General features: G+C 47.6%; 1 protein-coding gene across 1 annotated transcript; it reads right to left on the bottom strand.

The window, feature by feature from the left end:
* Positions 1–21,507: 21,507 nt before the first annotated feature.
* Positions 21,508–53,490, bottom strand: LOC128950517 (elongator complex protein 3-like; the record flags this gene model as incomplete). The annotated part of the gene is made up of 8 exons (XM_054295386.1): positions 21,508–21,595; positions 39,999–40,080; positions 41,809–42,036; positions 48,883–48,948; positions 51,091–51,181; positions 53,034–53,227; positions 53,304–53,360; positions 53,437–53,490. Coding segments are annotated over 8 exons (849 nt in total), but the record flags the coding sequence as incomplete, so codon positions are not given.
* Positions 53,491–62,751: the final 9,261 nt, after the last annotated feature.

Raw genomic sequence — 62,751 nt, 5'->3', positions numbered from 1 at the left:
CCCCAGCACCCCAAAAACCAGCTCTGATTTGGGGCCAAAACCACCCCAAAATCCCTTTTTTTTCCCCAAAAACCAGCTCCGATTTGGGGCCAAAACCACCCCAAAACCCCATTTTTTTCCCCTATTTTTTCCAGCCAAGGCCCGAACCAGAAGCGACCGAGAAGGAGAAAAAAGCTATTTTTAACTTAAAAAAAAAATCAAATTATTGTCCCAAAAGTGTCCCCCACCATCACCCCCAAACCCCTGCGCGGCTCCCCCAAATCCCGGCGGGTTTTTTGGGGGGATTTCGTGGAAAACGGCAGGATTTGGGGACGATGGAAGGAGGGGAGGGTTTGGTGGGTACGGATTTTTTATTCTCGGTGGAAAAATGAGCGCTGCCTTTTCGCGGCGCCCCTCAATCAGGTAATTGGCCATAATTGGCCCAAATGAGGCGGCGCCGTGTGACTGGAAACGCAGATGGGGAGCGGGGGAAAAGGCTGGGAAAAAAATCGGGAATAACAATTTTTTTTCCATTTTTTTCTCCCCCCCAATTTCCCATCTCCTCACCCTTTGCTGCTTTTTTTTTGGGGGGGGGGGCTCTGAAGCGAAAAAAGGACCCAAAAATGGTAATAAAAAAGGGAAAATTAAAGGAAAAAAAACCCATCACGTTTGTCGTTTTTTATTGTGATTTTTGGGGTGGAATTGGTGGGGGATATCCAGAGGAAGTCGCGGCTGGAAGGGAAAAAAGGGGGAAAAAAGGGATAAAAAAGGGATAGAAAAGGGAAAAAAAGAGGGAAAACGGGGGAAAAAAGGGGAAAAATGGGGAAAAAAGGGAAAAAACGGGGAAAAAAGGGAAAAAAGGGGAAAAGGGGGAAAAAAGGAAAAAAAGGGGAAAAAGGGGGAAAAAAGGGGAAAAAAAGGGGAAAAAAGGGGAAAAAAAAGGGATAAAAAAGGGGGGATAAAAAAGGGGGGATAAAAAAGGGGGGATAGAAAAGGGGGGAAAAAAAGGGGGAAAAAAAGGGGGAAAAGGGGGGGAAAAAAGGGGGAAAAAAGGGGAAAAAAGGGATAGAAAAGAGGGAAGAAAAGGGGGAAAAAAGGGGGGAAAAAAGGGGGGAAAAAAGGGGGAAAAAAAGGGGGGGAAAAAAAGGGGGGGAAAAAAAGGAAAAAAAAGGGGAAAAAAGGAGAAAAAGGGGAAAAAAGGGGGAGAAAAGGGGGAAAAAAGGGGGGAAAAAGGGGGGAAAAAGGGGGGAAAAAGGGAAAATGCCCATCCCATTGTGACGGGATGTGCAAAATCCTGTCGTGGCTTTTTCCCCTAAAAAAACCCCAAAAAATAAAAAAATAAAATAAAATTTTTTTCCCTATTTTTTTTCCTAAAATACCCCCAAAATTAAAAGATAAATTTTTTTTTCCTATTTTTTTCCCTATTTTTTCCCTAAAAAAACCCCCCCCAAAAAAAACCATAAAATTTTCCCCCAAAAATTTTTTCCCTATTTTTATCCTATTTTTTCCCCCTAAAAAAAATATAAAATTTTCCCTCAGATCCCGGGGCAGCATCCCAGGCCACGGCGCCTCTTGTTGCATCCCCGCGGCTCCGCTCGCGGATTTTGGGGCTGGAGAGCGAAACTTTGGCTGAACCGGGAGCGAAAATTCAGGGGGGACCCTCGGGGGCCTCGGCCGGGGATGAAAAGGGAGAAAAAAAAGGGCAGGAAAAGGTTGGGGAAATTAATGAATTAAAAAAAAATGGAATTATTGGGAGAGGGAGGGTTCCTACCTGCGCTGAAACGGGAGCAAAAATTCAGGGGGGGACCCTCGGGGGGTTCGGGTGTGGATGAGGGGGGGAAAGGCAGGAAAAGGTGGGGAAATAATTAATAAAAAATGGAATTATTGGGAGGAGGAGAGGAGGGTTCCTACCTGCGCTGAACCGGGAGAGCGGCACCAGCAAAAATTCAGGGGGGACCCTCGTGGACGAAAAGGGGGGGGAAAAGGGGCAGGAAAAGGTGGGGAATTGATTAATAAAAAATGGAATTATTGGGAGGAGGAGAGGAGGGTTCCGCTCCTACCTGCGCTGCGCTCCCCAAGCGGCGGCTCCGGCTCCGCTCCCGCTCTGGCCCCGCTCCGGCGGAGCCGCCGCCGCTTTTATGGCCCGGAGCGCAACCCCCGCCCCGGCCACGTGCGCCCGTGAGCCCACCCACCGGACAGACGGACGGACGGACAGGGCTGGGAACGGCCCCGGGACCGACAGACAAACGGACTGACAGACTGGGCTGAGCCCACCCACCGGGACAGACGGACGGACGGACAGGGCTGGGAACGGCCCCGGGACCGACAGACAAACGGACTGACAGACTGGGCTGAGCCCACCCACCGGGACAGACGGACGGACGGACAGCGCTGGGAACGGCCCCGGGACCGACGGACAAACGGACTGACAGACTGGGCTGAGCCCACCCACCGGGACAGACGGACGGACGGACAGGGCTGGGAACGGCCCCGGGACCGACAGACAAACGGACTGACAGACTGGGCTGAGCCCACCCACCGGGACAGACGGACGGACGGACAGGGCTGGGAACGGCCCCGGGACCGACGGACAAACGGACTGACAGACTGGCTGAGCCCACCCACGGGACAGACGGACGGACGGACAGGGCTGGGAACGGCCCCGGGACCGACAGACAAACGGACTGACAGACTGGGCTGAGCCCACCCACCGGGACAGACGGACGGACGGACAGGGCTGGGAACGGCCCCGGGACCGACGGACAAACGGACTGACAGACTGGGCTGAGCCCACCCACCGGGACAGACGGACGGACGGACAGGGGCTGGGAACGGCCCCGGGTCTGCCGGGACAGACAGACGGACAGGGCTGGGAACAGCCCCGGGTCTGCCGGGACAGACGGACGGACGGACGGACTGACTGACAGGGCTGAGCCAGCCACGGGCCGGGACAGACAGACAGACAGACAGACGGACGGACTGAACGGGCTGAGAACACCCCGGGGGCGGGACAGACAGGGCTGACAGGGCTGAGAACACCCCTGGAACCGACAGACTGACAGACCGGCTGAGAACACCGCCGGGTCTGCCGGGACAGACAGACAGACGGACAGAACGGGCTGAGAACACCCCTGGGGCCGACAGACTGACAGACAGACGGACGGACTGACAGACCGGGCTGAGAACACCGCCGGGTCTGCCGGGACAGACAGACAGACGGACAGAACGGGCTGAGAACACCCCCGGGGCTGCATGGACGGACAGACGGACAGAACGGGCTGAGAACATCCCCGGGACCGGGAGGGACAGACCGACAGACACACAGACAGACAGACGGGCTGAGCCCACCCCCGAGCCCCCCAGGCTCCCCGCACCCCGCGCTCCGCATCCCGCACCCCGCACCCCTCATCTTCCTCACGCTCCGCATCCCTCACCTCTCATCCCTCATCCCGCATCCTTCATCCCGCATCCCGCATCTTCCTCACGCTCCGCATCCCTCACCTCTCATCCGCATCCTTCATCCCGCATCCCGCATCTTCCTCATGCTCCGCATCCTTCATTTCTCATCCCGCAGCCCTCGTCTCTCATCCCGCATCATCTTCCTCACGCTCCGCATCCTTCACCTCGCATCCCGCATCCTTCATCCCTCATCCCTCATCCCGCATCCTTCATCCCTCAGCCCTCACCCCGCATCCGGCACCTCGCATCTTCCCCACATCCCTCATCCTTCACCCCACATCCGCCCCGCACCTCCCCGCACCCCGCACCCTTCCCATGCCCCACATCCCGCATCCCTCATCCCGCACCCCACATCCTTCATCCTTCATCCTGCACCCCTCATCCCGCATCTTCCCCTCACCCCAAATCCAAAATCCTGCATCCCGCACCCTGCATCCAGCATCCTTCCCACATCCCTCATCCCTCATCCCACATCCCACATCTTGCCCGCATCCCACATCCCTCATCCCGCATCCTTCATCCCACATCCCGCATCCCGCATCTTTCCCACATCCTGCATCCCACATCCCACATCCCTCTTCTCACATCCCACATCCCGCATCCCGCATCTTTCCCACATCCCACGCCCCGCACCCCGTGCCTTGCATCCCACATCCTTCATCCCACATCTTCCCCACACCCCACATCCCGCGTCTCTCATCCCGCATTTTCCCCACATCCCAAATCCGAAATCCCGCACCCTGCACCCCACATCCCTCGTCCTACACCCCTGGTCCAGCATCCCACATCCCAAATCCTGCATCCCAAACCCCACATTCTGCATCCCTCATCCTGCATCCCACACCCCACACCCCATATCCCTCATCCTCCCCGCATCCCTCATCCCAAACCCCACATCCCAATCCCTCATTCCTCACCCCACATCCCTCATCCTATACCCCTTGTCCAACATCCCACATCTTCCCTGAATCCCGCATCCTTCCCACACCCCACACCCCACATCCCGCATCCCACATCCTCCCTGACTCCCTCATCCCAAATCCCACATCCCACATCCTCCCCACATCCCAAATCCCACATCCCACATCCTCTCCACATCCCAAATCCCACATCCCACATTCTCTCCACATCCCAAATCCCACATCCCGCATCCTCCCCACATCCCAAATCCCACATCCTGCATTCTCTCCACATCCCAAATCCCACATCCCTCATCCTCCCCACATCCCAAATCCCACATCCCACATCCTCCCCACATCCCAAATCCCACATCCTGCATCCTCCCCACATCCCAAATCCCACATCCCGCATCATCCCCACATCCCAAATCCCACATCCTGCATCATCCCCACATCCCAAATCCACATCCCACATCTTTCCCACATCCCAAATCCCACATCCCACATCCTTCCCACATCCCAAATCCCACATCCCACATCCTCCCCACATCCCAAATCCCACATCCTGCATTCTCTCCACATCCCAAATCCACATCCTGCATCCTCCCCACATCCCAAATCCCACATCCCGCATCATCCCCACATCCCAAATCCCACATCCTGCATCATCCCCACATCCCAAATCCCACATCCCGCATCATCCCCACGTCCCATATCCCACATCCCAAACCCCGTATCCCTGCACCCCAAACCCCACATCCCGCATCCTCCTCACATCCCACATCCCAAATCCTTCATCCCAAACCCCACATCCCAAACCCCAAACCCCCACATCCCAAATCCCATATCCTTCATCCCACATCCTCCCTGCACTCCTCATCCCAAACCCCACGTCCTGCATCCCAAATCCCACATCCCACATCCTCCCCGCATCCCTCATCCCAAATCCCACATCCCACATCATCCCCACATCCCATATCCCACATCCCAAACTCCACATCCCCGCATCCCAAACCCCACATCCCACATCCAAAATCCCACATCCCACATCGTCCCCGCATCCCGTATCCCTGCATCCCAAACCCCTACATCCCTCATCCCGTACCCCGCATCCCACATTTCCCCGCCTCCCTCATCCCACATCCCAAACCCCACATCCCACATTGTCCCTGCATCCCTCATCCCAAACCCCACATCCCGCATCCTCCTTCCATCCCCTATCCCAAATCCCACATCTAACATCCCTCATCCTGCATCCTCCCTGCATCCCTCATCCAAATCCCACATCCTGCATCCCAAACCCCACATCCTGCATTCTCCCCACATCCCTCATCACAAAATCCCAAATCTCAAACCCCACATCCCGCATCCCAAATCCCTCATCCCAAACCCCACGTCCTCCCCACACCCCACATCTCAAACCCCACATCCCTCACCCCAAACCCCAAATCCCACATCCCTCATCCCACGTCCCGCATCCTCCCCACATCCCACATCCCAAATCCCGCATCCCACATTTCCCTGCCTCCCTCATCCCTCATCCCAAATCTCTTGTCCCTCGTCCCAAACCCCACACCCTGCATCCCTCATCCCGCATCCCAAACCCCAAATCCCACATCCCAAACCCCAAACCCCACTTCCCACATCCCTCATTCCTCATCCCACATCCCAAGTCCTTCATCCCAAACCCCACATCCCACATCTCCCCACATCCCTCATCCCAAATCCCATATCCCACATCCCTCATTCCTCACCCCACATCCCGCATCCCAAACCCCACATCCCACATCCCAAATCCCACTTCCCTCATCCCAAACCCCACTTCCCACATCCTCCCTGCATCCCGCATGCCAAACCCCACACCCCGCATCCCAAACCCCATATCCCACATCCCTCATTCCTCATCCCACATCCCTCATCCCAAACCCCACTTCCCACATCCTCCCTGCATCCCTCATCCCAAATCCCACATCCCTCATCCCAAATCCCACTTCCCTCATCCCAAACCCCACTTCCCACATCCTCCCGGTATCCCTCATCCCAAACCCCACATCCCTCATCCCAAATCCCAAATCCCACCCCCAAATCCCACATCCCTCATCCCAAATCCCACATCCCTCATTCCTCATCCCACATCCCTCATCCCAAACCCCACATCCCAAACCCCCACATCCCAAATCCCTCATCCCAAATCCCGCATCCCAAACCCCTCATCCCAAACCCCAAACCCCTCACCCCAAACCCCGTGGAGCCGCTTCCCGCTGTGACCTGGATCTGGATCAATCCCAAACTCTTCCCAAAGGGAATTTTCGCCTCTCAGACCCCACAGATCCCACGCCCATCCCACTCCTGAGCATCAGGGCGGGAATCGGGGATTTGGGATTTGCTGGAGGAGCAGAAAATTCCAGCTTGGGAATTCCAGGGATGAGGGAAACGCCCGGCACGAGGTGGAAACCGGGATCTGCCCGCTCTGGCTCGGGGAATGGGGAATGGGGAATGGGGAATTGGGAATGGGGAATGGGGAATTGGGAATGGGGAACTGGGAATGGGGATTTGGGAATTGGGAATGGGGAATTGGGAATAGGGATTTGGGAATGGGGAACTGGGAATGGGTATTTGGGAATGGGGTATTGGGAATGGGGAACTGGGAATGGGGATTTGGGAATTGGGAATGGGGAATTGGGAATAGGGATTTGGGAATGGGGAACTGGGAATTGGGAATGGGGAATGGGGAACTGGGAATCGGGAACTGGGAATTGGGAATGGGGAATTGGGATTTGGGATTTGGGATTTGGGAATGGGGAATTGGGAATGGGGAACTGGGAATGGGGAATTGGGAATTGGGAATGGGGAATGGGGAATGGGGAACTGGGAATGGGGAATTTGGGAATTGGGAATGGCGAATTGGGAATGGGGAATTGGGAATAGGGATTTGGGAATGGGGGGAATTGGGAATGGGAACGGAGAATGGGGATTTGGGAATGCGGTGTGGGAATGGGAACTGGGAACTGGGATTTGGGAATTGGGAATGGGGAATTGGGAATAGGGATTTGGGAATGGGGGATTGGGAATGGGGAACTGGGAATGGGGTATTGGGAATTGTGAACTGGGAACTGGGAATTGGGAATTGGGAATTGGGAATTGGGAATGGGGAATGGGGAACTGGGAATCGGGAACTGGGAATTGGGATTTGGGATTTGGGAATTGGGAATTGGGAATGGGGAATGGGGAACTGGGAATGGGGAATTTGGGAATTGGGAATGAGGAATTGGGAATAGGGATTTGGGAATGGGGGATTGGGAATGGGGAACTGGGAATGGGGTATTGGGAATTGGGAATTTGGAATGGGGAATTGGGAATGGGGAATTGGGAATTGGGATTTGGGAATTGGGAATTGGGAATGGGGAAATTGGAAATCAGGAACAGGGAACTGGGAATCAGGAACAGGGAACTGGAATGGGGAATGGGGAACTGGGAATAGGGAAATGGGATTTGGGAATGGGGAACTGGGAATGGGGATTTGGGAATTGGGAATGGGAATTGGGAAATGGGAATTGGGAATGGGGAATAGGGAATTGGGAAATTTGGAGTAGGAAAGAGGGAACTGGGAACTGGGAATAGAGAATTGGGAATAGGGAATACAGGATTGGGAATCAGGAATAGGGAACTGGGAATGGGGAATGGGGAATTGGGAATAGAGAATTGGGAATTGGCAACTGGGAACTGGGAATACGGAATATGGAATCAGGGATAGGGAATGGGGAACAGGGAATGGGGAATTGGTAATAGGGAATTGGGAATGGGGGAATTGGGAATGGGGAACTGGGAATGGGGAATTGGTAATAGGGAATTGGGAATTTGCAGTAGGGAATTGAGAATAGGGAATCGGGAATTGGGAAATCGGGAAACAGGGAATTGGGAACAGGGAATTGGGAATGGGGAACTGGAAATAGGCAATAGGGGACTGGGAACTGGGAACTGGGAAGTGGGAAGTGGGAATAGGGAAAAAGGAATAGCGAATTGGGAATAAGGATCTGGGAACTGGGAATTGGGAACTGGGAATAGGGAAATGGAGAATTGGGAACGCGGAATTGGGATTTGGGAAGAGGGAAAGGGGAATTGGGAATTGGACACTGGGAATAGGGGATGGGGAATTGTGAATTGTGAATTGGGAACTGGGAATAGGGAATTCGGAATGGGGAACTGGGGATTTGGAATGGGGAACAGGGAATTGCGGCTTGGGATCTGGGAATGGGGAAATTGGGAATAGCGAATCAGGAATAGGGAACTGGGAACGGGAAATAGGGAACTGAGAATCTGGAATGGGGAATTGGGATTTGGGAACAGGGACTGGGGATTTGGGATTTGGTATTTGGGAATGGAGATTTGGGATTTGGGAATGGGGAATTGGGAAGTGGGAATTCGGAATAGGGAATTGGGAATGGGGAATTGGGATTTTGGAACTGGGAATTGGGAACAGGGAATAGGGAATGGGGATTTTGGATTTGGGATTTGGGAATGGGGAATGGGGATTTGGGATTTGGTAACTGGGAAATGGGATTTGGGAATACGGAACTGGGCATTGAGAATCAGGAATAGGGAATTGGTAATGGGGAATGAGGAACTGGGAATTGGGAATTGGGAATTGGGAACAGGGGATTGGGGATTTGGGAATTGGGAATTGGGAACTGGGAATAGGAATGGGGAGTGGGGAATTGGGAACGGGGAATTGGGAATTGAGAATAGGGATTTGGGAATTGAGAAGAGGGAATGGGGAATTGGGAACTGGGAATAGGAATGGGGAATAGGGAATTGGGAATGGGGAATTGGGAACGGGGAATTGGGAACTGGGAATTGGGAATTGGGAATTGGGAATTGAGAAGAGGGAATGAGGAATTGGAAACTGGGAATTGGGAATAGGGGATCATGTATGGGGAATAAGGAATAGGGAACAGGGAATGAGAAATTGGGAATTGGGAATAGGGAATGGGGAACTGGGAATTGGGAATGGAGAATGGGGAATGGGGAATGGGGAATTGGGAATGGGGAATTGGGAATTGGGAATTGGAAAAGGGGAATTGGGAATGGGGAATTGGGAATGGAGAATGGGGAATTGGGAATGGGGAATTGGGAATGGGGAATGGGGAACTGCAAATTGGGAAAAAGGAATTGGGAATAGGGAATTGGGAATCAGGAATAGGGAATTGGGAAAAAGGAATTGGGAATAGGGAATTTGGAATCAGGAATAGGGAATTGGGAAAAAGGAATTTGGAATAGGGAATCGGGAATCAGGAATAGGGAATAGGCAACAGGGAATTGGGAACAGGGAATTTGGAATAAATGGGGAATTGGGAATAGAGAACAGGGAAAGGGGAATGGGGAATTGGGAATCAGGAATAGGAAATTGGGATTTGGAAATTGGGAATTGGGAATAGGGAGATGGAGAATTGGGAACTGGGAGTGGGGAATTGGGAGTAAGGAATTGGGAATTGGACACTGGGAATTAAGAACGGGGAGTTGGGAATCAGGAATTGGGAATCGGGAATAGGGAACTGCGAATTGGGAAAAAGGAAATGGGAACAGGGAATGAGGAATTGGGAATAGAGAGTCGGGAATTGGGAATTGGGAATGGTCCCATGGGTTTGGGTCACCCTGGGGTTGCAATGGGATGGGATTGAAAGTCCCTGGATCCCATCCCAAACCATCCCGGGATTCTGGGATCCAGGACACTCAGGATCCATCCCAGGGGTTTTTATGGGATTTGGGGATGGAAAAGGGAAGGGAGACCCTTCCTGGAGTCCTGAATTCCCAGGAAATTCCAAAAATTCCTTCCCAGAGAGGAGCTGGGATGGGCATGGGACGTGACGGAAGCTCCATGGATCCCATCCCAAACCATTCCGGGATTCCGGGATCCCCTGGAGCTCCAGGCTGGGATTTCCCAGCACAGGAATCCCGTGGGATTCAGCTCCAAAGGACCCCAGGATCCATCCTTGGATCCCTCTGGGATCACACCGGGAAGAAGAGCTGGGATTTTAAGGAAAGGCTTCCAGCAATCCATAAAAAACAAGAAAAAAAAATGTAATTCCTCCCCAAAAAATCCCCCAAACCGGAATTTTTTGGTGCTTTGTGAGAGCAAAAATTTTAACCTGATTTAACAATCATTTAAACCGAGTTTAATTATAATTTAACCCAAATTAATTAGCATTTAAATCTGAATTAATTCTTGGTTTTACCCAAATTGTGGATGATTTTAGCCCCGAGAGGGGACGAGGTCCAAGGGTGGTGTTGGAGGCGCCAACAAAAAAATTCCAGGAATGATCACAAATGGAATATCACAAAATTGCTCCAATTTCTGGGAGAATTGAGGCATTAAAATAAAAAATTTGGGTTTTTATTGATTTTTGCAGGTGTGGTGGAGACCCTGCTCCTTTAAAGGATATAAAATATTGGGAAATAGGAAACTGGATGGAGAAAAAAAATCACATTTACGCTGCCCCAAAATCCTGGGAATTAGGAGAAGAGCTGGAAATTATCCAGGGCTGGAAATATGGGGGGAATCCCGAATTTTGGGATATGGAAAGTGATGGGGTTGGAATGAGATGGGCTTTAATCTTTAATCTCTCCCAACCCCAAAATTCCAGGAATTTATTATTTTTTTCCAGCTGTTTGATGTCTCCATGCTTCAGGGGGGCTGCAGGGTTATCTGACAGAATTATATTAATTTAGAAATAGGAATTTATATTTCTATTTTTATTATTTATGTCTATATTATCTATATTTATATTTATATTTATATTTAATACTTATTTATAAATTTATTTTAATTTTTTTTAATAAACCGATGCTGCAGAGCCAAGGCAGGGAAGAGGCTGCATTTCCCTGCCTTGTCCATTCGCGTCACCGGACAAAGGGACAGACGGACAGACGGACGGACAGACGCAGAAATCACAACCCAGCGCTCCCGCACGTCCCGCGTTTGCCGAGATTTGTCCTCAGCGCGCATCCGCCGCCGGCCGCAGAGGCTGCTGGGAGTTGTAGTTTGTCACTTAGCACAACCATTGCGCACGCGCAGTACTGCCTCTTGCCGGAGCGAGGAGGAGGAGGCGCTCGCTGATTGGCTGAGAGGCGGGCGGTGGGCGGGGTTAGAGGCCGTGGCGGGAATTGCGGCGTCGGAGAGCTCGGCGTGAGCGGCACCGGCGAGAGGGGGCGGGGCAACGGCTGAGGGGAACCTGACGGAATGGAACCGGCCCGGCCGGGCCCGAGGGGAACCAGAGTCAGCGGAACCGGCGGAACCGGCCCGGGGCAACTGGAGTGAGCGGAACCGGCCCAGGGCAACCGGAGTGAGCGGAACCGGCGGAACCGGCCCGGCCCGAGGGGAACTGGAGTGAGCGGAACCGGCGGAACCGGCCCCATGGCAACCGGAGGGAACGGAACCGGCCCAGCCTGAGGGGAACCAGCCTGAGGGGAACCGGCCTGGCCTGAGGGGAACCGGCCCGTCCCGAGCGGCTGCGAGTGCTGGGGCTGAAGGGAGCCGGCTCGGTCTGAGGGGAACCGGGCTGAGGGGAACCGGCCCGGCCCGAGCGGCTTTGAATGCCCGGACTGAGGGGAACCGGGCTGGGCAGAACCGGCCTGGCCTGAGGGGAACCGGCCCGGACTGAGGGGAATTGGACTGAGGAGAACCTGAGGAGAACGATCCACCTCATGGATCGATGGCACCTCCAGGATCGATGGCACCTCATGGATCGATGGCACCTCCAGGATCGATGGCACCTCCCGGATCGATGGCACCTCCCGGATCGATGGCGCCTCCAGGATCGATGGCACTGCCCGGATCGATGGCACTGCCCGGATCGATGGCACCTCCCGGATCGATGGCGCCTCCAGGATCGATGGCACTGCCCGGATCGATGGCACTGCCCGGATCGATGGCACCTCCCGGATCGATGGCACCTCCAGGATCGATGGCGCTCCCCGGATCGATGGCACTGCCCGGATCGATGGCGCCTCCAGGATCGATGGCACTGCCCGGATCGATGGCACCTCCCGGATCGATGGCACCTCCCGGATCGATGGCGCTGCCCGGATCGATGGCGCCTCCAGGATCGATGGCACTGCCCGGATCGATGGCGCCTCCAGGATCGATGGCGCCTCCAGGATCGAGGGCACTGCCCGGATCGATGGCACCTCCAGGATCGATGGCACCTCCCGGCTCGATGGCGCCTCCTGGATCGATGGCACTGCCCGGATCGATGGCGCCTCCCGGATCGATGGCACTGCCCGGATCGATGGCGCCTCCAGGATCGATGGCACCTCCAGGATCGATGGCACCTCCAGGATCGATGGCACCTCCCGGATCGATGGCGCCTCCAGGATCGATGGCACCTCACGGATCGATGGCACCTCCCGGATCGATGGCGCCTCCAGGATCGATGGCACTGCCCGGATCGATGGCACCTCCAGGATCGATGGCGCCTCCAGGATCGATGGCACTGCCCGGATCGATGGCACCTCCCGGATCGATGGCGCCTCCCGGATCGATGGCGCCTCCAGGATCGATGGCACTGCCCGGATCGATGGCATTGCCCGGATCGATGGCACCTCCCGGATCGATGGCGCCTCCAGGATCGATGGCACTGCCCGGATCGATGGCACCTCCCGGATCGATGGCACCTCCCGGATCGATGGCGCCTCCAGGATCGATGGCGCTCCCCGGATCGATGGCACTGCCCGGATCGATGGCGCCTCCAGGATCGATGGCACTGCCCGGATCGATGGCACCTCCCGGATCGATGGCACTGCCCGGATCGATGGCACTGCCCGGATCGATGGCGCTGCCCGGATCGATGGCGCCTCCAGGATCGATGGCACTGCCCGGATCGATGGCGCCTCCAGGATCGATGGCGCCTCCAGGATCGATGGCACCTCCCGGATCGATGGCGCTGCCCGGATCGATGGCGCCTCCAGGATCGATGGCGCCTCCAGGATCGATGGCACTGCCCGGATCGATGGCACCTCCAGGATCGATGGCACCTCCCGGCTCGATGGCGCCTCCTGGATCGATGGCACTGCCCGGATCGATGGCGCCTCCCGGATCGATGGCACTGCCCGGATCAATGGCGCCTCCAGGATCGATGGCACCTCCAGGATCGATGGCACCTCCAGGATCGATGGCACCTCCAGGATCGAGGGCGCCTCCAGGATCGATGGCACCTCACGGATCGATGGCACCTCCCGGATCGATGGCGCCTCCAGGATCGATGGCACTGCCCGGATCGATGGCACCTCCAGGATCGATGGCGCCTCCAGGATCGATGGCACCTCCAGGATCGATGGCACTGCCCGGATCGATGGCACTGCCCGGATCGATGGCGCCTCCCGGATCGATGGCACTGCCCGGATCGATGGCGCCTCCAGGATCGATGGCACCTCCCGGATCGATGGCACCTCCAGGATCGATGGCGCCTCCAGGATCGATGGCGCCTCCCGGATCGATGGCACTGCCCGGATCGATGGCGCCTCCAGGATCGATGGCACCGGCAGGATCGATGGCGCCTCCCGGATCGATGGCACTGCCCGGATCGATGGCACCTCCCGGATCGATGGCGCCTCCAGGATCGATGGCACTGCCCGGATCGATGGCGCCTCCAGGATCGATGGCGCCTCCCGGATCGATGGCGCCTCCAGGATCGATGGCACTGCCCGGATCGATGGCGCCTCCAGGATCGATGGCACCTCCAGGATCGATGGCGCCTCCAGGATCGATGGCACCTCCAGGATCGATGACGCCTCCAGGATCGATGGCACCTCCAGGATCGATGGCGCCTCCCGGATCGATGGCACCTCCAGGATCGATGGCACCTCCCGGATCGATGGCGCCTCCAGGATCGATGGCACTGCCCGGATCGATGGCGCCTCCAGGATCGATGGCGCCTCCCGGATCGATGGCACCTCCAGGATCGATGGCACTGCCCGGATCGATGGCACCTCCCGGATCGATGGCACTGCCCGGATCGATGGCACCTCCAGGATCGATGGCACTGCCCGGATCGATGGCACCTCCCGGATCGATGGCACCTCCCGGATCGATGGCGCCTCCAGGATCGATGGCACCTCCCGGATCGATGGCACCTCCAGGATCGATGGCGCCTCCAGGATCGATGGCGCCTCCCGGATCGATGGCACTGCCCGGATCGATGGCGCCTCCAGGATCGATGGCACCGGCAGGATCGATGGCGCCTCCCGGATCGATGGCACTGCCCGGATCGATGGCACCTCCCGGATCGATGGCGCCTCCAGGATCGATGGCACTGCCCGGATCGATGGCGCCTCCAGGATCGATGGCGCCTCCCGGATCGATGGCGCCTCCAGGATCGATGGCACTGCCCGGATCGATGGCGCCTCCAGGATCGATGGCACCTCCAGGATCGATGGCGCCTCCAGGATCGATGGCGCCTCCCGGATCGATGGCACCTCCAGGATCGATGGCACCTCCAGGATTGATGGCGCCTCCAGGATCGATGGCACCTCCCGGATCGATGGCGCCTCCAGGATCGATGGCACCTCCAGGATTGATGGCACCTCCAGGATCGATGGCACCTCCCGGATCGATGGCGCCTCCAGGATCGATGGCACTGCCCGGATCGATGGCACTGCCCGGATCGATGGCACTGCCCGGATCGATGGCGCCTCCAGGATCGATGGCACTGCCCGGATCGATGGCGCCTCCAGGATCGATGGCGCCTCCAGGATCGATGGCGCCTCCCGGATCGATGGCACCTCCTGGATCGATGGCACCTCCCGGATCGATGGCGCCTCCCGGATCGATGGCGCCTCCAGGATGGATGGCACTGCCCGGATCGATGGCACCTCCAGGATCGATGGCACCTCCAGGATCGATGGCACTGCCCGGATCGATGGCACTGCCCGGATCGATGGCACCTCCCGGATCGATGGCACCTCCAGGACCGATGGCGCTGCCCGGGGTCCCGCCGAGCGGCCCCGCGGAGTTTCCATGGGTATTTCCGTGGCTGTGGCCGCGGCTGCCTGAGCTCCGCACGGGGCTCAGCGCAGCCCTCAGGGTGCCAGCGCTGCCCGGGCGCTCGGGGGCCCTGGCACGCAGCCCGGAGCACCCCGGGTTGGGTTGTGACTCGGCGTTGAGTGAGGAGCTGGAAGGCTCTGCAGGAGTTTGCGTAGTGTAAAAATGAAGTTATCACGGGGGGAAAAAGCAGATTTTGGGGTGTTTAGAATAGGGGTTTGGGGAGAAGGTGGAGGGACTTGCGTGGGCCTTTTCTTCTTCTTTTTCTTTCCTTCTTTTTTTCTTCTTTCCTTGTTTTCTTCTTCTTTCCTTCTTCTTTTCTTCTTCTTTTCTTCTCCTTTTCTTCTTCTCCTTTCCTTCTTCTCCTTTTCTTCTTTTCTCCTTCTTTTCTTCTTCTTTGCATCTTCTTTTCTTCTTCTTTTCTTCTCCTTTTCTTCTTCTCCTTTTCTTCTTCTCCGTTCCTTCTTCTTTCCTTCTTCTTTCCTTCTTCTTTCCTTCTTTTCTTCTTGTTTTCTTCTTCTTCTTCTTTTCTTCTTTTCTTCTTTTCTCCTTCTTTCCTTCTTCTTCTCTTCTTCTTTTGTCTTTTCTTCTTCTTCTTCTTCTACTCCTTTCCTTTCCCATTTTCCTTTCCTTTCCCATTTTCCTTTCCTTTCCTTTCCTTGAAATTTCCTTGAAATTTCCTTGAAATTTCCTTTCCTTTCCTTTCATTTCCTTTCCTTAAATTTCCTTTCCTTTCCTTTCCTTTCATTTCCTTTCCTTAAATTTCCTTTCCTTTCCTTAAATTTCCTTTCCTTAAATTTCCTTTCCTTGAATTTCCTTTCTTTAAATTTCCTTAAAATTTCCTTTCCTTTCCTCGAAATTTCCTTGAAATTTCCTTTCCATGAAATTTCCTTTTTCCTTTTCCCTTTCCCATTTTTTCCTTTCTTTTTTTTTTTTTTTCCCTTTTCCCCATTTCTCACCTGCCCAAACCCCCTCATATTTTGAGGAGTTGTGTGGAAGATTTTATGTGAAAAATCAACTTTTTTTCCATCACAGGAATTTGCCTGTCAGCAGCTCCAGGCTGACATTCCTATGGATAAAAATTCCCAAAAATTGTTATTTTCATGGAGCAAGAACCTTAAATATACTCCCTTAAATAAAATTCCTGCAAAAACACCAGATTTCCTTGGATGATCCCCATTCATCCCTGGATATTTTGTTATCTCTTGATGCCCCTGACAGGACCAGGAATGTTCCGGAAGGTTCCACCCATTTTTCCAGAAGGTGGAAAAATCCTGCTCTGACCAATCCAGGCCTAACAAGATCCAGTTTTAAATCCAACACGGGTTTAAACCCCCATTTTTTGGCTTTTTCCCCCATTTTAAACCCCCATTTTTTGGCTTTTTCCCCCATTTTAAACCCCCATTTTTTGGATTTTCCCTCATTTTAAACCCCCATTTTTTGGGTTTTTTCCCTCTCCACAGGACACCAGATTTCCTTGGATCATCCCAATTTCATCCCTGGATTTTTTGGTTTCTCTTGATGTGTCAGCCATGAATGTTCCGGAAGGTTCCGCCCATTTTTCCAGAAAGTGGAAAAATCCCTCTCTGACCAATCCAGGCTTGACAAGATCCAGTTTTAAATCCAACACGGGTTTAAACCCTCATTTTTTGATTTTCCCCCCATTTCAAACCCCCATGTTTTTTATTTTTCCCCCATTTTAAACCCCCATTTTTTGGCTTTTCCCCCCCATTTTAAACCCCCATTTTTTGGCTTTTCCCCCCATTTTAAACCCCCATTTTTTGGGTTTTTTCCCTCCCCACAGGACACCAGATTTCCTTGGATCATCCCAGTTCATCCCTGTATGTTTTGTTTTGTCTCGACGCCCGGATCACCGTGAGCCTTCCTCACGGAATTCCTCCTCCTCCTCCTTTTCCCGTTTTTCCCGGCGTGTCCGAGCCCTGCCGGAGTCACCAATCACGGAAACGTCGCCGTCCCCGCGGGGTTTCCGCCCCGATTTTGACTGAAATCCCATCAAAAAGAGGCGGAAAAGTTCGGAGCTCCGCGCGCTCGCTCCCGGATCGAGGTCAGGCGTGGGAACGCGGAATTCCGGGATTGTGGAATTGTGGAGGCCCAAGGGGGGCTGGGCAGGGGTCGGGGGGGGGGCTGGGAGGGTTTAATTGGATCATTCCTGGTGGGAAAGGCAATTCCAGACCTTCTCCAAGGAGATCCGTGAGGAGAACCTGAGGAATTCCGGGATTTGCCATCAGGGATGGTTTGGGGGAACGACGGCCCCAAATCCCGGGATCCCATCCCAATCCCAGCATCCCAGGGAGCTCCAACCTTTCCTTGGGCACTCCCAGGGATTCTCTGGGAATTCCTTCCCAAATCCCAGGATCCCATCCCAATCCCAATATCCCAGGGTGCTCCAGCTTCTCCTTGGACACTCCCGGGGATTCTCTGGGAATTCTCTTCCACTTTCCCAGCTGGGAATTCCTTCCCAAATCCCGGGATCCCATCCCAATCCCAGCATCCCAGGGAGCTCCAACCTTTCCTTGGACACTCCCAGGGATTCTATGGGAATTCCTTTCCACTCTCCCAGCTGGGAATTCCTTCCCAAATCCCAGGATCCCATCCCAATCCCAGCATCCCAGGGAGCTCCAGCTTCTCCTTGGGCACTCCCAGGGATTCTCTGGGAATTCCTTCCCAAAATCCCAGGATCCCATCCCAATCCCACCATCCCAGGGCGCTCCAGCTTTCCTTGGACACTCCCAGGGATTCTCTGGGAATTCCTTCCCAAATCCCGGGATCCCATCCCAATCCCAATATCCCAGGGTGCTCCAGCTTCTCCTTGGACACTCCCAGGGATTCTATGGGAATTCCTTTCCACTCTCCCAGCTGGGAATTCCTTCCCAAATCCCGGGATCCCATCCCAATCCCAGCATCCCAGGGAGTTCCAGCTTTCCTTGGACACTCCCAGGGATTCTCTGGGAATTCTCTTCCACTTTCCCAGCTGGGAATTCCTTCCCAAATCCCGGGATCCCATCCCAATCCCAGCATCCCAGGGTGCTCCAGCTTTCCTTGGGCACTCCCAGGGATTCTCTGGGAATTCCTTCCCAAATCCCGGGATCCCATCCCAATCCCACCATCCCAGGGCGCTCCAGCTTTCCTTGGGCACTCCCAGGGATTCTCTGGGAATTCCTCCCCAAATCCCAGGATCCCATCCCAATCCCAATATCCCAGGGTGCTTCAGCTTCTCCTTGGACACTCCCAGGGATTCTCTGGGAATTCTCTTCCACTTTCCCAGCTGGGAATTCCTTCCCAAATCCCGGGATCCCATCCCAATCCCAGCATCCCAGGGAGCTCCAACCTTTCCTTGGACACTCCCAGGGATTCTATGGGAATTCCTTTCCACTCTCCCAGCTGGGAATTCCTTCCCAAATCCCAGGATCCCATCCCAATCCCAGCATCCCAGGGAGCTCCAGCTTCTCCTTGGGCACTCCCAGGGATTCTCTGGGAATTCCTTCCCAAATCCCAGGATCCCATCCCAATCCCAATATCCCAGGGTGCTTCAGCTTCTCCCTGGACACTCCCAGGGATTCTCTGGGAATTCCTTCCCAAATCCCAGGATCCCATCCCAATCCCAGCATCCCAGGGTGCTTCAGCTTCTCCTTGGACACTCCCAGGGATTCTCTGGGAATTCCTTTCCACTCTCCCAGCTGGGAATTCCTCCCCAAATCCCGGGATCCCAATCCCACCATCCCAGGGAGCTCCAGCTTTCCTTGGGCACTCCCAGGGATTCTCTGGGAATTCCTCCCCAAATCCCAGGATCCCATCCCAATCCCAATATCCCAGGGTGCTTCAGCTTCTCCTTGGACACTCCCAGGGATTCTCTGGGAATTCTCTTCCACTTTCCCAGCTGGGAATTCCTTCCCAAATCCCAGGATCCCAATCCCACCATCCCAGGGCGCTCCAGCTTCTCCATGGACACTCCCAGGGATTCTCTGGGAATTCTCTCCCACTCTCCCAGCCGGGAATTCCTTCCCAATTCCCACCCCAATTTTCCCTTTCCCCATGGGAAGCCATTCCCTGGCTCCTGTTTTCCCAAATTCCCGCCATTTTCCCTGTCTGGAATTCCATCCGTGCTGGGATTTGTGGCTCTTCCCCTCTCCCCGTTTTCCTTGGATATCCCGGATTTATCCCTCCCATTCCCACTGTTCCCTGAATCCCAGCATGAATCCCTGACTCCTCAACCCTTTCCCCTCTGGAATTCTCTCCGTGTGCCGACATTCCCGGTGCTCTGGGAGCTGCGGCTTCTCCCAAATCCGTGTGGAAACCTTGGGAATTCCCGGGATATCCCGTGATCCCTGTGGATCCCAAGGCTGGCTCAGGGATCCAAACCCATCCTTGGGCACTCCCAGGGATTCTCTGGGAATTCCTTCCCCAATCCCATTTTCCCCTTCCCAGGGAATTCCCTCCATTCCCAGCCTGGCACTGGATCCATCCCCATCCCAGCTCCTCTCTGGGAAGGAATTTCGGGAAATCAATGGGAATTCAGGACTCCAGGAAGGGTCTCCCTTCCCTTTTCCATCCCCAAATCCCATAAAAATCCCTGGGGATGGATCCTGAGTGTCCTGGATCCCAGAATCCCGGAATGGTTTGTGTGGGATTTATGGATCTTCAATCCCATTCCCCCTTTTTTTGTTCCCAAGAAGAAGAAGAACGGGATAATCTGGGAAGCAGAGGGACAATTTGGGTCCTGATCTCAATTCCTCATCCTGGAGAAGGACCAAATTTGGGAATTGTCTGGGATGGACAGGAGGTGCCAGAGCAGCCCCAATTCCTGCTGGGATGAGATGATGGCGGCACCCCTGGAGATCCTCTGGGATCCTCATCCCAACCCAAATGGATCTGGAGATCTTCCAAGATTCCCAACCCAACCCAGATGGATCCACCTGGAGTGCAGAGCTCGGGTCACCTCAGAGGGACAGCTCAGGTTCTGATCTCAATTCCTCATCCTGGAGAAGGATTAAATTTGGGAATTGTCTGGGATGGACAGAAGGTGCCGGAGCAGCCCCAATTCCCGCTGGGATGAGATGATGGCGGCACCCTTGGAGATCCTCCAGGATCCCCATCCCAACCCAAATGGATCTGGAGCTGGACCTGGAGATCCTCCAGGATCCCCATCCCAACCCAGATGGATCCACCTGGAGTGCAGAGCTCGGGTCACCTCAGAGGGACAGCTCAGGTTCTGATCTCAATTCCTCCTCCTTGGAAAGGACCAAATTTGGGAATTGTTTGGGATGGACAACTCAGGTCCTGATCTCAATTCCTCCTCCTGGGAAAGGACCATATCTGGGAATTGTTTGGGATGGAGAGAAGCGGCCGAGCCTGGTGTAAATAAAATAAACACAGAATTTATTCCCAACCAGAAAACCAAGCCCATTTTAAACTCAGAACGAGGAAAAGCTGAAAACAGCAGAAAAAAAAAGGCATTTTTTCCCACCAGGACACCCCAAATCCTGAAATTCCATCATCCCGAGGACGCAGCAGGTGAGGAGACACCTGGAATGTCCCCAGGCTCTCCGGTGGGAATGGGATGATCCCAGAGCCGCTCTTCCCAGAGGAGATGATGCTCAATTTCCAAAAATCATGGAATTAGGAGGGACCACCACGACCATCAAGTCCAACTCTGATTTTTGCAGCCCATGGCTTTGGCAGAAGCAAATCCTGGGATTTATTCCTGGGATGAATGTTGTGTCCTATCAGGATGGGGATCTCCAGGACCATCATTCCAAACGTTTCACCGGGATGAATGTTGTGTCCTTCAGGATGGGCATCTCCAGGACCATCATTCCAACCATTTCAGCGGGATGAACGTTGTGTCTTTCAGGATGAGCATCTCCAGGACCATCATTCCAAACATTTCACCGGGATGAGCGTGGTGTCCCTCAGGATGAGCATCTCCAGGACCATCATTCCAAACATTTCACCGGGATGAGCGTGGTGTCCCTCAGGATGAGCGTTGTGTCTTTCAGGATGAAGATCTCCAGGAACATCATTGCAGCCATTTCACCGGGATGAGCATTGTGTCCTTCAGGATGGGCATCTCCAGGACCATCATTCCAAACATTTCACCGGGATGAGCGTTGTGTCCTCCAGGACCATCATTCCAACCATTTCACCATGTAGGGCCCTTCCAGCTCGTAGCCGATTTTCCTGTAGTAATTCCTGGTGCCGACACCTGCCAGGAGAAGAAAAACGAGGTTTAATTAACGAGGTTTAATTAACGAGGTTTAATTAACGAGATTTAATTAACGAGATTTAATTAACGAGGTTTAATTAACAAGGTTTAATTCCCTGGGGAATTAAATTCCTGGCCAGGACAGGCCCTTCCATGGAGGGAAAAATTCCCAACCCTTTATGAGGATTTACAAGCCAGAAAAAGTAGAATAATAGTGAATTTATCCCAGGGTGAAAAATAGATTTTTTTGGGGTTTTTAGAATGGGGGTTTTGGGGACAAGATGGAGGGATCTGGGTGTGTCCAACCTTTCTCCTCCTTCTTCTTGGCCTCCATCTTCTGGCACTTCTGGATTATGTCCCATGGAGCAAACTACCAACTTTATATAAAGATCAGTGAGCCATGACAGTTTAGGTAGAACAATAGAGAATTTATCATGGGGTGAAAAATCGATTTTTGAGGTTTTTAGAATGAGAGTTCAGGAGGCAAGATGGAGGAATCTGGGCATGCCTTGTCCTTTCTCCTTCTTCTTCTCGGCCTCCATCTTCTGCTGTGATGGTGCCACTTTTGGATTATGACCCATTACCAACTTTATCTGAAGATCAGCAAACCACAACAGTTTAGGTAGAATAATAGTGAATTTATCACTGAGTGAAAAATAGATTTTTGAGGTTTTTAGAATGGGGCCTCATGGCACAAGATGGAGGAATCTGGGTGTGCCTTGTCCTTTTTTCTTCTTCTTCTTGGCCTCCATCTTCTGGCACTTTTGGATTATGACCCATGGAGCAAACTACCAACTTTATATAAAGATCAGCGAGCCATGACAGTTTAGGTAGGATGACAGTGAATTTATCATGAGGTGAAAAATGGATTTTTTGGGGTTTTTAGAATTGGGGTTTTGGGGACAAGATGGAGGAATTTAGGTGTGCCTTGTCCTTTCTCCTTCTTGGCCTCCATCTTCTGGGTGATGGTGGCACTTTTGGGTTATGACCCATGGAACAAATGACCAACTTTATCTGAAGATCAGCAAACCACAACAGTTTAGGTGGAATGACAGTGAATTTATCATGGGGTGAAAATTAGATTTTTGGGGTTTTTAGAATGGGGGCTCGGGGTCCCAAGATGGAGGAATCTGGGTGTCTTTGTCCTTTCTCCTTCTCGGCCTCCATCTTCTGGGTGATGGTGCCACTTTTGGATTATGACCCATTACCAACTTTATCTGAAGATCAGCAAACCACAACAGTTTAGGCAGAATAATAGTGAAGTTATCATGAGGTGAAAAATAGATTTTTTGAGGTTTTTTCCATGGGGACTTGGGGTCCCAAGATGGAGGAATGTGGGTGTGTCCAGCCTTTCTCCTTCTTCTTCTCGGCCTCCATCTTCTGCTGTGATGGTGGCACGTTTGGATTGGTTTAGAGTAGAAGCTCACTGTCAAACATAAGTGATGGGTATTGGGAAATTATTGTAAATATTGTAATTTTTAGTATAAAAAGATAACACCACCCTGAGGGCGTCAGTGTGCCTCTGGCTGTCCTGCTGGACGGACCTCGGCAGGGCAGGAGAAAATTTTTTATAGGTAAGATACAATAAACAACATTGACAGCGAGAAATTAAGAGCTCCGACTCATTCTTCAAGAGCTCGGGTTGGGAAAAGAGATTTTAACTTCTCTGGGGTCACAGCGACCCAAAAGAGTCAGAAAAATGAGTCAGAAAATCTCTTTTTCCCAACCACGGCAGGGCTTGGACCTGGAGGGTCTTGAAGGTCCCTCCAAACCCAAACAATTTTGGATTCATCCCACCAAGAAAAAGTTGGAGCTCCTCTATTCTTGTTCTCACAGATTTTTATTGTTTCTTACCTATAAAATTCTTTCTCCTGGCCTGCTAAAGTCTGTTCAGCAGGACAGTCCAGGCACACTGACCACCTTGGTGTTATCATTTTATACTAAAATCTACGTGTACAACATTTAAAATTACTTCCCAATAGCTATCACCTATGTTAGACAGCGACAGGTATTGGAAAATTGTTTTAAATAATGTACATGTAGTTTTTAGTATAAAAACTGCAGTACTCTAAACCGATCCCAAAGTGCCACCATCACCCACAAAATGGAGGCCAAGAAGAAGAAGGAGAAAGGCTGGACACGCCCAAATTCCTCCATCTTGGGACCCCAAGCCCCCATTCTAAAAATCTCAACAATCCATTTTTCAGCCGGTGATAAATTCACTGTCATTCTACTCAAACTGTCATGGCTCGCTGATCTACATATAAAGTTGGTAATTTGCTCCACGGGTCATAATCCAAAAGTGCCACCATCACCCAGAAGATGGAGGCTGAGGAAAAGAAGAAGAAAGGACAAGGCACACCCAGATTCCTCCATCGAGGACCCCGAGCCCCCATTCTAAAAATCTCGAAAATCAATTTTTCACCCTGGGAAAAATTCACTATTATTCTACTTAGACTTTCATGCCTTGTGAATCCTCGTGAAGGGTTGGGAATTTTTTCCATGGGCCAAGATCAAAGGCACAGGGGGCTTGGGCTCTGTGCCAGCGTCCGTGAGCCCCCTGGCAGGGGCTTGGAGCTGTTCCAGGGCTCAGGAATGAGCTCAGCTCCACTCCAGGGCTCAGGAATGAGCTCAGCCCCACTCCAGGGCTCAGGAATGAGCTCAGCTCCACTCCAGAGCTCAGGAATGAGCTCAACCCCACTCCGGGGCTCAGGAATGAGCTCAGCTCCACTCCAGGGCTCAGGAATGAGCTCAGCTCCACTCCAGGGCTCAGGAATGAGCTCAGCTCCACTCCAGGGCTCAGGAATGAGCTCAGCTCCACTCTGGGGCTCAGGAATGAGCTCAGCTCCACTCCAGGAGCTCCAGGAATGAGCTCAGCCCCACTCCAGGGGCTCAGGAATGAGCTCAGCTCCACTCCAGGTGCTCCAGGAATGAGCTCAGCTCCACTCCAGGTGCTCCAGGAATGAGCTCAGCTCCACTCCAGGGCTCAGGAATGAGCTCAGCTCCACTCCAGGTGCTCCGGGAATGAGCTCAGCTCCACTCCAGGGCTCAGGAATGAGCTCAGCTCCACTCCAGGTGCTCCAGGAATGAGCTCAGCTCCACTCCAGGGGCTCAGGAATGAGCTCAGCTCCACTCCAGGGCTCAGGAATGAGCTCAGCCCCACTCCGGGGCTCAGGAATGAGCTCAGCTCCACTCCAGAGCTCAGGAATGAGCTCAACCCCACTCCAGGAGCTCCAGGAATGAGCTCAGCTCCACTCCAGGTGCTCCAGGAATGAGCTCAGCTCCACTCCAGGGGCTCAGGAATGAGCTCAGCTCCACTCCAGGGCTCAGGAATGAGCTCAGCTCCACTCCAGGTGCTCCAGGAATGAGCTCAGCTCCACTCCAGGGGCTCAGGAATGAGCTCAGCTCCACTCCAGGGCTCAGGAATGAGCTCAGCCCCACTCCAGGGCTCAGGAATGAGCTCAGCCCCACTCCAGGGCTCAGGGAATGAGCTCAGCTCCACTCCAGAGCTCAGGAATGAGCTCAGCTCCACTCCAGGGCTCAGGAATGAGCTCAGCTCCACTCCAGGGCTCAGGAATGAGCTCAGCTCCACTCCAGGGCTCTGGGAATGAGCTCAGCTCCACTCCAGGTGCTCCAGGAATGAGCTCAGCTCCACTCCAGGGCTCAGGAATGAGCTCAGCTCCACTCCAGGTGCTCCAGGAATGAGCTCAGCTCCACTCCAGGGGCTCAGGAATGAGCTCAGCTCCACTCCAGAGCTCAGGAATGAGCTCAGCCCCACTCCAGGGCTCAGGAATGAGCTCAGCCCCACTCTGGGGCTCCAGGAATGAGCTCAGCTCCACTCCAGGGCTCAGGAATGAGCTCAGCTCCACTCCAGGGCTCTGGGAACGAGCTCAGCCCCACTCCAGGGCTCAGGAATGAGCTCAGCTCCACTCCAGGGCTCAGGAACGAGCTCAGCCCCACTCCAGGGGCTCAGGAATGAGCTCAGCTCCACTCCAGAGCTCAGGAACGAGCTCAGCCCCACTCCAGGGCTCAGGAATGAGCTCAGCTCCACTCCAGAGCTCAGGAACGAGCTCAGCCCCACTCCAGGGCTCAGGAATGAGCTCAGCTCCACTCCAGAGCTCAGGAACGAGCTCAGCCCCACTCCAGGGCTCAGGAATGAGCTCAGCTCCACTCCAGGGCTCTGGGAACGAGCTCAGCCCCACTCCAGGAGCTCGAGTGGGCACAATCCAATTTCCTCCTCGAGCAGGACGGCTCCCAGTGTTCTCCAAGAGCCTCTTCCCTGCCCTTCTCCTGTCCTGGGAAGCTTTTCCCACAGGAAATGCAGGACAGGCCCAGCTTTGCATCCTCCCACCTCAGCTAATTACTGCCAGGTGTGCTAATTACTCATCAGCGAGGGAGGAGGGGTTGGGCATCATTTGTGGCACAGGATGGAGCGGGCTCGAGCGGCTCCTCCTTCCTCTCATCCCTCTCCAGCCTTGCTGGAATCTCCAGGGATTTCCAGGAATCCCTGGAACAGGCCGGGAATGACGACCCTGGTAACCCTTTCCTGCCCGTGCTCGGACAGGTTTGGTTGGAATGCTCCTCAGCCGTTCCCTGAACGCAATTCCAGAGTTCCTGAATGGTTTAAAAATCCCAAAAATTCCCATCCAGCATCCCCGTGTCCCTGCCCATGCAATGCCCATCATGGTCCCTTCCAGCCCAACCACTCCTGGACTCATCCCACCATTCCAAATTTAAAATGTGGAAAAGGCACAGAAAAAAGCACCCCAGAGCTGAAATGTCCTCATTTCCCCCATTCCAGCAGCCGGGAAACCACCAGGAGCCCCAAAGTGGGGAAATTCAGCTGAGCAAATTCAGCTGAGCAAATTCCCCTCCCAGCAGTGGCAAAGCTGGGAGGGTCCTGGAGGGTCTCGAAGGTCCCTTCCAACCCAACCACTGCTGGATTCATCCCACCATTCCAAATTCAAGGTGTGGAAAAGGCACAGAAAAAGCACCCCAGAGCTGAAATGTCCTCATTTCCTCGTTTCCCCCATTCCAGCAGCTGGGAAACCACCAGGAGCCCCAAAGTGGGGAAATTCAGCTGAGCAAATTCCCCTCCCAGCAGTGGCAAAGCCCCTGTGGTGTCACAGCAGGGACCCAGAACACCCCAAAGAGACCCAAATTCACTCTGCTTTTGGAGCCTGAAACCAAGGGAAAGCCCCCCAAAAAATGTCCTCATTTCCCCCATTCCAGCAGATGGGAAACAAAAGGAACCCCAAAGTGGGGAAATTCAGCTGAGCAAATTCAGCTGAGCAAATTCCCTTCCCAGCAGTGGCAAAGCTGGGAGGGTCCTGGAGGGCCTTTAATGTCCCTTCCAGCCCAACCACTCCTGGACTCATCCCCCCATTCCAAATTTAGAATGTGGAAAAGGCACAGAAAAAAGCACCCAGAGCTGAAATGTCCTCATTTCCTCATCTCCCCCACTCCAGCAGCCGGGAAACCACCAGGAGCCCCAAAGTGGGGAAATTCAGCTGAGCAAATTCAGCTGAGCAAATTCCCCTCCCAGCAGTGGCAAAGCCCCTGTGGTGTCACAGCAGGCACCCAGAACACCCTAAAGAGACCCAAATTCACTCTGCTTTTGGAGCCTGAAACCAAGGAAAAGCCCAAAAAAGCCCCCAAAAAGCCCCAAAAAAGCAAACAGATCCATTCCCCTCTGCCTGGAAGGGTTGGGACCTCTGGCTTGGAGTAAAGCACGACCTTAACCGACATCTTGCCCGAAAAACATCAGCAGAGCAGTTGGGGTGCAAAACACGAATTTTGGCTCTGAAAGGTCATCCACAACCCCAAATAATTTGGATAAAGGGTCAGCAACCCCTCAAGCTGAAGGACAACCAGATAATTCACAAGATGGTTTAAAAGCGCCTCCATCAGAGCTCTGGAACCATTCCCCTTTTTCCTTTGTTCCTTGGAAAACGTGAGGGGTGTGAAGGCGACATCTCAGGTGCTTCCATGGATCCAGGAGCTCTCTGGGTGCCAGGTGCGCCTCTCTGGGCCAAGCCATGGATGACACTGAGATGTCCCCGTGTCCCAAATGTCTCCCTTGTCACCCCAGCCCTGCTCAGGGCAGAATTCTTCCACAAAATTTTCCTCCAAAGTTTTCCTTGGAGATGCCCGAAGGAGGCCGAGACCCTGTGGGAAGCCTGGGTTGGAGCAGGGAGCTGGAGCCCCATGGAGAGAGTGATTCCAGAGATGGAGAAGAAATTTGGAATGCCCAAAACGCCAGGAAGGGCTCCAAGGCACAGGATCTCTTCAGAAATATTTGTTTTTTTGATTTGCCCTAGAGCCGGTGGGACCTGTCCAGGCAAACCCATCCCATGTTTTCCATGGAATGGAAACTCTCCAAGAAATATCCCAGAAGGACTCTCCTGCAGGATTGGGAGAGTAAAACCAAACCCTTGGCTTTGCAAGGCAGAACTGGCCAAATTCCTCACCCTGCAGCTTCAGGGCGTTAAATATTGGTAAATATTCCACATCCAACCACGGCAGAGCTTGGCAGATTCATTCATTCTGGATTCATCCAGATCCGGATCCAGATCCAGATCCAGCAGCAGGACAGGGGCTCTGATCCCACCTGCCTGGATGCAAACCCACGGCCAGGAGCTCTCCTGGAAGGGCTCCATGGCACAGGATCTCTTCCCAAATAATTTCCATTCTGATTTACCCCAAACACCCCAGAGCTGGCGGCACATGTCCAGGCAGAACCCTGGAGCTTCCCACTGCTCCAAGCCACACGTGAGGTTTTCAGGGGAAGGAAACTCTCCAAGAAATATCCCAGAAGGACTCTCCTGCAGGATTGGGAGAGTAAAACCAAACCCTTGGCTTTGCAAGGCAGAACTGGCCAAATTCCTCACCCTGCAGCTTCAGGAGAGGGACTGAACGTTAAATATTGGTAAATATTCCACACCCAACCACGGTAGAGCGGGATTCATTCAGATCCAGATCCAGCAGGAGGACAGGGGCTCCGATCCCACCTGCCTGGATGGGAACCCACGGCCAGGAGCTCTCCTGGAAGGGCTCCATGGCACAGGATCTCTTCCCAAATCTTTCCCGCTCTGATTTACCCCCAAACACCCCAGAGCCGGCAGGACCTGTCCAGGCAGAACCTTCCTGTGTATTCCAGGGAAAGGAAACCCTCCAAGAAATATCCCAGAAGGACTCTCCCGCAGGATTGGGAGAGCAACACCAAAACCTTGGCTTTGCAAGGCAGAACTGGCCAAATTCCTCACCCTGCAGCTTCAGGGCGTTAAATATTGGTAAATATTCCACACCCAACCACGGCAGAGCTTGGCAGATTCATTCATTCTGGATTCATCCAGATCCGGATCCAGATCCAGATCCAGCAGCAGGACAGGGGCTCCGATCCCACCTGCCTGGATGCAAACCCACGGCCAGGAGCTCTCCTGGAAGGGCTCCATGGCACAGGATCTGTGGGATCCCTGGACAATTTGTGGGATCCCTGGATGATCGGTGGGGTCTGTGGTGGGTAAGGTTGTCCCTCAAGGGTGCTGGAAAAAAGGACCAGCCAGCAACAGGATGGGAAATGGATTTTCCAGAAAATCTCTGGAATTCTGGAGATATTCCAGGAATTCTCATCCCTGGAAATGGCCCAGGAAAGGTTGGACCGGGTTGGAGCAAGCTGGGATGTGGGAGGTGTCCCTGCCCATGGAACTGGATGGGATTTCAGGAGTTTCCCACTCAAACCATCCTGGAATTCTGTGGAAGAACGGTTCACCAAAATTCCACGGATTTCACCCAGAATGAGCGGCAAGTCTTGAGCCAGACACAGGATTTGGGATGGGCACAGGGATTTGGGATGGCCACGGAAATTTGGGATGGGAGATTTGGGATGGGCACAGGGATTTGGGATGGGCACAGGGATTTGGGATGGCCACGGAAATTTGGGATGGGAGATTTGGATGGGCACAGGGATTTGGGATTCCCACAGGGATTTGGGATGGCCATGGAAATTTGGGATGGGAGATTTGGGATGGGCACAGGGATTTGGGATGGGCACAGGGATTTGGGATGGCCATGGAAATTTGGGATGGGAGATTTGGGATGGGCACAGGGATTTGGGATTCCCACAGGGATTTGGGATGGCCATGGAAATTTGGGATGGGCACAGGGATTTGGGATTCCCACAGGGATTTGGGATGGGCACAGGGATTTGGGATGGCCAAGGAAATTTGGGATGGCCAAATCCATCTGAATCCCAACAAATCCCCGCCGGGAACAGGAACAACAGCGGGAACAGGGAAAGGATCAGAGATAACCAGAATGGAAATAAATCAATCCCAGCTCTCCCAGATCTCTTGTTCTGAGACGAGCAGGTCAGGAACACCCCAGCTCCAGGATGTTTTTCCCCATCTCCTGGGGTGACCCCAAGCTGGAGCTGCCTGACACCCCCAGGAATTCACAGAATTAAAATAAATCAATCCAGCTCTCCCAAATTCCTGTTCTGGTGGGGAGCACTCCAGCCCTGGATGTTTTTCCCAGCTCCTGAATGGTTTTTTCCATCTCCTGGATGTTTTTTCCCCAGATCCTGGGGTGTTTAATTCCCAGCCCCTGGATGTTTTTTTTTTCCAGCTCCTGGGGTGATCTCAGTGATGGAGCTGGAGCTCCTGACAGCACCAAGAAATCACAGGATCAAAATAAATCAATCCAGCTCTTCCAAATTTCCCCTGCTCTGCTGTTCTGAGCAGAGCATCCCAGCCCTGGATGTTTTTTCCCAGCTCCTGGGAGCTCCTGACACCACCAAGGAATCACAGAATTAAAATAGATCAATTCCAGCTCTTCCCAATCTCTGTTCTCAGGGAGCACTCCAACCCTGGATGGCTTTTTCCCATTCTCTGGATGTTTTACCCAACTCCTGGATGGTTTTTTCCCATTCTCTGGATGTTTTACCCAACTCCTGGATGGTTTTTTTCCCAGTTTCTGGATGGTTTTTTTCCTGGCTCCCGATGTGATCCTGAGCTGCAGCTCCTGACAGCACCAGGAATTCACAGAATTAAAATAAATCAATCCCAGCTCTCCCAAATCTCTGTTCTGAGAGGAGCAGGTGGGGTTCCCTCCAACCCTGGATATTTTCCCTATCTCCTGGATATTTTTCCCATCTCCTGGATATTTCTTCCCATCTCCTGGCTGGTTTTTTCCCATCCCCTGGATATTTTTTCCCCAGCTCCTGGCTGTTTTTTTCCCCAGTTCCTGGATGGTTTATTTCCCAATTTCTGGATGGTTTTTTTTCCTGGCTCCTGGGGTGACCCCGAGCTGGAGCTCCTGACAGCACCAGGAATTCACAGAATCAAAATAAATCAATCCCAGCTCTCCCAAATCTCTGTTCTGGTGGGGAGCACCCCAACCCTGGATGTTTTTTCCCATCCCCTGGATATTCTTTTTTCCCATCCCCAGGATATTTTTTTTTTCCCATCTCCTGGATATTTTTCCCCCAGCTCCTGGGTGTTTTTCCCCAGCTCCTGGATGGTTTATTTCCATTTTTGGGTGTTTTTTTTCGCAGCTCCTGGTGTGATTCCGAGCTGGAGTTCCTGACATCACCAGGAATTCACAGAATTAAAATAAATCAATCCCAGCTCTCCCAAATCTCTGCTCTGAGCGAAGCAGGTCGGGAGCACCTCAACCCTGGATATTTTTCCCCAGCTCCTGGATGGTTTATTTCCATTTTTGGGTGTTTTTTTTCGCAGCTCCTGGGGTGATCCCGAGCTGGAGTTCCTGACATCACCAGGAATTCACAGAATTAAAATAAATCAACCGCAGCTCTCCCAAATTCCTGCTCTGAGCGAAGCAGGTCGGGAGCACCCCAACCCTGGATATTTTTCCCCAGTTTCTGGATGGTTTTTTCCCATCTCCCAGGGTGATCCCGAGCTGCAGCTCCTGACACCACCAGGAATTCAAACAATTAGAATAAATCAATCCCAGCTCTTCCAAATTTCACCTGCTCTGCTGTTCTCAGTCCTGGATGTTTTTTTCCTGGCTCCTGGGGTGACCTCAGTGATGGAGCTGCAGCTCCTGACAGCACCAGGAATTCACAGAATTAAAGTAAATCAGTCCCAGCTCTTCCAAATTTCTGTTCTGAGAGGAGCAGGTGGGGTTCCCTCCAACCCTGGATGTATTTTCCCACATCCCCTGGATGTTTTTCCCCATCCCTTGGCTTTTTTTTCTCCAGCCCCTGGGTATTTTTCCCCATCTCCTGGATATTTTTCCCCATTTCCTGGGTATTTTTTTTCCTCATCTCCTGGCTGGTTTTTCCCCATCTCCTGGATATTTTTTTTCCCATCTCCTGGATATTTTTCCCATCTCCTGCCTATTTTCCCCCATCCCCTGGATGTATTTTTTCCCCATCCCCTGGATATTTTTCCCCATCTCCTGGATATTTTTTTTCCCCATCTCCTGGATATTTTTTCCCCATCTCCTGGATATTTTTCCCCATCCCCTGCATATTTTTCCCCATCCCCTGGATATTTTTCCCCAGCTCCTGGATGTTTTTTCCCAGTTTCTGGATGCTTTTCCCATCTCCTGGGGTGATCCCAAGCTGGAGTTCCTGACATCACCAGGAATTCACAGAATTAAAATAAATCAATCCCAGCTCTTCCGAATCTCTGTTCTGGTGGGGAGCACCCCAACCCTGGACATATTTTTCCCATCCCCTGGATGTATTTTCCCCCATCTCCTGAATATTTTTTCCCATCTCCTGGCTGGTTTTTCCCCAGTTCCTGGATGTTTTTCCCCAACTCCTGGATGTTTATTTCCCATTTCCTGGGTATTTTTTTTCCCCATCTCCTGGATATTTTTCCCCATCTCCTGGATATTTTTTCCCCCATCCCCTGGATATTTTTTCTCCCATCCCCTGGATATTTTTTCTCCCATCCCCTGGATATTTTTTCCCCATCTCCTGGATATTTTTCCCCATCCCCTGGATATTTTTTCCCCATCTCCTGGATATTTTTCCCCCATCCCCTGGATATTTTCCCCCATCCCCTGGATATTTTCCCCCATCCCCTGGATATTTTTCCCCCATCCCCTAGATATTTTTTCCCCATCCCCTGGATATTTTTTCTCCCATCCCCTGGATATTTTCTCCATCTCCCGGATGTTTTTCCCCCCTAGAGCCCCTCAGCGACGGCCGCGCTGCCCCGGGCATGGAAATGAGGGAGCTCCGGCCCCTCGGGGTTGCAGGGATGAAAGGAGAGGAGGGGGCGAGGAGGGGAACCCGAACGATCGGGGCCTGGCGCGGGAGATAAGGGCACGGGAGATAAGGGCACGGGAGATAAGGGCACGGGAGAGAAGGGCACGGGAGATAAGGGCACGGGAGATAAGGGCACGGGAGATAAGGGCACGGGAGAGAAGGGCACGGGAGATAAGGGCACGGGAGATAAGGGCACGGGAGATAAGGGCACGGGAGAGAAGGGCACGGGAGATAAGGGCACGGGAGATAAGGGCACGGGAGAGAAGGACACGGGAGAGAAGGACACGGGAGATAAGGACACGGGAGATAAGGACACGGGAGATAAGGGCGCGGGAGATAAGGGCACGGGAGAGAAGGGCACGGGAGATAAGGGCACGGGAGAGAAGGACACGGGAGAGAAGGACACGGGAGATAAGGGCGCGGGAGATAAGGGCGCGGGAGATAAGGGCACGGGAGATAAGGGCGCGGGAGATAAGGGCGCGGGAGATAAGGGCACGGGAGAGAAGGGCACGGGAGATAAGGGCACGGGAGAGAAGGGCACGGGAGAGAAGGGCACGGGAGATAAGGGCACGGGAGATAAGGGCACGGGAGAGAAGGGCACGGGAGATAAGGGCGCGGGAGATAAGGGCACGGGAGATAAGGGCGCGGGAGATAAGGGCACGGGAGATAAGGGCACGGGAGATAAGGGCACGGGAGAGAAGGGCACGGGAGAGAAGGGCACGGGAGAGAAGGGCACGGGAGAGAAGGACGCGGGAGAGAAGGGCACGGGAGATAAGGGCACGGGAGAGAAGGGCACGGAGCTGGCACAGAGCCATGGGATAACGTGCTGATAACGCCGACGGACGGACACGGACGGACGGACACGGACAGACGGACACGGACGGACGGACAGATGGACACGGACGGACGGACAGATGGACACGGACAGATGGACACGGACGGACGGACAGATGGACACGGACGGACGGACACGGACGGACGGACATGGACGGACGGACACGGACAGACGGACAGATGGACACGGACGGACGGACACGGACGGACGGACATGGACGGACGGACACGGACAGACGGACGGATGGACACGTACGGACGGACACGGACGGACGGACACGGACGGACGAGCCCCGCCCGGGGTTTGCTGAGCGCGGTTTGGTGACAGAGGAGGAATCGGCACCTTGGGAATGTGCCCGGCACATGGAGCAGCCCCGGCGGCTCATCCTGATGAATCCCAGTTTGGATTCACCGGATTCCAGTTTGGATTCGCTGAATCCCAGTTTAGATTCGCTGAATCCCAGTTTGGATTCACAGAATCCCAGTATGGAGTCCCTGAATTCCAGTTTGGATTCGCTGAATCCCAGTTTAGAGTCACAAAATTCCAGTTTGGATTTGCTGAATTCCAGTTTGGATTCACTGGATTCCAGTTTGGATTCACTGAATCCCAGCCCAGTTTGGATTCCCTGAATCCCAGTTTGGATTCACTAAATTCGAGTACAGATTTGCAAAATCCCAGTTTGGATTCACTGGATTCCAGTTTGGATTCGCTGAATCCCAGTTTGGATTGACTGAATCCCAGTCTGGAGGGAGGGAGTGAGACGAAAGAAAAGAAAAGAAAAGAAAAGAAAAGAAAAGAGAAAAGAAAAGAAAAGAAAAGAAAAGAAAAGAGAGAAAAAGAAAGAAAGAAAGAAAGAAAGAAAGAAAGAAAGAAAGAAAGAAAGAGGAAGAAAGAAAGAAAGAAAAAGAAAGAAAGAAAGAAAGAAAGAAAGAAAGAAAGAAAGAAAGAAAGAGGAAGAAAGAAAAAAAGAAAGAAAGAAAGAAAGAAAGAAAGAAAGAAAGAAAGAAAGAAAGAGGAAGAAAGAAAAAAAGAAAGAAAGAAAGAAAGAAAGAAAGAAAGAGGAAGAAAGAAAAAAAGAAAGAGAAAGAAAGATAGAAAGAAAGAAAGAAAGAAAGAAAGAAAGAAAGAAAGAAAGAAAGAAAGAAAGAAAGAGGAAGAAAGAAAAAAAGAAAGAAAGAAAGAAAGAAAGAAAAAAAGAAAGAAAGAAAGAAAGAGGAAGAAAGAAAAAAAGAAAGAAAGAAAGAAAGAAAGAAAGAAAGAAAGAGAAAGAAAGAAAGAAAGAAAAAGAAAGAAAGAAAGAAAGAAAGAAAGAAAGAAAGAGGAAGAAAGAAAAAAAGAAAGAAAGAAAGAAAGAAAGAAAAAAAGAAAGAGAAAGAAAGAAAGAAAGAAAGAAAGAAAGAAAGAAAGAAAGAAAGAAAGAAAGAAAGAAGGAATTCTCCATATTCCACAAGGATCCCCCACATTCTCTGTATTTTTGACCCCTCGCAGAACGTCGGATTTTAAAATTCTTCCACTGAGGTTTGTGGGGGATTTTGAAAAGGGCAAAAAGGAGCAAATTTAGAGCAGATAAAACCAAAAATCCAAAACATCCCCAAAAACCACCCAAAAAAACCCAAAACCGAACAAAAGGCAGAGGGAGCGGGCAGCAATTCCTGGGAGATGGAAAATCGGGAATTGCAGGGCCGGGATAACGCAGGGAGGTGTTCCCAGCTGGAACAAAGGAGCCGATGGAGCGGAAAATGACCAGAAATGGGCAAAGAGAGGAACAAAAAAATCGACATTTCTGAGAGGGGAGGGGAGGGGGAGCTGCCGATTCCTGCTGGAAGGGCTCCGAATCCCGGGAAAAGGGGAAAGGGGAAATCCCTGTTGGGAATGCTCATCCCAATGGGCAGGGAAGGGCTCAGAATCCCCGGAAATCAAGGGGAAATGGGGAAATCCCTGTTGGGAATGTTCATCCCAATGGGGCCGGGACGGGCTCGGAATCCCGGGAAATCCCAGGAAATCCTTGTTGGGAATGTTCACCCCCAATGGGACAGGGAAGGGCTCGGAATCCCGGGAAATCCCAGGAAATCCTTGTTGGGAATGTTCACCCCAATGGGACAGGGAAGGGCTCGGAATCCCGGGAAATCCCAGGAAATCCTTGTTGGGAATGTTCACCCCAATGGGGCCGGGACGGGCTCGGAATCCCGGGAAAAGGGGAAATCCCTGTTGGGAATGTTCATCCCAGCGGGGCAGGGACGGGCTCGGAATCCTGGGAAAAGGGGAAATCCCTGTTGGGAATGTTCATCCCAATGGGGCCGGGAAGGGCTCGGAATCCCGGGAAAAGGGGAAATCCTTGTTGGGAATGTTCATCCCAATGGGGCAGGGAAGGGCTCGGAATCCCGGGAAATGCCGGGAAAAGGGGAAATCCCTGTTGGGAATGTTCATCCCAATGGGGCAGGGAAAGGGCTGGGAGTGTTTGGGGCAAGGATGGGCATGAAGGGGTTGAAATATCCAGGGAAAACAGCCCGGGATAATGGGATCCACAGAAAAACCCAGGGAAAATGGGATCCAGGGATAATGGGGTCCAGGGGAAATGGGATCCAGGGAAAACAAACGGGATCCAGGGATATCGGCATCCAGGGAAAATGGGGTCCAGGAAAAACAGGATCCAGGGATGATGGGATCCAGGGAAAATAGGATCCAGGATTAATGGGATCCAGGGATATCAGCATCCAAGGATAACAGAATCCAGGGAAAATGGGATCCAGGGAAAACGAGACCCAGGAACATCAGCATCCAGGGAAAAAACACTCATGGATAATGGGATCCAGGAAAAACAAAATCCAGGGATAATGGGATCCGGGGATAATGTGATCCAGGGAAAATGGGATCCATGGATAACAGAATCCAGGGATATCAGCACCCAGGGATAACGGGATCCAGGGATAACAAAATCCAGGGAAAAAACAGTCAGGGATAACAGGATCCAGGGATAACAAAATCCAGGGATAATGGGATCTGTGGAAAACAGGATCCAGGGAAAATGGGATCCAGGGATAATGGGATCCAGGGAAAACGGGATCCAGGGATAACGGGATCCGGGGATAATGTGATCCAGGGATAACAGCATCCAGGGAAAAAACAGTCAGGGATAATGGGATCCAGGGATAACGGGATCCAGGGATAACGGGATCCAGGGATAACAGGATTCAGGGATATCAGCATCCAGGGAAAAAACAGTCAGGGATAACAGGATCCAGGGATAACGGGATCCAGGAATATCAGCATCCAGGGAAAACATTCCCAGTTCAGACTGGGACACCAAACAGGAATAGGAAAACCACTGGGAGACAAAATTATGGAATTCCAGAATCTGGGTGGAATTCCCAGTTCAGACCGACACCAAACCGGAACTGGAAAACCACTGGAGAAGGAATCACAAAATTCTGGAATCCAGGTGGAATTCCCAGTTCAGACTGGGACACCAAACAGGAACAGGGAAATATCTGGGAGACAGAATTATGGAATTCTGGAATCCAGGTGGGATTCCCAGTTCAGACTGGGACACCAAACAGGAACAGGGAAATATCTGGGAGATGGAATCATGGAATCCTGGAATTTGGATGGAATTCCCAGTTCAGTCCGACACCAAACAGCACCAAAACTGGAAACGGATTCGGAGATGGAATCATGGAATCCTGGAATTTGGATGGAATTCCCAGTTCAGACCGACACCAAACGAGAATTGGAAAACCACTGGAGAAGGAATCACAAAATTCCAGAATCCAGGTGGAATTCCCAGTTCAGACCGACACCAAACAGCACCAGAAACTGGGAAAACCACTGGGAGACAGAACCATGGAATTCTGGAATCCAGGTGTATTCCCAACTCAGACTGACACCAAACCAAAACTGGAAAGCTGCTGGAGATGGAATTACGGAATTCTGGAATCCGGGTGGAATTCCCAGTTCAGACTGACACCAGGCAGGAAAAAAGAAACAACTGGGAGACTGATTTATGGAATTCTGGAATTTGGATGGAATTCCCAGTTCAGACCGACACCAAACGAGAATTGGAAAACCACTGGAGAAGGAATCACAAAATTCCAGAATCCAGGTGGAATTCCCAGTTCAGACCGACACCAAACAGCACCAGAAACAGGGAAACCACTGGGAGACGGAACCATGGAATTCCGGAATTCCCAGCTCAGACTGGGACACCAAACAGGAGCAGAAACCACTGGGAGACGCAGTCCTGGAATTCTGGAAGGGTTTGGGTGGGAAGGGCCCTCAAATCCCATCCCATTCCCAGGACACCGTCCCAGATCATTCCCGATTTTCCCTGGGCCCTTCCAGGGACGGAGCAGCCACAGCAGCGAACGGAATCCGGGAAATCCAGAAAATCCGGAAAATTCCCTTGGAGCACCCGGCTCCTCCTGCACGATGTCCCCACCCGGACCCTCACCCACAATCCATGAAAATTCCAAGATTTGGGATCTGAGCGGCAGCTCCAATCCAAGATGTGCATTTCCACTTTTTGGGGTTTTTTGGGTTTTTTTTTGGGGTGGGGCAGCAGAAAATGAGGATTTTTTTTCCCAAAAACCTCCTCTGGATCAGAGCTCTGCTGTTAAATTCCCTAAAATTCTTATGGCAACAAGAACAATATAATTACTTGTGATTTATAATTAATTATTATTATAATTTATAATTTTTTCCCCAAAAAAACCCCTCTGGATCAGAGCTCTGCTGCTAAATCCCCTAAAATTCTTATGGCAACAAGCACTATATAATGAATTATAATTTATATTATTTATAATTTATTATTAATATAATTTATAATTTTTTCCCCAAAAAAACCCTCTGGATCAGAGTTCTGCTGCTAAATTCCCTAAAATTCTTATGGAAACAGGAACCATATAATTAATTGCAATTTATAACTATAATTTATAATTAATTATAATTTGTATTAAATTATCGTACTTTTGGATTTTTTTGGGGTGGGGCAGCAGAAAATGAGGATTTTTTCCCCAAAAAATCCTCTGGATCAGAACTCTGCTGTTAAATCCCGTAAAACTCTTATGGCAACAAGAACGATATAATTAATTATAATTTATATTATTTATATATATAATATATATTATATATATAATGTATATATATATATATAAAAATTTACATATTAATTATAATTTATTTAATTATTTATTATAATTTCTAATTTTTCCCCCCAAGAAAACCTCTGGATCAGAGCTCTGCTGTTAAATGCCCTAAAATTCTTATGGCAACAAGAATGATATAATTAATGATAATTCATAATAAATTATAAATAATATAATTTATAAATAAATTACTAATACATGTAATAATATAATATAATATAATATAATATAATATAATATAATATAATATAACATAATATAACATAATATAATATATAATGTATAATTATTATATATTATAATATAATATATTATATTATACAATATATATTTATATAATATAATATAATATCAATCATATAATTATATATTATTACATATAATTATATAATACAATACATAATATATAATTATTATATATTATAATATAATATAACATATATTATACATTATATATAATATAATATAATATAATATAATATAATATAATATAATATAATATAATATAATATATATTACATTAAATTACATTACATTACATTACATTATATTATATTTTAACTGTAACATATTAAATATAATATATATATTATATATTATATATTATATAATATACTATAATATAATAATTATATAACAATTTTATAATATAATAGATAAAATTCATATATAATAATTTATAAATAAATTATAATTAATTATAATTTACATTCAATTATTGTATTCCAGAGGGTGAAACAACTCCCCAGGGAATTTCCACATTCCCAAGGTTCCAGCAGGAATTCCTGAATATTCCACATTTCCATCCACCTGGAAAAGCTCCCTGAGCTCCCAAAATCCCAATTTTGGGTCCAATCTCAATTCTGACCCAAATTTCCAAAGAAAAACAGGAAAGGAGGAAAAGCTCTGAGTTTTTTTCCCAGCTCCTTTTTCCAGGATAATTCCAGATGAATCCTCCCTGACCTCAGGAATGTTCCCAAAATCCCAATTTTGGGTCCAATCTCAATTCTGACCCAAATTTCCCAGGAAAAACGGGAAAAGAGGAAAAGCTCGGGGTTTTTCCCCAGCTCCTTTTTCCAGGATAATTCCGGATGAATCCTCCCTGACCTCAGGGGTGTTTCCAGCACTGGGGATATTTTCAGATTATAAAAATATCCTAAAAAAATTCCCCAAAAAGCCAGAAAATACCTGAAATCACGGCGATTTTCCGAGCCCCGTGCTCCTCCCTGGCGATCCTCTCCGCCTCCTCCATCAGCAGCATTCCAAACCCCTGGAATTGGAGGAAAAACAGGGAAAAAAAAGGGAATTTTGGTCAAAATCAAAGCCGTGAGCAAGGGCAGGATGTGAAGCTGGGTTCCAAAAAAACATTCCGGATTTTTGGGATGGGAATATTGCAGGATTGAGGTCAGTGAATTCCTCAGGGAATTTTTTCCTCGTGGTGGAATTTTTGGTGAGGGAAGGAGATGGAATGGTGGAATGAGGTGGGAGCAGAGGAAATCTGGGAATGCTGGGAGCACCTGGTGCTGGAATTTGGAGGGATCCCATTGGGAAAAAAAACCCCAAAAAACTGGGAAGCAACAGAATTCCAGCAAACGGGAGCTCAAATCCCATCCTGGCTCTATCCCAACTCAGTGCAAATGAGAGGAATTAAACAAAACTCCAATTTTTTGACTGAAACGTGATCCCATCGGGAAAAACCCCAAAAGGTTGGGAAGCAACAGAATTCCAGCAAAAGGAGCTCAAATCCCATCTTGGTTTGATCCCAACTTGAAGCAAATGAGTGGAATTAAATAAAATTCCAGGTTTTTTTGTGAGGGAATGAGGATGGAATGGTGGAATGAGGTGGGAGCAGAGGAAATCTGGGAATTTTTGGGTACCTGGTGCTGGAATTTGGGGGGATCCCGGCTGCTGAACGTGATCCCACTGGGGAAAAACCCAAAAAACTGGGAAGTCTAAGAATTCCAGTAAAAAGGAGCTCAAATCCCATCCTGCCTCTATCCCAACTCAGAGCAAACCAGCGGAATTAAACAAAACTCCAATTTTATGACTGGAATGTGATCCCATTGGGAAAAACCCCAAATACTGGGAAGCAACAGAATTCCAGCAAACAGGAGCTCAAATCCCATCCTGGCTCCATCCCAACTCAGAGCAAACGAGTGGAATTAAACAAAACTCCAATTTTACGATTGGAACGTGATCCCATTGGGAAAAACCCAAAACAAAATTCCGGCATGAAGGAGCTCAAACCCCATCCTGGTTCGATCCCAACTTGGAGCAAACGAGCGGAATTAAACAAAACTCCAATTTTTTTTGTGAGGGAAGGAGATGAAATGGTGGAATGAGGTGAGAGCAGAGGAAATTTGGGAATTTGGGAGTACCTGGTGCTGGAATTTGGAGGGATCCCGGATGCTGAACGTGATCCCATTGGGGAAAAACCCAAAACAGAATTCCAGCAAAAAGGAGCTCAAATCCCATCCTGGCTCCATCCCAACTCGGAGCAAAGAAGCGGAATAAAATAAACTCCAATTTTTTGGGGAAGGAGATGGAATGCTGGAATGAGGCGAGACCAGAGGAAATCTGGGAATTTTTGGGTACCTGGTGCTGGAATTTGGAGGGATCCTGGATACTGAACGTGATCCCATTGGGGAAAAACCCAAAACAGAATTCCAGCATGAAGGAGCTCAAATCCCATCCTGGCTCCATCCCAACTCGGAGCAAAGAAGCGGAATGAAACAAAACTCCAATTTTTTGGGGAATGAGGCGAGACCAGACGGAAATTCGGCAATTTTTGGGTACCTGGTGCTGGAACTTGGAGGGGTCCCGGCTGCTGAACGTGATCCCATCAGGAAAAAACCCAAAACAAAATTCCAGCATGAAGGAGCTCAAATCCCATCCTGGCTCCATCCCAACTCGGAGCAAACGAGTGGAATTAAACAAAACTCCAATTTCTCCGGGGAAGGAGGCGGGACCAGACGGAAATCTGGCAGTTTTTGGGTACCTGGTGCTGGAACTTGGAGGGGTCCCGGCTGCTGACGGGCACGGCGCTGCCGTAGACGTGCAGCTCGCGCACCACGGAGGCGCCGCCGCGCAGCTCGGGGCGGAAGGCGGCGGCCGAGCCGCGCCGCAGCCGCAGCAGCCCCACCAGGATGTCCCGCTCCGGGTCCTCGTACGACAGGAACGTCTCCCAGCCGCCGTTGGCCACGTAGTCCCGGCGGATCAGCTCCACCTGCGGCGGGGAGCGGGAGGGGAAAAGGGGAAAATGGAAAATGTGAGAGGGGAGACGATTCAGTGGGTCCATAAATACGGGCAAACAGGAGGGGATTCCATAAAGCCAATTTAATTCCAGATGGGAATCTGGAATTGGCCACGTAGTCCCGGCGGATCAGCTCCACCTGCGGCGGGGAGCGGGAGGGGAAAAGGGGAAAATGGAAAATGTGAGTGAGGCAAATTCTGTGGATCCATAAAGAGTGAGGCAAGTTCCGTGGATCCATAAATATGCGCAGAGCAAACAGGAAGGGATTCCCCAAAGCCGGTTAGGTTCCAGATGGGAATTTGGAATTGGCCTCGTGATCCCGATGGATCAGCTCCACCTGGGATGGTAGCGGGACGGAGGAGGGGGGAAAAGAGGGAAAATGTGAGAGGGAAGCCGATTCCATGGATCCATAAATAGGCTCAGAGCAAACAGGAAGAGATTCCCCAAAGCCAGTTTGATTCCAGATGGGAATTTGGAATTGACCTCATAATCCTGATGGATCAGCCCCACCTGGTCTGAGACCAGGATGGATGAGGAGGGAAAGGAGGGAAAAGGGGAAATATCAGAGCGAAGACGACTCCGTGCATCCATTAATAAGAGCAGACAAGAAGGGATTCTCTAAAGCCAATTTGATTCCAGATGGGAATTTGGAATTGGCCACGTGATCCCAATGGATCAGCTCCACCTGGGATGGTAGCGGGACGGAGGAGGGGGGAAAAGAGGGAAAATGTGAGAGGGAAGCCGATTCCATGGATCCATAAATAGGCTCAGAGCAAACAGGATGGGATTCCATAAAGGCAGTTTGGTTCCAAAAGGGAATTTGGAATTGGCCTCGTAAATCCAACGGACCAAACCCAGCTGAGCTGGGAGAGGGATGGATGAGGAGGAAAAGGAGGGAAGCCGGTTCTGTGGATCCATAAATATGTTCAGAGCAAACAGGAAGGGATTATTCCCCAAAGCCAGTTTGGTTCCAGATGGGAATTCGGAATTGGCCGCGTGATCCTGATGGATCAGCTCCACCTGGGGCGGGAGATGGATGGACGAGGAGGGAAAAGAGGGAAAATGGAAAACGTGAGAATGAAGCCGATTCCGTAGATTCATAAATATGAGCAAAAACAAAGGGATTCCTTAAAGCCAATTGAATTCCAGATGGGAATTTGGAATTGGTCACATAATTCCTATGGATCAACCACACCTGAGCTGGGAGTGAGAGGAGGGGAAAAGGAACAGGTGAGAGCGAAACCAATTCCATGGATCCATAAATATGGCTCAGAGCAAACAGGAGGGGATTCCCCAGAGCTAATTTAATTCCAGATGGGAATTTGGAATTGGCCACGTGATCCTGACATATCAGCTTCACCCGATCTGGCAGGAAGATGGATGAGGAGGGAAAGGAGGGAAAAAGGAAAATGTGAGAGTGAGGCAAATTCTGTGGATCCATAAATATGTTCAGAGCAAACAGGAGGGGATTCTTCCCCAAAGCCAGTTTGGTTCCAGATGGGAATTCGGAATTGGCCATGTGATCCTGATGGATCAGCTCCACCTGGGGCGGGAGATGGATGGACGAGGAGGGAAAAGAGGGAAAATGGAAAATGTGAGAATGAAGCCGATTCCGTACATTCATAAATATGAGCAAAAACAAAGGGATTCCTTAAAGCCGATTTAATTCCAGATGGGAATTTGGAATTGGCCTCATAAATCCAACGGACCAAACCCACCTGAGCTGGGAGAGGGATGGAGGAGATGGGAAAGGAGGGAAAATGGAAAATGTGAGAGGGAAGCCAATTCCATGGATCCATAAATACGGCTCAGAGCAAACAGGAAGGGATTTCCCAAAGCCAGTTTGGTTCCAGATGGGAATCGTGATGATCTCTGGCACAGACTCGTGGAATGGTTTGGGTGGGAAGGGACCTTCAATCCCACCCCATTCCCAGGACACCTTCCGCCATCCCAGGCTGCTCCAGCCTTTCCTTGGGCACTCCCAGGGATTCTCTGGGAATTCCTTCCCCAATCCCATTCCCACTTTCCCAGGGAATTCCCTCCATTCCCAGCTCTCCCAGCCTGGCATTGGATCCAGCCCCATCCCCATGCCCAGAAATTTTGGGAATTCCCTGGGAATTGGGGACTCCAGGAAGGGTCTCCCTTCCTTTTTCCATCCCAAATCCCATAAAAACCCCTGGGGATGGATCCTGAGTGTCCTGGATCCCAGAATCCCGGAATGGTTTGGGATGGGATCCATGGACCTTCAATCCCATCCCATTCCAATCTCAGGGTGATCCAACTCTTCCGTGGACACTCCCAGGGATTCTCTGGGAATTCCAGCCCAGCCGGGAATTCTTCCCCAATCCCATTTCCCCTTTCCCAGGGAATTCCCTCCATTCCCAGCTCCCCCAGCCTGGCATTGGATCCATCCTCATGCCAATTCCTCCATGAGAAGGAATTTTGGGAATTCCCTGGGAATTCGGGACTCCAGGAAGGGTCTCCCTTCCCTTTTCCATCCCAAATCCCATAAAACCCCCTGGGGATGGATCCTGAGTGTCCTGGATCCCAGAATCCCGGAATTGTTTGGGATGGGATCCAGGGACCTTCAATCCCATCCCGTTCCCACCCCTGATCCCAGATTGCCCCAAACCCCATCCGGGCTCTCCCTGAACCCTGCAGCGACAATTCCCTGTCCCCAAACCTTCCCTTTTTCCTGTAAAAATCCCATTAAATACCTGGAATTTTTCTGGACCCAATCCAGCCCCAAAATGTGCTTTATTTATTTATTCCTCGTTATCCCAACACAATCCCTCTGATTTCCAGGAATTGGGCTCCGACCCTTCCGGGATCCATAATTTCATTTTCTCCAGCATTCCCAACCCCTCCTGACACCTCCAAATAAAATCCCAGACATGGGAAAAAACATCCCCAAAATTCAGATTATTAATTAATTAGAGACGGTGATTAATTAACTAATTAATTAATTAATCAGGATCCCGTTTCCCATCAGGGGGATGATGCTGGTTGTTCACCAATCCCCCCAAACATCCATGGAAAAGCTCCTGGTGCTTTTCCCGGGATTCCTGCTCCTGCCCGAACAAAGGGAATTTTCCGCTTGGAAAAGCCCGGGATGAGCCCGCCCTCCCCTCATTTGCAATTCAAATGAGACCCGGCAGAAACGCGGGAAAAAATTCCCGATTTTCCCGGGAGCCGGAGCGGCCTCGGATCCTGGAAAAAACGGGAAATTTTTTTGGAATTCTTTTGGATTTTGGAGATTTTTTGGGGGGATTTTTGGGGGATTTTTGAGAGTTTTTTGGGGATTTTTTGGGAATTTTGGAGGTTTTTTGGGATTTTTGATTTGAGTATTTCACTCATCACAAAGGAAAAAAAAAACCAAGGGAATAAAATTCCCTGGAATCTCTGACTGGAAAAATCTTCTGGACTCAGGGAATGTTCTCCAAACTCCTCCAAGCCTGAGGAATCCGTGGAATTCCAAAGCAGGAATGAAGAGGAAATTCAGGAATTCGGGGATCGGTTTGGGATTTGGGATGGGGAGGGGGTTTGGAAGTGGATCCCTGATCCAGCTTTTCCCAGCACCCCAAAATTCCTGCTGGAATTTAATTTATTGGAAGTGAAATCCGGAATTGCTTTGGACCTTCCTGAGGAGGAACAGGAAGAGGGAATTGCCAGGATATGGAAATTTCCTGGATATGGGAATTCCCAGGATATGGAAATTTCCAGCTTATGGGAATTCCCAGGATATGGGAATTTCCAGGATATGAATATTTCCAGGATATGAACATTCCCAGGATATGGAAATTCCTGGGATATGGACATTTCCAGAATATGGGAATTCCTGGGATATGGAAATTCCCTGGATATGGAAATTTCCAAGACATGGATATTCCCAGGATATAAAAATTTCCAGGATATGGAAATTTCTGAGATATGGAAATTCCCTGGTTATGGAAATTTCTGGGACGTGAATATTCCCAGGATATGGGAATTCCTGGGATAAGAAAATTCCCAGGATATGGGAATTTCCACAATATGGAAATTCCCAGGATATAGAAATTTCCAGGATGTGAATAGTCCCAGGATATGAACATTCCCAGGATACGGAAGTTTTCAAGATATGGAAATTCCTGGGACATGAATATTCCCAGGATATGGAAATTCCTAGGATATGGAAATTTCCAGGGCACAGGAACTCCAGCGATATAGAAATTTCTAGGATATGAACATTCCCAGGTTATGGAAATTTCTAGGATATGGAAATACCTAAGACATGGGAATTCTGAGGACATGGAAATTTCCAGGATATGGGATTTCCCAGAATATGGAAATTCCAAGAATATGGAAATTCCTGGGATATAGCAATTCCCAGGATATGGAATTTCCCAGAATATGGAAATTCCCAGGATACGGAAATTTCTGGGATATGAATATTCCTGGGATATGGATATTCCCTGGATATGGAAATTTCCAGGATATGGAAATTCCCTGGATATGGGAATTTCCACAATATGGAAATTTCCAGCTTATGGCAATTCCCAGGATATGGAAATTTTCAGGATACGGAAATTCCCTGGATATGGGAACTCCCAGGATATGGCAATTCCCAGGATACGGAAATTCCCGGGATATGAATATTCCCAGGATATGGAAATTTCTGGGACACTAATAGTCCCAGGATATGGCAATTCCCAGGATATGGAAATTCCCGGGATATGGATATTTCCAGGATATGGAAATTTCTGGGATATTGACATTTCCAGAATATGGGAATTCCTGGGATATGGAAATTCCCTGGATATGGAAATTTCCAAGACATGGATATTCCCAGGATATAAAAATTTCCAGGATATGGAAATTTCTGAGATATGGAAATTCCCTGGTTATGGAAATTTCTGGGACGTGAATATTCCCAGGATATGGGAATTCCCAGGATATGGAAATTTCTGGGACACTAATACTCCCAGGATATGGGAATTCCCAGGATTTGGAAATTTCTGGGATATGGAAATTTCTGGGATATGGGCATTTTCAGGATATGGAAATTGCCTGCACATGGAAATTTCCAGGATATGGGAACTCTTGGGATATGGAAATTCCCAGCATATGGGAATTCCTAGGAGATGGAAATTTCCAGGATATGGAAACTTCCAGGATATGGAAATTCCCAGGACATGGAAATTTCTGGGATATGGGAATTCCTAGGATATGGAAATTCCCAGGATATGAGAATTCTCAGGATTTGGGAATTCCTAGGATATGGAAATTCCCAGGATATGAATATTCCCAGGATATAGACACTTCCAGGATATGGGAATTCCCAGGACACGGAAATTTCTGGGATATGGGAATTCCTAGGATATGGAAATTCCCAGGATATGAATATTCCCAGGATATAGACATTTCCAGGATATGAAAATTTCTGGGACATGGAAATTCCTGGGATATGGAAACTTCTGGGATATGGGAATTCCCAGGATAGGGAAATTCACCCCAAAAAATCTCTAAATTCACCATTCTTACTCCCAACACACTCAGGGCGTTATTGGAGTTCCCAAAATTTCAATTTTTAAAAATTTCAATTACATGCAAATATATGGTATTATTACACATAACATACATTATATATAGCATATAATACATATGTTATTTAAATATATAATACATAAAATGCATATAATAGAAATGCATCATGGATTTTTTGTATTTATACAATTCTATATTTACATTTATATTTATATTTATGTTCATATATATGTATTCATATATATATATATACATTTTAACACACATTTTTTCCTATATAAAACCACATTTCAATATACAAATTTTGCCTAAAGCCATGGAAATTCACCAAAAAATCTCTAAATTCGCCATTGTTACTCCCAACACACTCAGGGTGCTATTGGATTTCCCAAAATTCCATTTTTAAAAATTTCAATTATAAGCAGATATATTGTGCTATTATATATAACATACATTATATATAGCATGTATATGTTATTTATATATATACAATATATAAAATACATATGGTAGAAATGTATGTCTATTTATATTTATATAATTTTAATTTTATATTTACATTTATAATTATATTTTTATATGTTTATATTTATATCTATGTTTATATTTATATCTATATTTACATCTCTCTATATAAATTTTAATGCACATTTTTTCCTATATAAATCCATATTTAAATAGACGCATTTTGCCTAAAAACCGTGGAAATTCACCCAAAAAATCTCTAAACTCACCATTCTTACTCCCAACACACTCAGGGTATTATTGGATTTCCCAAAATTTCAATTTAAAAAATTTCAATTACATGCAGATATATTGACTTATTATATATAACATGCATTATATATAACATATATGTGTTATATAAATATACAACACCTAAAATGCATATAATAGAAATGTGTGCCTATTTATATTTATATAATTTTAATTTTATATTTACATTTATAATTATATTTTCATATGTTTATATTTATATCTATGTTTATATTTATATCTATATTTACATCTCTCTATATAAATTTTAATGCACATTTTTTCCTATATAAATCCATATTTAAATAGACACATTTTGCCTAAAAACCGTGGAAATTCACCCAAAAAATCTCTAAATTCCCATTCTTACTCCCAACAGACCCAAGGTATTATTGGATTTCCAAAAATTCCCCAAATTCCGGTTTTTATGGGTAAAAAAGGGGAGATGTGAATTTTATGGAAGCGCAAACCCCCCACACCCAGCGCAGATCCACAGATCCCGGAATTTCCTCAGGAATTCCCAAAATTTGGGATTTTTACCTGGTAGGGCCTCACTTTGTGGTGGATCTCCTGAATTCCGACCTCGCGCGTCCTCACGTCGCGGCACTGGGGGGAAACGGGGAAACTCTGAGCATGGAAAATTCCGGAAAATTCTGGAAAATTCCAGAAAATTCCGGAAAATTCCGAAAAAAATTCCAGAAAATTCCATAAATTCTGGGGTTCGAAACCCCTGGGGATGGATCCTGAGTGTCCTGGATCCCAAAATCCCGGAATGGTTTGGGATGGGATCCAGGGACCTGCAATCCCATTGGAAGAGAATTCTGGGATCCAGGAAGGAATTTTGGGAATTCCCTGGGAATTGGGGACTCCAGGAAGTTTCTCCCTTCCCTTTTCCATCCCCAAATCCCATAAAAATCCCTCGGGATGGATCCTGGATCCCAGAATCCCGGAATGGTTTGGGATGGGATCCATGGACCTTCAATCCCATCCCATTCCCGCCCCACAATTCCGGGATTTTCCAGCCTTTCCTGGGACACTCCCAGGGATTCTCTGGGAATTCCAGCCCAAATTTGAGGGATTTTTTTGGTGGAATTTTTTGGGGATTTGGGGATTTGTTTGGGTGGGGATTTGGGGATTATTGGAATACCCCAGGAATTCCTTCCCCAATCCCATTTTCCCTTTCCCAGGGAATTCCCTCCATTCCCAGCCTGGCACTGGATCCATCCCCATCCCAGCTCCTTTCCGGGAAGGAATTTTGGGAATTCCCTGGGAATTTTGGATCTCCCTTCCCTTTTCCATCCCCAGATCCCATAAAAATCCCTCAGGATGGATCCTGTGTCCTGGATCCCAAAATCCCGGAATTCTTTGGGATCCAGATCTGAGAGTTCCTCCCCAGCTCCTCCCTCACGTAAACGTGTGGGAAAGAGAAATGGAGGAGAATTTTAAAAGGATTTTTTTTTTGTCTTTTCCCTCTGATTTCAGGGCTCCAATTCTGCTCCAAAAAAATGGGAAAAAATGGGGAAAATGGGAAAAAATGGGGGGGGGTTGGCAAAATAAAAGAGGAAGAAAAGGGGAAAAAAAGGATAAAAAAAGGGGGAAAAATGGGGAAAAATGTGGGAAAAAATTGGGGAAAATGGAAAAAAAAATGGGGAAATGGGAAAAGGGGCTTGGCAAAAAAAAAAAGGGGGAGAAACGGGATAAAAGGATAAAAAAGGGGGAAAAAAGGGGAAAAAATGTGGGAAAAAAATGGGAAAATGGAAAAAAAAAAAAAGAGGAAAAACCAGGAAAAAAAAATGGGATTTAAACTCCCACTTTCCAGGTGCATTCAGGACAGGGGTGGAAGAGGAAAATTAAATTCTTCCCCAAAAAAAAGCAGCTTGTCAGCAAGGAGCTTTTTAGTAATTAATTTACTTTTTTGGGGGTTTTTTAAGCCTTTAAGCCAAATTTGGTTTTTTAGTTTTTTTTTTAAAGCCAAATCTGGTTCTCTCGGGGTTTAAGCCAAATCTGGTCCTTTTCTTGGTTTTTTTTTAAAGCCAAATCTGATTTTTTTGGGGTTTTTCAAAAGCCAAATCTGGTTCTTTGAGGGTTTTTCTTTTTAAGCCAAATCTGCTCCTTTTGGGTTTTTTTAAGCCAAATTTGGTTCTTTTTTGGTTTTTTTTTTAAGCCAAATCTGATTTTTTTTGAGTTTTTCAAAATCCAAATTTGGTTATTTTGGAGTTTTTCTTTTAAGACAAATCTGGTTCTTTTGTTTTTTTGGGTTTTTTAAACTAAATCTGGTTCTTTTGGGGTTTTATTTAAGCCAAATCTGATTATTTTGGTTGTTTTTTAAAGCCAAATTTGATTTTTTTTAAGCAAAATCTGATTCTTTTGGTTGATTTTTTTAAGCCAGATTTGGTCCTTTTGGTTTTTTTTTTAAGCCAAATTTATTTTTGTTTTTTTAGCCAAATCAGGTTCTTTTTTTAAGCCAAATCTGCTTCTTTTGGGGTTTTTTTTAACCCAAATCTGATTTTTTGGGGTTTTTTTAAAGCCAAATCTGCATCCTTTGGGTTTTTCATCTCCTGATTTGTGTGGAGCCATCAAATCTCCTTCAACAAAACAAATGAAGATTTTCCTTCATTGTTCATTATTTTTAAAAGATACCTATTCAATATTTCATGATATTTTATTGCAAATACATACAAATGATTTATAAACCAAATGAATAAACATTTTAAATGATTATTAATGAATTATTTTTTGATAATTTACCTGCGTGCCGAGGTCCCTCATCCTGGCCAGGGCGAGCTCCCTCAGGTTGCCGTGCTCCACCCCGGAGCTCACCAGGGGCATTGGGATATCCCTGCAAAACAACAGGAAAAATCCAAATTTTAGCACAATTAATAGAGAATCCACCAAAAAACATCCTCAGGCCAAAATCCCAAACCGCTCCATCCCCAAATTTCCCGAATTCCTGTTGGGTTTTCGAGGTTTGGTTGAAAAAGAAATCAAAAAACCAATTAAAAACAGAAGGAAAATGAAAAGTAAACATGAGAAATGAAGAAAAATTAACAGAAAAAATCACAAATTTTATTAAAAGTGAAAAAATCTGAATATAAAATTTAAAAATCCTAAAAATTGGGGTTTTCTGTCAGTTCTTCACTTGGGAATCTGGGGAAAAAGGGATCACCCAGGTGTTCTTCGTTATCTGCTGCTGGAGAAAAAAATTGGGAAATTTGGGGAAAATCCATCAGAATCACAATTTTTCCATGGGGGGATTTTGGTATTTTCCTTAAAAAGTTCAACTGTTCACAAAAAATCCCTCAGATTTCCACCAAAATCCCTCAGATTTCCACCAAAATCCCTCAGATTTCCACCAAATTTCAAATGTTCATCCAAAATCCTTCAGATTTCCACCAAAATCCCTCAGATTTCCACTGAAATTCCAAAAATATTCCACCAGAATTCCACCTGTTCACCCCAAATCCCTCAGATTTCCACCAAAATCCCTCAAATTTCCACCAAAATCCTTCAGATTTTCACCAAAATCCCTCAGATGTCCACCTAAATTCCTCAAATTTCCACCAAAATTCCAAATGTTCATCCCAAATCCCTCAGACTTCCACCAAAATCCCTCACATTTTCACCCAAAATCCCTCAGATTTTCACCAAAATGACAACTTTTCAGCCAAAATCCTTCAGATTTTCACCAAAATTCCACTTGTTCATCCCAAAATCCCTCAATTTCCACCAAAATTCCACCTGTTCATCCAAAATTCCACCTGTTCACAAAACATCCCTCGGATTTCCACCAAAATTCCTCAAATTTTCACCAAAATCGCTCAGATTACCACCATAATTCCTCAGATTTTCTCCAAAATCCCTCGGATTTCCACCAAAATTCCACCAAAATTCCACCTGTTCATCAAAAATCCCTCAGATTTCACCAAAATCCCTCAAATTTTCACCCAAAATCCCTCAGATTTTCACCCCAAATCCCTCAGATTTACACCAAAATTCAATTCAAAATTCCCAATGGAGGGAATTCCCTGGGAAAGGGAATAATGGGATTTGGGAAAGAATTCCTGGGGTATCCCAGGGTATCCCAATCACCCCAAAAAAACCCCAAATCCCAGAAAAAGAACCTCAAATGCCCAAGAAAACACAAATCCCCAAATATTGCAGAAAACGTCAAATCCTTTTAAAATTCCAAAAAGTTCCCCAAAAAAACCCTTCAAATTTGGGAAGGAATTTGGGAAGGAATTCCCAGCTGGGCTGGAATTCCCAGAGAATCCCTGGCAGTGTCCAAGGAACGGTTGGAGCAATCTGGGATCAAGGTTGGAATGGGATGGGATTGAAGGTCCACGGATCCCATCCCAAACCATTCCAGGATTCTGGGATCCAGGATCCATCCCCAGGGATTTTTATGGGATTTGGGGATGGAAAAGGGAAGGGAGAAATTTCCTGGAGTCCTGAATTCCTTCCCAGAGAGGAGCTGGGATGGGGGGGATGGATCCAGTGCCAGGCTGGGAGAGCTGGGAATGGAGGGGATTCCCTGGGAAAGAAGGAAATGGGATTTGGGACGGAATTCCCAGAGAATCCCTGGCAGTGTCCAAGGGCGATAACGAAGGCCGAATCAGACGGGGCCGTAATTAACGGATCGAGGCCGGAATCGCTCCCGGAGCAGCGCGGAGACAACTCCAGTTGGGAATTACCTCTGGACACGGTAGACGCGCGTCCAGGGCGGCACCAGGGCCAGGATCCGCGCCACCAGGTCCACCAGGGTGCTGGGGGGGTAACTGCGGTACCGCCCGCTCTTCCAGAGCTCGTAGAGCCCCGTGCCGCGGATCACCAGCGTGGGGTACAGCTTCAGCCCGTCCGGACGGAACGCCGGGTTCTCGAAAAACTCCTGGGAAAAGAACAAAAAATACAGGAATTGGTGTGGGAGAGTTGGGGGTTGGATGGATCCCCGTGCCGCGGATCACCAGCGTGGGGTACAGCTTCAGCCCGTCCGGACGGAACGCCGGGTTCTCGAAAAACTCCTGGGAAAAGAACAAAAAATACAGGAATTGGTGTGGGAGAGTTGGGGGTTGGATGGATCCCCGTGCCGCGGATCACCAGCGTGGGGTACAGCTTCAGCCCGTCCGGCCGGAACGCCGGGTTCTCAAAAAACTGCTGGGAAAAGAACAAAGAAAAAACCAGGAATTGGTGTGGATGGTTGGGATGGATGGAGGTGAGAGATCTCTTGTAAGAGCCGAAATGAGGGATGTGGGACTTCACATGGCTCTCCAAAATGCAGTTTATTCCATCCAAGAGGTCACAGCAGTCCAGGGTCATGGGTGGCAGAGCTGTGCCCACAGCTGTCAGCTCCAGCTGCAGGCAGGCCTGGAGACCCAGATCCCTCGCTCAGGCTCTTATGGGTGGCACCCCACGTTGGGCGCCACTGTAACAGCCTAAATCAGGGATGTGGGACTCCAGGGGCTCTCCAAAATTCCATCCAAGAGGTCACAGCAGTCCAGGGTGGTGGGTGACAGAGCTGTGCCCACAGCTGTGCTCCAGCTGCAGGCAGGCCTGGAGACCCACATGCCCAACTCAGGCTCTTACTGATGGTGCCCCACGTTGGGCGCCACTCTAACAGCCTAAATCAGAGATGTGCGACTCCAGGGGCTCTCCAAAATGCAGTTTATGGTATCCAAAATGCAGTTTATTGTATCTAAGAGGTTACAGCAGTACAAGGTCATGGGTGACAGAGCTGTGCCCACAGCTGTCAGCTCCAGCTGCAGGCAGCCCTGGAGACCCACATCCCTCACTCAGGCTCTTACTGATGGTGCCCCACGTTGGGCGCCACTCTAACAGCCTAAATCAGAGATGTGCGACTCCAGGGGCTCTCCAAAATGCAGTTTATTGTATCCAAAATGCAGTTTATTCTATCTAAGAGGTCACAGCAGCCCAGGGCTGTGGGTGACAGAGCTGTGCCCACAGCTGTGCTCCAGCCGCAGGCAGGCCTGGAGACCCTTTGGTTTTGGTTACACTGCATTCTAGACTTTTCTCTGCTGAGCATCTTCATACAGTAGAGCCAATCTATACCTTAACTGTTATCTATAGCCTATGATAACTACTGTAATTACCATATTCATGTTACTATTCTCCAATCACTAAAAGTCAGTACATCACAGTTTAAGCCAGAAGTTGTTTTTCAGTTTCCTTGCAGTGGAAAATTCTGACACCTTTTTTCTACTTGCAACATTTGCTGCCTTGTTTGCCTGTGCTCTCTTTCTGCTTGGTAAAAACATCTTCATGTTTGGGGTGGGTTCATCCTTTGCTCTAAGCCATAAAACCCCTTCTAACCAACATACCCTTTGCCTCCTTGATTATCCAGTGAGACTCAGCAATTCTTTTCTTCTATATCAAAACTTGCTTCCATCTCTATTCCTTCATCAGACTCCACATTTAAAAATCTTTCTGCCAAGCACACAGATCTGTGACACCTTCTTATCAAACTTCCATCCTTCCCAACAATCTCTGAAGGAGGTGGGGGAATTTGGGGTTTGTGGCAAAGGGCCAAGTGCGGGGACCGGCTGGGAGCCGCCAGACACAGATCAGAGCAGAAAAGAGAAGCAAAGAGGGTGGGAAACAGAGAGAGAGTAATAAACGGAGTGGGGAAAAGAGAGAGAGAAATAAAGAGAGTGGGAAAGAGAAAGAGAAATAAAGACAGTGGGAAAGAGAAATAAAGAGAGTGGGAATGAGAGAGAGAAAAATAAAGAGAGTGGGAATGAGAGAGAGAAAAATAAAGAGAGTGGGAAAGAGAGAGAAATAGAGAAGTAAAGAGAGAGAGAAGTAAAGAGAGAGGTAAAGAGAGAGAGAAATAAAGAGAGTGAGAAAGAGAGAAGCAAAGAGAGTGGGAAAGAGAGAGAAGTAAAGAGAAGGGGAAATAGAGTGGGAAAGAGAGAAAGAAATAGAGTGGTAAAGGCGATGAGAGAGAGAGGATGAAAGGATGAGAGGATGAGAGAACGAGGTTCCCGTCACAATACCATAAATCTTTTTCTGTGTTGAATATTCTGATTCTCACTAACCAGTCTAAGACACAAATCCTACAGCATTCACACACAGCCCGTAAGAATCATTAAATTACCACACTGTGTTACATTTTAAACCCTAAAGGTAAAGAGGATGAGAGAGTAAGAGAGCAAAGTTTCCATTACAATACCACAAATCTTCCTCTTTGCTGAATATTCTAATTCTCACTAACCAACCTAGTACAATACACAAATCCTACAGCATTCACACACAGCCCGTAAGAATCATGACATTCCCACACTGTGCTACATTTTACACCCTAAACATGAAGAGGATGAGAGGATGAGCGGGTAAGATATCAAGGTTCCCCTTACAGAACCACAAATCTTCTTCTGTGTTGAATATTCTAATTCTCACTAACCAATCTAAGACACAAATCTACAGCATTCACACACAGCCTGTAAGAACCATTACATTCCCACGCTGTGTTACATTTTACACCCTAAACATGAAGAGGATGAGAGGATGAGAGGGTAAGAAAGCAAAGTTCCCATTAAAATCCCATAAATCATCTTCTGGGTTGAATATTCTGATTTTCACTAACCAATCTAAGATACAAATCCTACAGCATTTACATACAGCCCGTAAGAATCATTACATCACCATATTGGGTTACATTTAAACCCTAAAGGTAAAGAGGATGAGAGGATGAGAGGGTAAGAGAACGAGGTTCCCATTACAATACAACAAATCTGTGTTGAACATCCTAGTTTTCACTAACCCAAGACACAAATCCTACAGCATTCACACACAGCCTGTAAGAATCCTTACATTCCCATCCTGTGTTACATTTTAAACCCTAAAGGTAAAGAGGATGAGAGGGTGAGAGGGTAAGATATCAAGGTTCCCCTTACAGAACCATAAATCTTCTTCTGTGTTGAATATTCGAATTAGAATATTCAACAATCCAAGACACAAATCCTACAGCATTCAGAAATCCTACAGCCCGTAAGAATCGTTACATCACCACACTGTGTTACATTTTAAACCCTAAAGGTAAAGAGGATGAGAGGATGAGCGGGTAAGATATCAAGGTTCCCGTTACAATACCATAAATTTTCTTCTGTGTTGAATATTCGAATTAGAATATTCAACAATCTAAGTAAGACACAAATCCTACAGCATTCACACACAGCCTGTAAGGACCATTACATTCCCACACTGTGTTACATTTTAAACCCTAAAGGTAAAGAGGATGAGAGGATGAGCGGGTAAGATATCAAGGTTCCCGTTACAATACCATAAATTTTCTTCTGTGTTGAATATTCGAATTAGAATATTCAACAATCTAAGTAAGACACAAATCCTACAGCATTCACACACAGCCTGTAAGGACCATTACATTCCCACGCTGTGTTACATTTTAAACCCTAAAGGTAAATAGGATGAACGGGCAAAATATCAAGGTTCCCCTTACAACACCACAAATCTTCTTCTGTGTTGAATATTCTGATTATCACTAATCCAAGACACAAATCCTACAGCATTCACACACAGCCTGTAAGAACCATTCCATTCCCACACTGGGTTACATTTTACACCCTAAACATGAAGAGGATGAGAGGATGAGAGGGTAAGATATCAAGGTTCCCTTACAGTACCATAAATCTTCTTCTGTGTTGAACATCCTAATTCCCACCTACCAATCTAGTACAATACACAAATCCTACAGCATTCACACACAGCCCGTAAGAACCATTCCATTCCCACGCTGTGTTACATTTTAAACCCTAAAAGTAAGGAGGATGAGAGGATGAGAGGGTAAGAGAGCGAAGTTCCCCTTACAGAACCATAAATCCTCTTCTGTGCTGAATATTCTAATTAGAATATTCAACAATCCAAGACACAAATCCTACAGCATTCAGAAATCCTACAGCCCGTAAGAATCGTTACATCACCACACTGTGTTACATTTTAAACCCTAAAGGTAAAGAGGATGAGAGGGTGAGAGGGTAAAATATCAAGGTTCCCCTTACAACACCATAAATCTTCTTCTGTGCTGAATATTCTGATTATCACTAACCCAAGACACAAATCCTACAGCATTCACACACAGCCCGTAAGAACCATTACATTCCCATCCTGTGTTACATTTTACACCCTAAAGGTAAAGAGGATGAGAGGATGAGAAGATATCAAGGTTCCCCTTACAGAACCATAAATCTTCTTCTGTGCTGAATATTCGAATTAGAATATTCAACAATCTAAGACACAAATCCTACAGCATTCACACACAGCCTGTAAGAATCGTTACATCACCACACTGTGTTACATTTTAAACCCTAAAGGTAAAGAGGATGAGAGGGTGAGAGGGTAAGATATCAAGGTTCCCGTTACAATACCATAAATCTTCTTCTGTGTTGAATATTCTGATTCTCACTAATCCAAGACACAAATCCTACAGCATTCACACACAGCCTGTAAGAACCATTCCATTCCCACGCTGTGTTACATTTTAAACCCTAAAAGTAAGGAGGATGAGAGGATGAGAGGGTAAGAGAGCGAAGTTCCCCTTACAGAACCATAAATCTTCTTCTGTGTTGAATATTCTGATTCTCACTGACCAATCTAAGATACAAATCCTACAGCATTCACATACAGCACATAAGAATCATGACATTCCCACACTGTGTTACATTTTAAACCCTAAAGGTAAAGAGGATGAGAGGATGAGCGGGTAAAATATCAAGGTTCCCCTTACAGAACCACAAATCTTCTTCTGTGTTGAATATTCTAATTCTCACTAACCAATCCAAGACACAAATCCTACAGCATTCACATACAGCCCATAAGAATCCTTACATTCCCACACTGTGTTACATTTTAAACCCTAAAGGTAAAGAGGATGAGAGGGTGAGAGGGTAAGATACCAAGGTTCCCCTTACAGAACCATAAATCTTCTTCTGTGCTGAATATTCTAATTAGAATATTCAACAATCCAAGACACAAATCCTACAGCATTCAGAAATCCTACAGCCCGTAAGAATCGTTACATCACCACACTGTGTTACATTTTACACCCTAAAGGTAAAGAGGATGAGAGGATAAGAGGGCATAATACAAAGTTCCCCTTACAATCCCATAAATCTTCTTCTGTGTTGAACATCCTGATTCTCACTAACCCAAGACACAAATCCTACAGCATTCACAAAGTGCAGCCGTGATATTTTCTGAAAAATCCTTTCCGTATGATTTTTCCTCCTGAGCAGCCGAGAGGCCTCAGGAACAAAATGCAAACATTGATTACATAATTACAATTATATAATTGTTATCTGCTGCTGTGGAATGCACCAGGTGCATCGGGGATTGGTCTCACGTGGTTGTTTTTAATTAATGGCCAATCACAGGCAGCTGGATGAGATGCTCTGAGAGTCACGAGATTTTGTTATAATTCCATTTTTTCCCTTGCCAGCCTTCTGATGAAATCCTTTCTTCTATTCTTTTAGTATAGTTTTAATATAAATAATATAAATAATATGAAATGTAATGTAAAATATAATATAAAATATAAGATATTATATAAAATATTATATAAAATATGGTGTAAAATATCAAGTTTGCCTTCATTTCAATCTAGTTTCCATATTCTCAAAATTTTCTGCCAGGCAATCGTATTCATAATATGATATAAATATAATTATATCAGAATAATATATCAGAATAATAGAACTATATCATAATAATGTACTCATAATAATAATATAATTATACTAATAATATATAATATCTTTATACATATATTAATTATATTTATAATATAGTGATTATATATTAATGTATAAAATAGTTATGACATATAAATATATTTATATCATAAATTTATATAATTATATTAATTGTATACTAATGTTATATTATGATGATATAATTGTATATTTATATTATATAATATTATATTTATATATTATTATAATAATATAACAATGTATATATCATTATATTAATAATATAACAACGTATATATAATTATATTAACAATATACAGGAATATATCTATATAATATATTAATTATATATATAACATATTCTATATAATAATTATATATATATTTATTAAATACATTTCTGTTAAATATTTCTATAATTATATTAAGAATTATATATTAATATGTTATGGTTATATGATAGTGCACTTATATAATTATTATATCATAATAATATAATCATTATAATATATTTATGATTTTCCCCAACAAGTATCAAAAAGAGGCAAAAAAAGTCAAAAATAAGAGAAAAGTTCTGTGGGGTTGGGAGCCTTGGCTGGATTCATTTCCAGGGGGGATTTGTGGTTGGAAATATGGGAATTACTGAGAATTCAGGAATTTGAGTATTTATGGCTTCATGGCATTTTTAGAAATGAAAATCTGTTCTAGATTTGAGAGGAAGCCACAGGAGGAACAAAGACAACACCACGACGAGTCAAATTTGCTTTCCTTGGATTTCCCAGTGTGAATTCCACGGATTTGCACATTTATTGTCCCAGAGTCCAGAATGAGAACAATAGGGATGAGATCAATGAACGTGTTTAAAACAGATTGATTCTGGTTTTCCGTTATTAATAAATCTATTTAAAACAGATTGATTCTGGTTTTCTGTTATTAATAAATCTGTTTAAAACAGATTTATTCTGTTTTTCCGTTATTAATAAATCTATTTAAAACAGATTTATTCTGGTTTTCCGTTATTAATAAATCTATTTAAAACCTATTTATTCTAGTTTTCTGTTATTAATAAATCTATTTAAAACCTATTTATTCTGGTGTTCTGTTATTAATAAATCTATTTAAAACCTATTTATTCTGTTTTTCAGTTATTAATAAATCTGTTTAAAACACATTTATTCTGTTTTTCTGTTATTAATAAATCTATTTAAAACCTATTTACTCTGGTTTTCTGTTATTAATAAATCTATTTAAAACCTATTTATTCTGTTTTTCTGTTATTAATAAATCTGTTTAAAACACATTTATTCTGTTTTTCTGTTATTAATAAATCTATTTAGAACCTATTTATTCTGGTTTTCAGTTATTAGTAAATCTATTTAAAAGCTATTTATTCTGGTGTTGTGTTATTAATAAATCTATTTAGAACCTATTTACTCTGGTTTTCTGTTATTAATCAATCTATTTGAAACCTATTTATTCTGTTTTTCTGTTATTAGTAAATCTATTTAAAACCTATTTATTCTGTTTTTCCGTTATTAATAAATCTATTCAAACCTATTTATTCTAGTTTTCTGTTATTAATAAATCTATTTAAAACCTATTTATTCTGCTTTTCTGTTATTAGTAAATCTATTTAAAACCTATTTATTCTGTTTTTCTGTTATTAATAAATCTATTTAAAACAGATTTATTCTGTTTTTCCGTTATTAATAAATCTATTTAGAACCTATTTATTCTGTTCTTCCGTTATTAATAAATCTATTTAAAACAGATTTATTCTGTTTTTCCGTTATTAATAAATCTATTTAAAAGCTATTTATTCTGGTGTTCTGTTATTAATAAACCTGCTTAAAGCAGATTTATTTTGTTTTCCTCCGTTTTTCTCCACCCTGAGAACGGCAGGATGAAGAGTGGCTCCGATTTCCCTGCCTGAATCCCACAGGGAACGCCCAGGTTGGGTTTTCCCAGATTGAATTTCGGGATTGACGATTAAAATTAAATAATTTCAACAAAGGAAAAGTGACATCAGCAGCCAGGCAGGGCACCCTGAACCAAGAAAGGATTAAACTGATTTAAAGGAAAACTAAAATCAGGAGCCAGGCAAGGATTAAAATGATTTAAAGAAACTGGGGACTCCAGGAAGGGTCTCCAAAAGGAGAAAACCAAGGTGATTTCACAGCATTCAATATTTTCCCATCCCTGACCTCGTGCAAAACCCTTTTAAATCAGAAACCTCCTGAGGAACCCACAGGAATTTGGGATCCACGGCCCCATCCCCAAACTCAACATCAACCAAAATTCCAGGATTCCACCTGGAGTTTTGATCGGAATTTCCTGAGCACGCTGGGGATGCAATGAATGAGAAACCAGCTTGAAAAAACCTAAAAAAAACCCCAAAAAACCCCCAAAACCCCCCCAAAAAACCTCAAAAAACCCCAAAAAGCTGCAGCTCTCGAAAACCAAGGTGATTTCACGGGATTCAATATTTCCCCATTCCTGAGCTCGTGCAAAAACCTTTTAAATCAGAAACCTCCTGAGGAACCCACAGGAAATTTTGAGGATTTGGGATCCTCAGGGCCCCATCCCCAAATTCCAGGATTCCACCTGGAGGTTTAATCGGATTTTCCTGAGCACGCTGGGCATGCAATGAACGAGAAACCAGCTTCAAAAAAAAGAAATAAAACCCAAAATTTCAATATTTTCCCATTCCTGAGCTCGTGCAAAACCAGCTTGAAAAAACCTAAAAAAAACCCCCAAAAAACCCCCAAAACCCCCCCAAAAACCCTCAAAAGACCCCAAAAAGCTGCAGCTCTCGAAAACCAAGGTGATTTCACGGGATTCAATATTTTCCCATTCCTGAGCTCGTGCAAAAACCTTTTAAATCAGAAAACTCCTGAGGAACCCACGGGAAATTCTGAGGATTTGGGATCCTCATCCCCAAATTCAGCACCAGCCAAAATTCCAGGATTCCACCTGGAGGTTTTAATCCAAATTCCAAAATTCAGCACCAAATTCAGCACCGACCAAAATTCCAAGATTGCACCTGGAGGTTTAATCGGATTTTCCTGAGCACGCTGGGCACGCAATGAACGAGAAACCAGCTTCAAAAAACCTAAGAAAACCCCAAAAAAACCCCAAAAAACCCCAAAAAACCCCAAAACCTGCAGTTCCCCAAAGTTGAATTTCACAGGATTCAATATTTCCCCATTCTGAGCTCATGCAAAAACCTTTTAAATCAGAAACCTCCTGAGGAACCCACAGGAAATTCTGAGGATTTGGGATCCCCATCCCCAAATTCAGCACCAGCCAAAATTCCAAGATTCCACCTGGAGTTTTAATTGGATTTTCCTGAGCACGCTGGGCACGCAATGAACGAGAAACCAGCTTCAAAAAAAAATAAATAAAACCCAAAATTTCAATATTTCCCCATTCCTGAGCTCGTGCAAAAACCTTTTAAATCAGAAAACCCCTGAGGAACCCACAGGAAATTTTGAGGATTTGGGATCCTCAGGGCCCCATCCCCAAATTCCAGGATTCCACCTGGAGGTTTAATCGGATTTTCCTGAGCACGCTGGGCATGCAATGAATGAGAAACCAGCTTCAAAAAAAAGAAATAAAACCCAAAATTTCAATATTTTCCCATTCCTGAGCTCGTGCAAAACCAGCTTGAAAAAACCTAAAAAAACCCCCA

Source organism: Melozone crissalis, unplaced genomic scaffold (assembly GCF_028551555.1).
Source record: "Melozone crissalis strain CALT ecotype California unplaced genomic scaffold, PUWL_Pcris_2 ptg000689l_1, whole genome shotgun sequence".
Classification (NCBI taxonomy): Eukaryota; Metazoa; Chordata; class Aves; order Passeriformes; family Passerellidae; genus Melozone; species Melozone crissalis.
This window is presented reverse-complemented; position numbering and strand designations above follow the sequence as displayed.